Raw genomic sequence first — 70,827 nt, 5'->3', positions numbered from 1 at the left:
AGGTTCAACCCTTATGTAAATTCTCTTGAAGACTTCTGTTGAGACTTACCTCATTATTTTTGGTTGGATGTTTGAAACACTTTCCAATAACTTTGGAGGAAAGTGCTGAAATCACATTGATTTTGGTGAAAATTCCCACAGAAATTGTGTTGGAGTTTCAAAAATACTATTTGATTAGGTTTATCTTATTTCATTTAATTTATTTGTATGTTATTCTTGTTTCCACTATTTCGTTGTACATTACCATAAGCACATGCTAGGAAACTCATCAGTGATGACATCTTCTGCACAAGTGGCATTCGGAGGCTGAAGCAGCCCTTGGTGTGTGTCTTTAAGAAGGAGGGATGACAAGAGGCTGGTGTGCAGCAGCTGTTAACATTTCCAAGATGCTTTGTATTATGGCAGGACAGAAGAGTTGACAGTCTCTTCTCAGTTCTGTGGTTAGCTGGCTACAGGCATGCAGTCATTACTTTATATTAATGTGAGATGTGAACATTGTTTTGCTGGTTATAATTATTCTCCAAGTGGTACAACCTTAAAAATTACAGCTTTGGAGAATCTCTTCCTCTGTAGTTCTTCCTGGGAGTCCCTGCCTGGGTCGGTTCCCAGTAATGAGATTTTCTAAGGGGGCTGGGAATGTATTGATTGATTTATTTGCTTTTGGATGCTCATTAACTTTGATGTTCTACAGCCACACTCCTGGCTGCCATACCGCATGCAGGGGAACAGCGGGGCTGAGCCTCTGTTTAGGAAAAAGACCACAGCGGGGGTCAGATGTGAGTGAGTGTCACTGGCTTGTGTTGCATTTTGCTCCAAAGACAGAATTAGAAACCTTTCTGAAGAGCCCTTCTTTTCACAAGACACCCCATTGGACAAGACTAGGGATGTCCCTGTGCACCAGGCGTTTCTAATATGACCAAGACAGATGGAGATGCTCTGGCATGGGGCTGCCCTCCAGCAAACTGGGAGTGGAAACTGCCCATGCCCCCACAGGCAGCTGCATCTTCTGGCAAATGCTGTCCTGCAGCCTCCAGGGCCCCTGGCTTCCGCCCTGAACAGAACAAAAGCAAGGAAAGACATCTGAAACAATTGCTTAAGCAGTGATGAAAGACACCAGCCTCCCTTTATCTCCACAAAACACACTGTGTCATCAGTCTTTGCACCATATTTCAGCACTGCCCTCTCCACTGAGCCTGCCAACGAGGGGCTGTGCAGCTACACAAGCAGATGTGGTGATGGGTTCAGCACTGTTGAGTCTAAGGCTTGCATGAAAACCTCTCACATAGGCAAGAGCCATCAGCAGCGATGACCCCTGGTAACACTCAGCTCTTAACAAGATCTTAACCAGAGCCTTCCCCTCCATCATTGGAGCCCCTCAGCACACATTGAAATGAGGCTAGAAGCCCACCCAAGCCTTACTAGGCCTTGGCCTTGTGTTGCTGTGGCACACCAGTCCTCAGGCCAGCAATGGGAATTTAGGAAGGCATGTAGGTGGCTAGTGCCATGCACTGATGTTTCCTCCTCAGCCCAAAAGACCGGTAGCCTTTGCAAATATACCAAAAGTGGCTGGCCTTCAGTTCCAGAGTGTGCTTCAAGGTCCAAGTGAGGCTGCGACATCCAAAATGCTTGAATGGTGGAAGTGTAAGCCCTTATTTATCTTCTTTACTGCCTCCCTCCTCACTCTTTTTGTTTTGTCTTAGTGCATAGTGGGGTGAAGTGTAATAGGAACAGAGGGATGTACTCATTTCTTCTGGTAATGGAGAACAGAGAAGGCCTCTTTTGTAGAGGAAATAACCCTGTGCTTACAGAATACCATTTCAAGAGTCCTTGCATTAATGTTTACATGATGCTGCATCTACTAAAGCAACACATGTGATACCCACATTTATGGTAGCAGCTTCCTCAGCCATTGGTTTGCCACACACATCATAAGTCAGCAAGACCTCCTGCGCGTTGCTTATGGAGCTCTGGCTCTGTGCCTCTCCTCTAACCAATTTGTACCATACTCTGAGTATTTAGCAGCTTGCCACAGTGTGGAGCCAAGCCAAAAATCCCTTGTGGGGAGCTGTGCTATAAATGTCCACTTGGACCTCTGCAATGCCAGGATGAAGCAGGCTGTCCTCTGAGGACACCAGAAAGTGGACCCTTCCCTGCTCCTGATTGTGGAGTGAACCGTAGAGCAGAAAGCGCCAGGTGCCTACTGCTGCTACTTAAAGAAGACACAGTCTGGTTTGAGTGTGGTGGTGTGTTCAATCATAGGACACAACATGCTGCCTTTCCTTTCAGTTGTGTCCAAAACTCTCGGTAGCAGCCTCAGTTACCAATAGGTGACCTAATAGTTTGAGATCTGGACACAGCTTGGTAGTTGCTTTTCGATCTCGCATGTAAAAAGCAAGTCTATAAATGATGCCACAGCAGAAGTGAGTGAGGAAAGCCCCAATTAATGTGGACAAATCACTCCTGAGCAGGATGCAGAGAGCCTTACTGAACTTAAAGTGAGACAACAGCAACTCTACCCTGCTAGGATGGATCTGTCATAGATAGATGGTACAATGGAGCAAAGTCAAACAGCCTTCATGCTGCAGCAAGAGATGGATCAATGAGAAGGGGCTAGAAAAGCCATGGAGTCACCCATTCCTGCTTATGACATGGAAGCAGCAGAGAGCTGGTGCCGCTCATCAGCAGGGTGGATGCAAGTATCCCTCTAGAGAGCAGGCAAGTATTAAGGTGTACTCATTCATTGACAGTAAACTGAACTTTGGGCTCCTGCTTCCTCTCTCTTTCTAATCTAGGCCCAGATTCCCCAGGGTTATTCAGATATCTAACTCCTCTTTAGACACATACTTCCCATTAATGTTAATGAAAGGTTCCTAAATAGGAGGCAGATCCTAGATCCTTTAGAGGACCTGGGATCCTGGCAGTCACTGATTTCTGTCAATTAACTCATATTTTCTGCTTGTGGAAATGACAACAGAATTTTGCTCATTGCTTTCAGAGCACTCAGTGGGCACATGTGCTGTTGCACATTCAAAGAACAGATATCTCTAAATACTGGGATGGGTAAATTTTATTCTCAACAGCAGCAATTAAAATGTTTGCTTTCTGCAAATGGAATTTCTTTAGAAATCTCTGACATAATTTCATGACCCCTTTTTGAGCACCCAGTTGGCATCTTTCAATTTACTTCATTCTCTTTCCTCTTCTTCAAAGTTTTTATCTTGAGATTGCAGGTTGGAAAAGTTTAGCTATCAGCAGACCCATTTGCCCTTTCTTTTCCAGCTTCTCTGGTCATCTGTGCATCCTTCCCCTTTCGCTTTGTATCACAGAATCACAGAATCAGAATCACAGAATGGTAGGGGTTGGAAGGGACCTCTGGAGATCATCTTGTCCAACCCCCCTGCTTGAGCAGGAACACCTAAAGCAAGGGGCACAGGAATGCATCCAGGCAGGGTTTGAATGTCTCCAGGGAAGGAGACTCCACAGCCTCTCTGGGCAGCTCATTCCACTGCTCTGTCACCCTCACAGGAAAGAAGTTTTTCTCATATTGAGGTGGAACTTCCTGTGTTCCAACTTGTGCCCATTGCCCCTTCTCCTGTCGCGGGGCACTACTGAAAAGAGCCTAGTCCCATCATCCTGACACCCACCCTTTAGATATTTATAGGATTGATGAAATCCCCCCTCAGTCTTCCCTTCTCCAGGCTGAACAAACCCAAGTCTCTTGGCCTTTCCTCATAAGGGAGATACTCCCGTCCCCTGATCATCTTGGTAGCTCTCCACTGGACTTGTTCAAGGAGTTCCCTGTCCTTCTTAAACTGGCGGGCCCACAACTGGACACAGTACTCCAAATCTGGTCTCACCTGTTATATCTTTGGGATCTGCCTTTTCCCAGCTCTTCATGATGACTAGCTCCTTGATTTCTGCAGCATTTTAGCACATAGAAACTCTTTGAGTCTATTCCCTTCCTTGGGTCTCTCTGAAATCTGTTTGATCTGCTAACTATACTTCCCATTACCGAGGTAATAGCCAAAGTTTGATTGCATGTAGGCCAATGCTTTCTGTGTTACACTAATCAGGACACAGCAATACAAGCTAGCTCTGTACAGTCAGTGGCACCTGCATGGTTGATGCATGGCCAGAGTGTCTTAGTCTGGTTTGTGGTAAAATGTAAAGGCCCATAGTTTGCATAAAGCCCAGGTTCCAGTGCTTGGGCTCTGGGAACACTTAGCTGGCACTCAAAACCGTAGTCTCAACATTTCACATTGTGCTCAATGTGAAAAAATAGCCAGGACTGAAGTTTTGAATAAGAGCAGCTCTTAACCACTCCATGTTCAGAGGAAAGCAGCTCTTGGAAGCCAAACAGCTGCTGCATCACACCCCTCCCCTCACCCCATTCCCTTGTCCAAATCTTACAAGTGACCAAAACTCTCAACTTTGTTTCAGAGATTTTCTGAATCTCTGCTGACTCTTTGTGGTTTTCTATGACTAGCTTTCTGTTGACTGATAACAGAACCTAAAACCATAAAGGTTAGTAATAGGCAAGTTCCTCTCTACCCTGAGTTCTCTGAAAGAAAAGAAACAAGCCAGCAGAGCAGCACTCATTTTTATTCCTCCAAGGAGGACCAGGGAAACCAGCAGCCTTTTGTCCTCCTAAGCTTTCTAGAGCACCTCAGAGAAGCAAAAGACATTGACTCACAACAGAATACTCTCCCTTTCTCTCTGTATTTCTAATCCCACCCAATGGCTGGGTCAGGCATGTGGGATGGGTGAATCCATACCTTATTGTATCTGTGGTAGAGTGCAAAACTGCCTCAGTGCCCATGACCAGCATGCTGACCCCTAAAGAAATGCAGAGATTTCCAGCAATGTGACACAAGTGTTCAAAATCAAGCCTCAGGCATCATCCATCCGGTCTCCAACACAGTCCAAACTACGTGAGAGACTTTGTGAAACAGTGGCAGCTGAGCTGGACTTACCAGGGCTCTTTTAGCTGCCATGAACTGCACTAGCAATATAGCTATTGGCCAACAGTCTGAGCTGTCTGCAACAGATGACTGCGTGCTATGGGATCATTCTCTGAGGTCTCAGACAATGAAAGGCCTGTTTTTTTCCCAAGCCTCTTCACTAATGCCACATTTAATGAAGATACATATTAGTACAGTCAGCACCTTAGGTGGTGAGACCATCAGTTGTCTTCTGCAATGAAAGGGGCTCTTTTTTTCATCCTTCTAGTTACTGAAGCTTATTGAGAGAGACTGTAAGAGATGAATTATCCCAGCTGAAAAGTCTGGGCCTGTTAAAACTTGTAGGGTGGCTAGTTGGGCAGCACTATTGCAACACAAAGATGACTCAGCCACATAGCATCTTTGTTGGCATCCTATTAGCTGCTGCGGAGACGATTATTTCTTTATTGCTAAACAGAATCTGTCAGTGGCTTGGGGCATTTTTGTGAAAAATGTAACAGAGGCAGAATAATAATTCAAAACATGCTAGACCAGAAAGCCTTCTGCCTGAAAATTAACCAGTCCAAATTGTTCAGGGTGGGTGAACCAATGCCATGTGACTTCACCAGAAGCAGGACATCCTTCCAGGAAAGCAGGATCCCCTTCTCATGCAAATGGCCTTAGAAATACAGAAGCAGAAGGGAGCAGAGAAATTATTTGAGTGGAAGCTACATCAGTAGAACTGACTCAGAAGAGAAATTTGCTTTTCAAAGTTTTCCATGAGGCGTCAGCTGCTCTTGGGTGAAGTGATGCTAGCAGGCAGTGTCCCAGTTACTTTCCCACTGTGGGAACCGAACCCTTTTAAAACTGTTTTGACTGTAACTAAGGAATTAGAGAGATGGATGAAGCCAGCCGAAAGTGTGACAATCTCCTAAAGGCATACAGATGGTGAGCAGACCCTGGAAACTGATTCACTTTGAGCAATCACTTTCCTGAACCACATTTTGGACAGTTTTCAACCCCTCTGAGGACCTGAGGAAACCCGTAAGTTCTCCGAGGCAAAATGAGGAGTGGGGGAAGACAGGAAAAAAAGCATGATCACACATTCACACATAGTTATTTATTTATTTGCCCTTTGACATCGAGAGAAGCTCACCTCTCAGAGGACAATCATCTGTGGCTCAGCCCAGATGGAGGTGAGATACAAATTTCATTGCCAGTGCTAACCATGAAAAGATTTTCCCATTTTACCAGAAACCACAATCTCCCATAGTTCCCGGACTGCTCAAGTGATGTATAGCTTAGTAATTGTCCTGAAAGATAAGGGAAAGCCTCCTCTGCAGTTGCATTTGATATTGGCCTGATGTATGGGATCACTCAGTGCCGGGGCTCAGTGGAGGGTGTCTAGAGACAGCATGGAGTATGCCTTTTCTGCCGCCTTCTTCTCACTGGGGAACCTCTGCTGGTGGCAAGCAGGATCCTGAGGGTTGCAAATTGCTTTCCCACATCTAACATCCCTTTCATAGCAGCCTTAGTCAGTTTTTGGCATGAATAGGAGAGTTAAAGAGTTGTTTATAGCTGCTCTGGAGTCTCCTCTGCAGTGCTGCCACCCCTGTGGCAGCCCTGCACTAGGGACTGAAAGGAGCTGCTGAGGGCAGGCCAAAAGGACAGAATTGAAATGGGGCGGGGGAAGCCTTGCAAGTGGAAGAGGAAGAAAAGCTTCTGGAGAAGGAAACCTTTGCTCACAGCAAATGGCAGAAGCCCCTTTTCTTGGGCCAGAGCAAGTGACACTGGACAAACCCTCACTCGATCACCTATTAGAAACACTGGTTGTGGCAAATCCTGCTAAGCAGCTGGAGCCTGATACCTTCCAGGGTGGTGCTGTATAGAAAAGGTGGACAACTTAAGAATTTCAGATAGGACTCTGTGATGATTAATTTTCCACTTTCCAGAGAGAAATGAGGATCCTGTTAAGAATTTGGGATAAGATTGTCCAAGATTGTCCAAGCGATCAGGACGAGCAGCCACTAGATGGCACATCCATTCTCTTAAAACTCGGTAGCCCATAGACATTAAAGTCCAGGATGCCCCGCTCATCCCACGCAGGAACAGCAAAAGTATGAAACGTTATTTCAGCATCTGCTCTAAGGAAACGCTGTCACACTTTCTAGTTATTTTGTGTTGGGTTTCTGCAATCTGATGAACATTCCTTTGTGATTTTGAAAGCATTTAAAAACAAGCTACATACAGATTTTTGTAAACTTGCTCTCACTGGTTTCAGTGGAGATGTGCTAGGACTACAAAGAGCGTTTATGTGCAAAACAGCTCATAAAAGGAAATATACAGTGCTTTGTTCTCCCACAGGAGGGCTAGTGAATTATTTGGGTATAACCCACTTGAAGTAAGAAGTTATTGGTAGATACTATTTTTCCAGATCCTCAGCTGCTGTTATGTGGTATACTTCCCTCATTTATACTAGCTGAGAGTCTAGTCTCTAGGTCTTCAGGTCAGAATCAAGCAAGACACCAAGATGTCTTTGGAGAAAGGAGCTTTTATTTGAGGGGGCTGCCAAACACATTAGATTTGGACAACTTTCTTTCAGAGATTTAACCTCAGAGGAACTGGCAAAACAGAAAAGGCCCAGAAACAGGAGTAAATCAAGCACATTAAGGCATTTATGCTTAAGCCACAGTGTTTTCCATGTGTAGCAGCAAATATCTGAAGTCCTTCAGAGTTCCAGTGTAGCTTTTGTCATTGAAAAACTGGCTTGCACTATACAGAATCGAAAAGGAAGCCAAGCTTATGGATTTCTCTATCAAATCAGTCTTGTATACCATAAAGAAGTTGGGTTCAGGTGTCAAAAGACTTAAATAACCTTACCTGCCCCCCCCCCCCCCCCCCCCGAAATTTTTCCACTACAATATGAAGAAGGATTAGAAGTATTGTACAGGGTTTTTAAAATTCTCCCTCATCTTCTCTGTGCACAAGGGCAAAGACTGTGCTTTTATTTGGTGTTATTTTGAAATTATCCTTTTAAAAATTGCTATTTTGTGAATTCAGTAAAGTAACTCTTTGTGTTTCACTTGCATGCCTGTAAACATTTCAACACTTGTTAGAGGGTGATTCAAACCAACCCTAGCTCTCTGTAACATGAATTAGATCAAGTTGGACTATGAACATGTTACTGTCATGAAAAAAAAAAACAGCAACCAAAAATAAATATTTGAATTTCCTAAACACATTTCAAACTGATGGGGGGCATAGAGCAGAGCTATACAGCTGGGAGAGAAGGAAAAGGGAGTCTCACATTTTGTGAGCTCTCTAGATTGCTAATCAGTTTAGAGTCCTAGTGCCCCACTGAAACTTTGGGGTAATTCTATGAAGCAAATAACAAATAATCATCCCCGGGAAAGCACTACTGGAGATCCATCCCCCGATTTGAGACTAAAGAGAGACACCAAGTGGAAGAAAGGCACATGACCAGTTGCAAGTCGTCAGTGGACCGCAAGGATTCAATTCCTACATGCAGTTCACTGTAGCTTTATGTGCATAAATAGGTGGCACCTCACTGCCCATGTAGGCATTGAAACATGCATCTGGGTGAGAAACAGCAAGGAAGCAAAGGTGGAAAAGAGACTTCTTTCAATGCAAGATTTTAAATTGGCTCTATGTAGCAAGGAGGTACTTGGATGCCTTCATAGATGAAATTGAAGGGAATTAAGCCTCTAAATACTTTTGTGGCACTCAGCTTTTGTAAGAAGTATTAGTATTATAGGACTGTTTGTTCCACTTACTTTGCTCTTTCAGGTAAATTGTGCCAGTGCTGTACACATTTCCTTGAGAAAATACCCAGCCTGCCAGTGCCAGCTCCTGAGTGCTTTCATTTACTTTGGCAGACCTTGAACTGGGTTCTCCTCCCTTGAGTTTTGTTTATAATAACTGGACTGAAAGGCATGACTTCTCACCAGTCTCTGGGGCTGTGAGGTGTGGAATTAATACTGCCTAAGCAACAGCATCTTTCCCAGCACACCTCCAAAGCAGATCCACAGGGAAACTTTCCCCATTGCTGGGTAATGTTAGTTTCTCTCAATCAAGGTAACAGGCAGTTAAAAGAAGTGTCAAGAAACAGATGAGTGTTTAAACACACTTATTCAGCCTTGTATCACAAACAGAGCTGGGCCAGGCCAACGTGGGTGCCAGCAGTGGATCACATATGAGATCTGCCCAGATGTGCCCATTTTTCTCTGGTGCCAATTCTGTTCCTCCTTTTTGAAAGACAAGGGCAGATCCATGAAACTTTGCATTCAAGTTATGATCTCAGGAGGAAAGTAGTCTTACTATCACTGCTCTTGCTCCTTCTTCCTATTATGCAGAAAAATGCACGCACTCATCCAGGCAGCCTAATCTCAGAAACACTGTTACGGAAAAAATATTATGCAAAATAGCTCAAATCTTGTGGGAGGGATCTCCTGGTGCTTTGCCATTTTATAACCTCAGAGTGCAAAGCTAGACATAAGATCCAGAATATCACTGTAAGTACTAGATCAAAGCAAGATTCTAAGTGGAATTGATTGTGCTCCAGCAGGCTGCCTTTAGAAACAAGACCCTACTTGGTTCCTGGAGGAATGATGGCTACTCTTGCTGCCCTCTGAACAGGAGGTTGTGATTCAAGGTAAGGTCTCCTGTGCAAATGGCACAAACAAGATGCCTTGTATCTCCAAAGACAGAGAGCACATTGGAAGAAGAAGAAGAGGAAGAAGAAAGATTTTGGTGTCTAGTATGGAAGCCTCAGGAGTAAGGTCAAATTCTTCAGGTGTTTATCCATATCTACATATGTTTAAAGGGACTGAGCCTGAATGCTACCTCTTCGGAATTAGTTTCTGGTTGCCAAAGAGGACTGTAAAATTGGGTTAAGTCCTAGCTCCACCAAGTTCTGTAAAGTCACACTACGGAGGTTTTTTAGCCCAGGCATACCCAGGTGCTGAACAGAGCTCAGCAGCACAAGAAAGGTCTCCTTAGTGACTGGGATGCTTTTTTGAAACTCATCTGGCATTTTATGTCTTATCTACCTCAAATGAGCAAGCCCATGGCAATAGTCATGGTCTCTTCTCAATCCAGAGAATCTCAATCCACTCTGTGGAAGACCTTTCAAGATTTGTTTGTATGAGGATTTTTAAAAAGGGATAAATTCTGGAAAGCACAGAATGGTAAATCTTGATGATTTGTTTCAGCAAATTTCCCATCCTGAGGGTCAGATAGATATCCAACTCATGGGGGCATATGCTCCCATACTTGCCAATGCTCAATGGATCACAAAAGCTTAGAGTTCAGAAGTCCCAAGTTAGTGCAGAGGAAGACACAGCCCTGTGTGCTGCATTTTTCAGTGCCCATCAAGGGGGGAGTAATCTTTTCTTGCAAATTAGTGAGTTTGGGAGTGCAGTCACCTCTGTAATAGCCAGCTGTGAGGGACCCCCACCAGGGTCCAAAATAACCAAGCTATAGAAGACTCTGCTTCCTGGTTACACGGTGTCTCCATCAGAACAGTTTCTCTTTTGGCTTGTCCAAGACTGACTTCTGCTGGAAAATTTAAATTGCCTGCATTTCTCACTTCAGTCAGCGGAGGGCAACTGATCATCAGGAAAATTAATTCAGTTCACTAAAGCTGACTGGTTTACTTTGAAGTCAGAAAACTCAGAACTAGTAAAAATAATGAGTCGTGAAAAAAAAACCCAGACTAATTTAAAAACATACCTTTTGATACACATTTTTTCCCTAATGCAAGTTAAAATAGTCTCCCCTCGCCCCACAAGCCCCAGCAACCATTGCATTTTTATTGCTCTTCATGCTAACCGTTATTCTTCGTATATGATTAATCTGCTAGTGAATCACTGGTTTTGGCAAATAAAAGAGGATTCCACTTACAGTGCCATGAAAGCACTTCTGTCAAATTAGACTCGACAAAATCTGTGATTTTAAATCGTGCTTTGCATTCTGTTTTATACTGTGTTGTTAAACAGATACTAACTGTGAACTCTAAGTTGTTTGATCATGGTGGTTTTTTTAACTTGGAATTTAAACAGAAAAAATACAGCAATTCTTTGCTCTATTTTTGAAGTCTTTCCTTCTTATCAAAGCAATTTTGAAAGAACATTTTTTTCAAAGTTAGGCAGTTTGTATTGATAATTACAACACTCATCACTGTCACCTGAACCCCTCAATGTTTTGGCCCTGTCAGCACCAAAATCCTTCCCCTCTTAGAGACACAGTAATGTGTGGCCAGTTCAAAGATATTTTAAGGGTAAGACATAAATCCACATGTGTCGTCTTCTTTCTCTGTTCTCCCTAGTGCCAAAGAGTAATTTCCTGCTTCTGATGTATGTAACACTGGGAGCAACCTGTGCCAGCTGAACCTCAGGCCCTTTCTTCTCAGGGATCCGCTGAGACTAGAGGAAGGCAGCTTGGTCCCTTCCACTCTGCAGCTTGCTGCAGAACAACCCTGAGACACTCCGCCCCTGCTTCACAGAGAGACATGAAGTGCTGCCAGTACATAAAATGGTAGGAACTTGCTGTATCCCACTGTTCCAGGATGGCTCCCACCCAGCCAGGCATGGTTTTACCAACAGAGAATGAGAGGGCTGTGGCTCCCTCCATCATTAGCAGCCACCCATAAGCAGTAGCCACACAGGCAGTACCTGTGCTTTTCATCACAAAGCGGTGGGGCTCTGAGGACTGTGCAGCTTCTCACAACCCACAGCAAGGCTGCAAACGGCTGTAAAGGCACAGCACAGCCAGCTCTGTGCAGGGCATTAGTATTCCCTGTGCCTGAAGGAGACAGACCTTGTGTACAAATGAATCAGGACCTGTACCAGGCTGCGTCCCAGGGACTTGGACTCTTGTGCAGACTTCCCATGTTTATCCACAGAATAGGCCATGACTTGATCGGGTAAAGAGATTGACTCCTAAAAAGAAAGTATTCATTTGACAGGGAATGGTTGTTGTGTTTGAAATTAAGATGGCCCATGGCAAAAACAGATTGCTTGGCTGAATGACCTGTTGGCTGGTCTCTGGCTGCCTTTGAAATGGCATTGGTCTTCAGCCTTACATGCCACATAATGGTGGGTTTATCCAGTCTGCGTGTTTTCTTACAAGCACTTTTGTCTAATCACTAGCTGAGAATCCAGCCTACTGTGTACATTGTAAAAGATGCTGTTTATACTTAAGCTTTTAGTTTACCATCTGTGCACAGCTCAGCTGCAACATCTCTGCAGATCTGTTTTTCCTCTCTTGCCAAGTCTTTGTTTCAAGCCCTCAGAACAGCATGATTTACTTCAGACTTTCTAATAAAATTCAGGCTCTTTGCAAGGTCTCTTTTAAAACCTATCCCCCGTTCTCAGCAAATGCAGTGGTATAGACTTTTCTACAGGCTTACTGATTCATATCCGAGTGGCACTGAAGCATAACCAGTTATATATGCAATCACTGATGCATACATAGCTCCACACTGCCCTTCCTAACATGTATCCCATTTTCAAAGCTATTGACACAAATTCATTCAGGCACCAGAGCTGCTGGCACATACAGAATCCATTTGCACTACACCTTGTAATCACTTTTTATTTTAAACCCATTTTCTCCAAGAAACAGCCTTTGCACTAATTCTCAGGGGGAATATTTTGAACCCAGTCTTCCTTCTTCAAAGTAGGACACTTTTTGTAAGAATCAGAAACAAACTACATGCTCAGAACCTGTAGGCTTGGATACTCTCTCAGCACACAGGTGAGGAAGACTGAATATAAATGAGAACAGGAAGATACTACTTCACCTGCCTCACAGAGCCTTGCGTCTTTATAAGGAAACATTCTGGCTTACAAAGTACAGGCCTAAGCCTGACCAGATGTTTAAATTAAAGACAAAGCCTATTACAGAGAGAGAAAGGGGAAAGAAAACGTACTTTAAATATTCTGAGAATAGGAGTGTTTTTACTGAAGGTTAATTCTGCTTAAAAAGAGATGCTGGTGTGCTACTGATTTCTAGAGACAAGAATGTCCCCAAGAGTGGTTGTAAATGAGTTTTCAGATATGGCTCCAAATAATTCTGATGCAAAATTTGTCTTCATCTTAGACACTAACAACTGACCTTACAAATCTTTTGGTAAGAGAGAGGAGCCTGAACGAAGTTAGGTTTATTAGACAGTTTGCAGGTGATAGATAGCCTGGTATTGCTGTGTACAGCTGCAGAAATAGTGACAAGACCATACTGACAAAAGCCCTGTGCAGAGCAAATAATTTCACTTCCACCTTATTGGCCCTGTTCTGCTTCAGCACTTGCATTTCAACCACCTCTTCCTGGCTGAGCCCATATGGAAGCTGCAGCTGATGAGCCTGCAGTTACCTGTCAGTGGCACAGAGGATGGCATGCAGCCCAGGGTGCTGCATGCAATGTGTGTGGCATTCAGCAAGCAGCACTTGCTCTCCAGGTGTGGCCTCCTCCCATGGCCCCTGTCTCACCCTATCCAAGATACATGAAGGAGGACTTGTCATGCGGCCTGTGTTTGCCCATTACATGACCACACGCTCATCCTGTCAACAATGTAAGATATCTCCAGGATAGTGGGAAGGCTGCTGAGCTCCACTGCTGCAAAGAGAAGAAGGATGTGTTTAATCCTGGTGCCAGAGGAAGACAATGGGAGCTGTAGGGAAAGATTTGAACTGGATGGGGCTCTGAATGCAAGAATTAAAACCAAGTGCATGCAAATAAAGCACAGCATAGAAAAGGACGTTTGAAAATCTTTTCTTCAAAGGCTGGTGGCATAGTGAGGAATCACCCTGCAGATGTAGAAAGAATGAGAGGAGATAAGAGATTGAGAGAAGAGAGAGAGAAAGACGACTGAGAAGAGAGCATCTTGTAAGGACAGAGTAAGGTGGCCATTGTACACCTGTCTCAGTACAAAGGCCAAACTGGGTTTTGCTGCCCTCAGGAATTAGAACTGGGGCCTTGAGCTGCATGAGCTTGCTGTTCTTCCTCCTGCTGGCACAGCAGAAACCATCAAAGTGAGGAATTCTACTCCTCAGAAGGGTAAGGGACCTCCTGATCTTCCCTCATTCTCGGATTGGCTTGACTGATTTGGTTTTGGTATCTTTGAAATGAGGATTTAAAGAGGATCACATTATTGTTACTATTAGATTGCCTTACTGTTATTATTTTTATTTCTATTCTGCCAGGAGAGAAGAGGCAGGATCTAATCGGGCTGGTTATACCACACTCCAAGATCAAAGAGCCCATGCTGTGAGCTTGCTGTCTGCTGTACAAGGTGGATACACCACAGAAAATGGGGAAGCCCTGGGAAACAATGCAGTGACACCAGTCAGCAGACTAGCCACAGCATGCTAGGCACTTCACTGTCATCACATTGCTGTAATCACTGGGGCAAACACAAGCTTAATGGGGTTTGGATGGGGAATAATGTGGCAGCCCAGCTCATGTTTGCAGAGTTCACTAGGATAGCAAAATTGCTCATTGGAAAAATCTTAGAGCGGGTCATCCGGCTTGCTTTTACTTGGCAGAGAGCCATAGGCTCATCTCTCAGGAGCAGACAAGCTGTGAGCAGCCTTAAATATTAAGGTGCATAGGTACCTACTTGATAGAATCATTAAGGTTGGAAAAGACCTCTGCGATCATCAAGTCCAACCGTCAGCCCAACATCCCTATGTCTTCTAGATCATGTCCTAAAGTGCCACATGTACACGTTTTTTGAAAACCTCCAGGGATGGCGACTCCACCACCTTTCTGGGCAGCCTGTTCAAATGCTTGACCACTCTTTCAATGAATAAATTTTTCCTAATATCCAAACTAAACCTCCCTCGATGCAGCTTGAGGCTATTTCCTCTCGTTCTATCACTCATTACTGGAGAGAAGAGACCAACACGCACATCACCACAACCTCCTTTCAGATAGTTGTAGAGAGCAATAAGGTCTCCCCTCAGCCTCCTCTTCTCCAGGCTAAACAACCTCAGTTCCCTCAGCTGCTCCTCATAAAACCTGCTCTTTAGACCCTTCACCAGATTTGTTGCCCTTCTCTAGACACACTCCAGCACCTCAATATCCTTCTTGTACTGGGGGGCCCAAAAGTGCACACAGTGTTTGAGGTGTGGCCTCACCATTGCCCAGTACAGGGGCATGAGCCAGAGCCTTGGCCACAAGCAAGAGGCTATGAAGTGAGAGCCTCTCATGAGGTGGGTGACACAACAAATGCAGCAAGTGTGGACAGACGACCCTAAAGCAGCACCTGGGATACCTCTGTAAATGGAGGAAGTTGAATTGATCACAGCTGAGGGGCAGCTGAGCCCCAACAGGTGACAAGGGCCCACGCGAGCCTAGCAGAAAACGCGTTATTTGGTTTGGGGAGCGAATGGAAGCAGGATGCGGTAGCTGAGGGAGGGGCTGGCCCCGAAGGCGGGAGGCGAGGCGGAGGGGGATAGTGTAGAGCCCCGGGCGGGCCCGCCGGTGGAGGCAGGGTGCCCCACCACGGCAGGCGCGGGCGAGGCGCCAGTGCCTCGCAGCCAGGCCCGGGTGGGGGGCGGTGGCGGCCCGCCCCGGGGCCGGCTCAGTGCAGCCACCGGCTCCGCCCCGTGGGGCTAGGACCAGAGCCGAGGCTACATCGGCGGAGGGAAGAAGGGCGCGGATCGCCGAGGCGTGCTGAGTAGGTAGGCGCGCGGCCGGTACCCTCTCTGTGGGGCAGGGGAGCCGGAGAAGAGGGCGAGAGCTCGGGTCCCTCGGCCGGGTCCCGCTCCCCTCGGCCCAGGGGTCGCGGCGGGATGGTGCGGGGCGGAAGGGCCGGTCCAGCGGGGATCTTGGCGGCGGGGATTTCCCGAGGGCTTTCCGCGGGGCGCGGCGGCCGGCAGCGGAAGCACCGAGAGCCGCGCGGCCCTCAGTGCGGCCCCTTCCCGGGGTCGGGATCCTCCTGTGTAGTTGGTAAACGTCCTGAAAACCCCCACCATCAGGTGCAGCGGACCCGGTGTCAGGCGGGAGTGAGTCCTACAGGCCGGACGTGTTGTTGCTGTAAAGCGCTTTTGGCAGGCTGACTGTGCCTCGGCGGCGTACCGATGAGTCCGGGAATGCTGCTGTCTTCAGCGTGATTCTGCCTTGATAGATTTCTAAGATCTAGGTTAGGTGTCTCTGTAGTAATCTTACCCCTATTACAGCTACAGTAATCTGCTACTGGCACAGCCTGCTGTGTCCCCCCTTCTCCCTCCCTCCCTGCCTTGCTTTTAATATCCTAGTGAAGAGTTCAGAGTAGTGTCTGCATTTCAACAGCGAGGTAGATGTTGGCTGGGTAGGTGTTGGCTGTGGATTGTCTTGCACTGTGACTGCTAACAGATCCGTTGATACGGGGGTAAGGGCTTGTTACAACCTAGGTATGCAATTTCTGCCCGAGTATAAAAGCTCTTGCTGTGCGTGCTTTAACATAAAATGGAGCACTCAGTACAAAAGAAAAAAAAAAGAGCCTGGGGCGATGGACCCAACATCCTGGAATCTAAATGTTGGCTTCAGTAAACTGTAAAGCTAGTTCAGGATGAAGTGTTCCTATGTTTTGGACCCGCTCTAGCGTTTCCATTTCGTGCATGAGACGAGAGCTTTGAAGCTTTACTAGCTGTGGGAGGGAGGGCAAGAGTATCCTCCTGCTGTGCTCTTAGAGGTGGCAGCTGGGGAGAAGAGTAGTTCTTGAAGATGTTTGTGGTGGTAAGGGTTTGCAGGGATAATAACCCATCCCAGCACTAGCGAGGCTTCTCAATGTCCGGCTCCCCCTGCATGCACTTCTGTGCGAGCAAGGATGTATAACTGGAGAGTGCCATCTTGAAATGTGCTGTCAGTGATACTTCTCTATGGAAGACTTTTTTTTAAAAAAGAAAACATTTTCTCAGGCACCTTGGGCTTAAGAAAAATCCTCTTCAAAGCCTGAGGTGTGTGCTTGCTGCATGAGAACCATCAAGCAGAAGTGTGTGGCTAGGATCCTTTTGGTGGACCCCAAGGTCCAGGTGTAGAAACACTGCTCTGAAAATCTAGAAGGAGGTTTTGAATGTTTCTGGTCTGTTGGCTGGAGCAAGAACTCCCATACCTACAGTTGAGCTTATTTAAAAAAAAAAAAATCCACAGTTGCTTTTTCATGGTGGGCTGCCACATGGGTGAGAAGGACTTTTGCCAGTTGCTTGATAAGCCAATGTGTGGATTTGGAGGGGCTTGGGGAAGTGAGTAGCCTCTCCTCACATCTTGTGTCCTTTCATTTAACACCTCTTTAGTAGAAGGATCTTGCTTCCAAAATAGCTTCACTCTCTGGGCCTGAACCCCTCTTGGCCTGGGCTTTTCTGTCCTTGCTGAGGGCTCTGGGGACTGCTGGGATGACACCCTTGTCCCTCTGCTGCATGGCAGGGGTGGCTGGGTAAAGTCTTGCAGTGTTTTCTCAGCTTCTTACCTGCATACAACAGAAATCGAGCAAGATGCAAGCTCCGTGTCTGAAGAAAGCTCTCCCTGCAGGCTACCTCTGCCCTGCTGAGTGGAAGGAAGCTCCTCCCTTAGGAGGATTTAGCAGCTTTAATGATGTGGCTTATCTGTACTCTCTTCATTCCTGTTATTGTCTCTGTTTTAGTTCTTGGGGGACAGGCAGGTGTAGTGTGACCTACACCTGTAAGCTGGCGCAGGAGATGCTCTAAGAAGGCCATCCCACAGTTCTGTGGAGGTTTCCTGCCCCTGCTACCCAAGCCACACTCTGCTTCAGACTCCATGAAGTTCAGGGCAGGATTCCTCATCTGACTGTAGCTGAGGAAAGGTTTTATCCCTCTCCTGTTTCTCTGGGACCTTGTGTTATAGCTGTAATGCAGCAGGGGACCATCCAGGACTGCAGGCATTCATCCAGTAAGTGTTTAAATTGGAGAGGTGCAGGTGGGAGTTTTGCGGACCTCTGGTAACCACAGGCCCCGAGGCACTTTCCAACTCAAACCATGGCTGTGGTTCTTGGTGTCCACTGGCACTGTTACAGCAGGAGGCATGCAGCAGAGGCAAAAGGTGCTGCTGCAAGGGCCTCTGGCACTGATGGCTCAGGATCTGTTACAGGGAAGCCAGGGTGCTGCTGGGAGGTGGACCATGCCCTATGCTATCTGAAGTAAGAATTATTGCTCCACTTTAATGGTGCCTGTGGGGTGGCAGCTGCTTTCTTCCTGGTCTCTATTTTGTTTCTGCTTTCTGATGAGTAGGAGGTGCTGGCATGGGTCTAGCAGCACTTGGGCTATGGTTGAGTGGCTTGAAGGCTGGAGGAGGTAGAGATGCTTCCAGTGGGTCTGTGCAATAAGGGGTGATTTGAGCCACAGTTCTTGGACTTCTTCCTCAGTTTCCTCTTTTGAAAAACTTGAGTGTGTCAAAATTAAATTCTTATGGCTAGGAACTCTGGCCTTCACCCTAAGTGCCTTAACTTCACCCCTCTACAATAGGAGCACCACATCCGCATCACTTTCTCCTTACCTGCCTTCATTTGCCTCTGAACATGGATAATGACATCCTGGGATCTCGGGTCCATATGTACAGCAAAGGGTGACCTAGGCCCAGTAGCCTTGTCCCTGCCCTGCTGTTGTCAGCTTTGATGGGCTAAGAAATAAACTGTGCTCTTGCACTGATGCTTCTGTTGGAGGAATGTGGGATCAGAGCTTTCCACAGGCAAATGATTAACAACACATGCGTGAGGGGATGGTTGCATGAGCCACCTTCCATTTAGGAGCTGTGAAATGAGCTGCAATTGTTACCTAACCACCTCCATCTCTTCCTGGCTCATCTGTATTCTTAAAGAGGAAATTAAATGGAGGAAAGGCTAAAAATTACAGGCTCTCTCTTGGCATGGTAAAAGGAATAATATGGGAGGCACAGCCAGTGCCAGCAGTTCCTTGACAGTTGGTTGGCTGTGGCAGAGCCTGTTTGCTGAAAGCTCTCTGTGCTGTCAGGGCTCAGAAACAATGAAGTGGTTAATGGCTGACTTGAACCTAGATGGGGCGATAAGTGAAGCACAAGGAACTGCATGCTAGAGATTGCTTAAATCATTGCTTGCATGCGCTGACAGATTCAGAGCAAGCTAATATTCTGGAAGAAAGATGAGGCGTTACTGTGGGCAGCTGTGCGAAAAGAACTGCCTGGTAGCTGACAGCAGAAAAGGGGAATAAAACAGTAGCCTGCTGGGATGGGTATGGGGATTGGAGATTGCCAGCACTGTACCCAAGGCTGTGTCCTCAGACCAGTAGGGCTGGGGAAGCTGGGTGGTTTAAGGCTCATCCAAAGTGTCAGGGAGAAAGGGAAGGAGGCTAAGCTGGAGGCAGGCTTTCTCCTGTGGGAAGAGACGCAGGCATGGGCTGCCTGGCTGGCTGCTCTAGTTCTTTTATCTCCTTTATGGAGCTTTAGAACTGGGACAACATAATTTAAAAGCAAGTCAAATCAAAGTGCAGTGCCTGTACTTAATTTCTGACACTTGCTGCTGAGGTAAGTGTCCTGTCTGTCTTTAAGAAGCTCAGGAGCTAGAAAGGGTCAGCTCTCCTGTGCCACCAGGAACCTTGCACAAGGGCAAAGGACTGGTGGCATTTGTTAAGGGTGGTGCTGTTTCAGTTTCTTTGCAGTGCAGCCTTGAGCAAAAAGGTGCATCATGAAAGTGCTTTAACCTCTACTGCAAAATTGTTGCTGGGCTGTAAGCAGATCACTGATCTCTTCTAGTATGGCGATAATCCCGTGGCCATTTGTCCTGGAGAGATGCTGATCTGGGACGAGCTATATATGTTAGGATATCCAGCAGCCTGGAGATTGGAAGTTATGTAATAGAGAGTCCCCTTTCAGGCAAAAATAATTCTGCTTCAGTCTGAGGATGGTCTCTGCAAGCAAAGGAAGGGATGAGCTGTTGGAGCTGCAGCGTGCATCTTGAGCTGAGCTGACCTTCCCAAACACAGCTGGAGTCAGGGCCTACCTTTGGTCCCTTCTGCTGCTGCTTCTTATCCATTGTCATGGAGGTAGTTTGGGAAAGGGGAGGGAGAGGAACTAGCTTACAGGGATTTGCACAGCTGGGTCTGAACTTGCTGTAAAGCAGTTTTACCCATTAGGAACGAAGGAGGCTGTTGCCCAGAGTTCACCTCTACCCTTGAAAAGGGGTTATGGCCACTGGATGTGGCCATATCCTCCACCAGCACCTTCCTTTGGCCACCACCTCTGCAATCCGTGAGGTTTCTGTGCTCTTGTTGGGATGAGGTTAAGGGGCCACATGGGAGCTTGATGCCCTCAGCTCCTGCCTTTACGGGAGAGGCTTCGTGCAGTAAATTGTCTGTCTAGTTTTAAAAGTAACCCACTCCAGGACCCTTACTTTGCTTGGGCCCGCACACCAGACTGGCATAGTTTGGAGTGAGCTGCCTCTAGATGTTTTCTTTACTGGGGGGCTGTGGCATCACAAACTGCCCTGTATTGGTGTGGGACTTCAGGACTGGCATGCGAGGCAGGTGTGGAAGTGATATCTTAGCAGGGACTGCAAGGACTGCTGCCATCATCCCATAATATGTGAAAATCCTTAACACCCAGAAAGGGTGTCTCCTGTCACAGATGATTATCATTTGGGTTGGGAATCAGCTGTGAAGTCTAAATTCACTAGAGGAGCTCTACTATTGCACAAAATGGCTTGGTGCTCTAGTTAGACTGTTCCAAGGAAGTTTCTGTATCTTTCATGGCATTTCAGTTTCTAGGTGCTCTAGTCTCAGAGGCAAAAATATGTGTTGGGAATGTCTTATTGCCTTCCTACCTGATTTTTCTTCTGATTCTTCCTCGGTCCTGCAAATGGCTTCCTTATCATTACTTGGAATACAGGACAGGAATTGAAGGGAGGTGTCAATATGAGTGGTTTTTTGTACTTTGGTCCCAAGAACTAATGTGCCTGCTTTCAAAAGGCATCATACAGACTGCTCTTCTCATCTCCTTTCTGCTTGTAATCAAATAATTTGTAGAGTACCCTTTGTATCAAAGGGTGCCATTCTGGCTGCTTTGGTGATAGGACACCATCTCTAGTACTGCAATTATAATTGTATGTTGGTTCTGGGCTTTGTTTCATGCTGGTGGTGTGGCGTAATCGAAGCATTCTCTTGACCGCTGTGGAGCCAGTCATGTGTCTGCCCTGTGTCAGCATGGCCTGAAGCTGCTGGTGATGAGTCAGTCTTGAGTGGCTTTGCTGGAATGTCCTCAACTTCCCAGTGTGCTTTACTAAGTAAAATCTGTTTCCTGTCCCCTCACTCCTTGTCTTCCGTGTCTTGTGATCACAGAGCTAGGCTCCCCATTCATACAGAAGTGCGAATCCAGAATACTGGACTGGACTTAGATTGAGGAGGCTGCTGACCTGCAGGTTAGCAAGGCTGTTTCCCCCGCCCCGCTGTTGCTTGAATTTTGCACTGACCAAGCAGAGATGGGAACTATTTTACAGCATCTGTGCTGGATGCTTGAAGAAACTGTGGCTTAAAAGGCAGGCAGCAGTTCTAATTACGGTAATCTCTGAAGTCCCTTCTGGGGAAAAAAAACCCAACCAGGCAAAACTGAGCTGCCTGGATGTACTTTCCCAACAGTCTAAGAATCTGCTGGGCTCTTCTTTGTATTCAGGTCCCTTTCTAACGCAGGTTTGCAGAGACACTGCACATCTTATTCCTAAAGACCCCTCTGAGCTGTGTAGTAAATCTGCCTATTCCTGAAGGAAGCTTTTTTAATTAGAGAAGACTTCTGCTGGGCAGCTGCTGTGCAGGACAGTGCTAGATCACAGTTGTGCAGCGAAGCCCTGGTGAGCCATGTGAAACAAGTTAAAGGCACAGTGCTTCTTTTTCTGCTCTCAAGGCGTCTGCTGCACAAGAGCTGGGGGAGGCTGCAGATACAGTGGAGGTTCCTGGAGGCTGTTGGTGAGGGGGAGCGGGGCCCTGTGGGGCAGGCCAGCCTTGCAATTGGGCCCCAGCCACTCTGTCGGACTTCCTGCTGGAGGTGGCTGCTCTGCCTGCAACAGGGCTCAGCAGATCCCTCCCACTGGATCCTCCAGGGGTGATAACACCTTGTCTGAGTGCAACTAAAATGGGGGTGGTTGTGCCTGCTCCTAAGGGGTGGGAGGTGACGTCCATGGCCACTGGCACCTCTCCTGCCTGATGTGAGGGGACCTGAAAAGTCAGAGTTCCCTCTTGCCCCCACGCCCTGCCCACGCCCTGGGGGAGGTGTTGTAACTTGCAGTTTCCTGGAATGAAACTGGGGTGACCAAAATGCCGTTTCCAAAACTGCATGGGAATTTCTTAATGTCAAAAGTGGTATCAAACTGGCTGCTACCTTGGCAGAAGAGGCCATTTCAAGTGAGGGCTATTCTGAGAAGCAGCAAGCTGCTTTAATGCCTGAGTCCAAGACCTTAAAGGCTCCTTTGATTTGATGCAGGAGTCCTGCTGATGATCTCGGAGCCTGCATGTTTCTGCATTCATTCCCAATCCATCATGTTGCAGCTTTGGTGGCTGTCATGGTGGTTTAGGCTTGATCTGTAGTAAAACAGTAACTTCCTGCTTTGTGTAGCTTCAGGCAGATGGGAAACCTCTTCCCAGCTCAGCTGTCAGCTGCAAGCCTACCAGTGTGTATGCAAGTAGATGACCATGTACCCAGTGTTGTCCCATGGGAACCTAAATAGTTGCTCCTTTTTTGCCTAGAAGAGAGACAGCTTTTGCCAGAGGGTGTTTCCTGTCAGAAGGAACAGCCTGTGGAGTTGTGTGCAAGCTGAGCTGGGTCAGCAGCTGTGTTCCTGTGGTGCTCTCTGCTTAGTCCTGTGCCCAGGGGCTCGGTGGAGAGCCCTGGCGTCCTGCGTTGGGTGGCTCTCCTGATGGCAGCCTCCTGTTGCCTGCTCCTCCTCCAACTGGGCTTTGCTGGGCTGGGTTTCAAGCTGCTGTGCTAGTATCCTGGGAGCAGAGGAAGTCTTGTGTCACAGCTCTAGGTAGCATGTGTGAGACACCTTGCTGTAATTTTGTTATTAGTACGTTTGGCTTGATTAAGAATTGTAGAACTGATGTGAAGTAGAAACAGCCTCTGGATCAGGCTGTGGGGGAAAGAGCACAATGTGGTGGGACAAGAGGCAAGGAAGAAGTGTCTCCAGCCCTATTAAAAAGTAATCTTAGCCTCAATTGCGATTCACTAATTAAAGATGAAACAGCCCTGCTTCCCCCCCACCCCCAATAGGAGCATTTATCTCTCTGCATTGAGGCTTTTACATCTCATATCTGTAAATCAGTTAGTTATTCTGGATAAAAGTTCTGTCTTTTTAAAATAAATACCTCTGAACTACTCTTTTCCATCTAATTCTTCTAGCATTGATTCATCAAGTAGTCTCCTGAAATATTTGTGCTCTAAATTTAGAACAGGAGACCCTTTCAAGGAAGTAGAAAAGGCCACGCAGCCTCCCTTGGTTTGGGTTCAGCTGAACCTGTTTTCCAGACTGCCATGCATAGAGCTGCAGACTCCAAGGAGGCCCCTCCTTTCTCCAAAACAGATCCAGCTTTTCGAAGTCTTGTGGTCTATTTTAACTGCCAAATTCCTGGGAACTTATCCCATATGGCTGTTCCTGTTGCCCTGAAGCAGCCCTGTCCATAACCTGAGCATGTGGTGCTCGGAAGGCTGGGTTGGTTGTCTTAACTGAAGGTGGCAAGTCTATAATTGAGTAATGTTCTCACATTGCTCAAATTAAGTTGCTGCAATTAAGTCTGCTGGGATTACCTGCCTGGTAAAGCAGCAGTCAGCAGGGTAGCAAAACACCCGCATGTATTGCGGTCTGCCTCAGCCTCCAGGACAGTCTTCACAGAAGTGAAACTAAAACCTTTTGAGCATCTCTTCCAGCTGGCTAAGTGTTTTCTAGAGGTCCCCTTTGTTTTCCAGCTTTGTCTGCTGAGATTTCTTATTGTGGCATTTAACTTCCTAAAATGCTTAGGCTGGGAATAAAGTGGCTTCATTGCAGCTTCTGTAAAAGTTTGTGCTGTGTTACTTTTTCTCCTCACAGTGCTGCCCTTTACTGCCGTACAGTGCAGCTTGCTTTTCCTCTTTCTTCCTCCTGTAGGAAGGGCTTGGAGTGAGGAGACTGCACTGTGAAGGTGGAAGGAAGAAGTGATAGGCAATGCTGCTGTACATCTTGGAGACTGTACAGCAACCCCTGCTGGGACCGACTTCCATAGTAAAGCATGAAATAGCTTCTGAGCTGCATCCTCAGAGTGATCAGACCAGTAAGGGGTTTGGCTGTTGTGGCCAGGTTCTGCCAGTTACAAATGTGAAACCATTTGTATTATTTACATTGATATTGGGGCGGGGGGGAAATGTAGTTGCAGGCGGATAATTTTGAGTAGAAGGGACTCAAAACATCTGTGCTCTAAACTCCTGTACTTTAGGGCTTTTCTTGCCCTGCTGCCCTCTCTAAATCATCATTTTGGAAAGAGGGGCTCCTTGAGGCAGACCTTTGAAGCTTTTTTTTTAATAGTTCTGGCTTTCTCTATTCGTTCATGCCCACTGATGGTGCCAAGTGGTATCTGTGACGTGAAACTTAGGATGTTGTGAAATGCTCATCCTCGGAGTGTCTGTGATGGTGCTCATCTTACCAGTGGGGAGACCAGGCGCTGGCAGGGTGTGGGGTCTTGTGTGACCCTGGCATGGTCTGATGGGTAGTAGAGCTTCTCTGAGGGCAGTGAGGGCAGAGGCTGCATCTGACAGTAAGCTTTTATGGCTGTGGCACTGCTGTTGTGCGAATGGCTCCATACCATTGAGTCTTGAGACCTCTCACTTAGCTGTTCCTGTCTACTTGTAGGAAACAGCTTTGAGTTGCTTTCCTTGTCCTCCCAGATATACGTGTCTGGGAGATACCATGAGAATCTAGCAGGAGTCCTGTTCTTCTGACTCTGGGTACTGGCAGCCCTGCAATGGGGTCCTTTAGGTCGTAGAGTGGAGGGGCTGTGGCTATGGTAGGGCAGACCTTGTTGAGGAGGGATGATGATTACAGCTGCTGGTCTTCTGCTCTAGAATCACATGTAACAGTGCCAATGTACTAGCAGGGTAACAGGAGTGGTTCAGTAGCCACAGGCGTACAGACAGCTGCTAAATAGCGAGAGTGCTGCAATCAGCAAATGGTGTATTTGGCAAAAAGAAGATTCCCGAGATCACAAATAGTAAAGAGACTGTTTTTGTGAACAGGCCAAAAGATGCATCCCTTTGTGGGCTGAGGCACTTTTCTGTGCCAGTTGGACTTCTGTGACTTTTTGGTTGTGTTTGGTCTGCAGTAGTCTTCTAGCTCCACTTGATCTGTAGGGCTGAAGAGTTAAAACCTCTGCTTCTTGAGATCAGTGCCTTGCTATCAGCAAAGGACCTGATGCAAAGCATGAGATATGATTAAAGTAGACTAATAGCCTCTGTCTTCTGTTGTTGAAGAAAGCTGACATAATTCTAAAGCTTCATAATCGTTGGGAATAACAAGCCAAAGGTCTCTTCTCTGTTTGTTTTGTGGTGTGTTTGTGGGGTGTTTTTCTTCCTTTCTGCTACTTAAGAGCATGTGGATGGACCCTAGGGGGGCGAGGTCTTGGGAAGAATCCTGGTGCCAGAAGACACTTGCATTGTCCAGTGGGCTGGTCCTGCAGCAGTGTGGGACTTCCATGCTCTGGTGAGCACTTGGCTATCTTGGCAGTGTGTCCCAGCTCCTCTAGAAGCTTAGCCTGAGAAGCATGAGGGAGTGCTCATCCTCCTATTCTCTTCTGGTAGGTGATCTCTACCGCTTGGCTTCTAGCAGTATCTGGCTTCAGCTATGGAGTGAACTACTGGAGAGCCTGTTATTGCTGGGAATGGCAGTGCATAAGTCTAGCTGGGCTCAACTTCCTTCCCATGCTGAGAGCTGGTGCCTGGGCTCTGCTCAGACCTGCCCCCTTGTCTGTGGAGAAGAGGGGTGAGGTCCCAAGGCTCTACAGGCAGAGGGGAGGTGGAGAGAGAGGGTGTTTAATAGCTGTTTAGGTTGCTATGCTGGGGAAAACTTCCTGCCCTTGAAGTAAAACTACTCCCTCTGCACCTTTACTACATCCTGCTAATTCCTGGAAAGAACCAAAAGAATAGGAAGCCTCATTTCCCAGTTCAGGCAGATGCTGTGACTTCTCAGAAACATTTTTGGCATGGGTGTGCTGAATCTAAACACGCAGTAGCTATCTGACCTACCATCTGAGAAAATAGAAGTAACTGAAAAGCAGTTTGTTTTGAAAGGGAACTTTACCGTAGAAAGTCCTTGACCTTGACCTCTTCCTTCTTATGGGAGGAGGAGGCAGAAAAGATAAAAATCAACTATGCTACCTGGCTGTTATGTCAGTCTGGCAGTCTCTGGTGGTGTCTCGTAAGACAGAAAAAAAGCTTGTGTTAAGTCTTTCTTCCTGCCTGGACTGTGGTCGCCTTTGGGTGTTTTCAGAGGCAGGGCAGGCTGCTGGGTCTCAGGAAGGTATCTCTAAGCTGAGTGGCATTGGGAGGGATATTGTGCAGCTCCTCAGAGATCTGTTGACCTCCAAGGCATTGCTTGCATGAGAAAGGAGGCTTGGGAACCCGTCCTGTGCATGTACTTGCACCAGGGATTGCCAGTCTGATGACTCAGATAGCAATGGCAAATGCTTAGTAGCACCCTCTGCCCACTGTAGAGCCATGCTGGGGAAAAGCTTACCTGAGCATGAGCAGGGTGCTGCTCGTCTGTGTTGGTCACCCTGCTGTGCTTTGGGGTGTAGGTCCTGCTCAGGGTCTTCGCTCCTGCGTGGGGCAAGCCAGCACGGGGGACTGCCTTTGGCACACAGGCACCCATTGTGGGCGGGGGAGCTGGCAGAGGCATCCATTTCAGAGGTTAAGTTTACAGTGTAACAGCTCCAGCTGCAGAAAACAAAGCTGAGATGGCCTCGGTTTTGGAGCCATTAAAGAGCCAGTGTAGTCAAGCGACAGAGTTGCCCGACCAGTTTTGTGAAAACTATGTATTTTTACTGCACCTTATGCTGGCTTTAGTCAGTGTGCAGACCTCTTTCTGGACCCTACCTGCAGCATTGTTGTGCAAATTAATTCTAGTATGAGGTAATCAAAAAAAAAAGTCCAGTAAACTGTACTTTTGGCTTTTTCTTCTGTCTGCTTTTTCTGGTAAGTTGCTTCGGTTTTTGTTAGGGTTGTTTTTTTTTTAAGGGGAGAGGGAAACCAAATGACTTCTGGAACAGGTTGTGGGGTTTTTATATTTTTTTTTCTTTCCATTTTTTGGGCAGACTTTTATCTTTGGTCTTGCTGAATGGAAAGATTTGCTTAAATAGGAGAAATACTGTCCTGCAAATACTGTTATGCTGTGCAAGCATGAGACTGAAAAGAGCAAAGACCTTTCTCAATTTGCCAGTTGTAGGGACTGAAGACCTACTTAAATGTCGGCTCTCAAACTGATGTGTGAAGTCCAGATGTTCTTAAAACCTGATTGCACCCCTAGCAAATAGAGAGATGATAATGGGCACTTCTAAAACCTGTGCTGCTCTCTGATACCAAACTGAGTTGTTTTTTCAACGGTATGATAGGGGTTTATAAATATCTAATCACTTCCCCTTGCATCAGAAGTACATTTCTAAAATATTCGTTTCCTTTCTACAAAATGCAGAACATGTGCTTGCTGTGGTAGAACATGTTGCAAAACCTCTGCCATCCTAGGTAGTCCTACGAGTGCTTTCTAATCCAGGCTTTCACTGGATGACACTGTCACTTGTCAGATTATACACACCAATAGTATACTAACTACCTAAGTCAAATGGAAAAGCTTAATATCTTTTAGGTGTACCAGAAGCAAATCTACCTTTGCAGTGTCAATTGAGAAGCTCAGAAGCTCAACTAGCTTTCTGAGAAATCCAGTCTTTCTACTGATAGTTCTGCAGTACTTGCAGCCAACTATTGCCTTGCTTTAGCGTGCTCCCCTTAATCAAGGGATAGCAAACGTGCAGGGACTGCATGCACATGTGAGCCTCTGGCTTACAAATGTCTTGCAGAGGCTCATGTAAGAGTGTCACTCACCATACATGTCTGCACTCCTAAGTGGTGAGATTGAAGTTTGTGGACAATTAAGTATCGTGCTGCAGGTTTCAGGCTGATGTAGCTATGCTGCTATCTCTGACTTTATGCTTAGCCCTCAAACTATCTGTCTAGCTTCAAGGCAATTGGTTCTGCTTGAGAAGCAACTGTCTCTAGAGTAGATGGAATAAGAGAGTTTGTTCCACGTTTGTTCTTCTCTTCTGTTTCCAAAGTTTGTATTATGCAGAAATACACTTTTCTACCTTGTCCTGACACTTTCCTTCAGAAAGAACCTGTAGCTGAATCAGTGACACATGCACACACAAACAAAAATAAAAATAATCTCTGCATCCACAAGTGTGGCCTGTTTGAGAGGTAACCCTAATTAGCAGCCTTAATTTTAGGATCCGGCTTTTCCCTCAAATCCTCCATTGTAACTTTAGAAAAGCTGCTGTTTGGAAAATCTCCATGACAAACATGATCTTGTTTATGTTTTCAAGGTCATTACACAGCTGGTATTATCTCAGTGGAGCTTAAAGAAAAGTTCAGTGAATTCAGACCTGGGTCATTCATTGGCTCTGCAGTTATTTGCTTGCCAGAGAGAAGATGTACTTACCAGGCCTTTGAATATTATGTCAACAAGATTAATTCCTTTGGATATTCTTTCTATGTTAACATGGCTTTAACTTGCAGTCTCTGCCCTGAGGGCAGTGCTGTACCTGGTGAGCAGGAGACTTAACTGTTTATTAACTGGTACTGTTGTGTGAAGCTGTCCTGTCTCATCACTGATGACCGGGAGACCTGATTGCCAAGTTCTTGTTCTTCACGTGCACGGATAGAGAAGCATTCCCGGCAGCTGGGCTTTGTGGTGCAAGGACTTAAAATCCTGCAAAAGATAAGCTGTTTCCTCCCCTGCTGTTAAAGATCATGGCTGCCTGGGCTGCTCCTTCTCCAGCCTATCCTGCCTGCAGGTGTCTGGCTTGGAGCTGGAAGGGGAAGTGACCATTTAGTGAGCAACTTCTGATCCCCAGCTGGCTTTTGTGGGTCTCTATCCTGGTATGTGGGTGATCTTAAATCATAGAAAGCTTTGGGTTGGAGGGGAGATAATCTTGTCCAACCCCCCCTGCAGTGAGCAGGGACATCTTTAGATCAGGTTGCTCAGAGCCCCATCCAACCTGACTTTGAATGATTCTAGGGATGGGGCCTCCACTACCTCTCTGGGCAACCTGTTCAGTGCTAACGTAGCTCTGGTTTCTGGATTGGGATAATACTGTAAAAAGTAACTGCACTAGCCTTCAAAATGGCCTTAACATCATGCAAATTAGTGTGTAGATAAACATCTTTATGGAACCAGCAGCTTGCTGATCCCCTCCTAGAGACAGGTGCTCATTGCTTTCATCATAGGGAGCCTGACTCCATCAGTGGGAGCTCCTCCTCCAGGGCTTCTTGGTTGATCTGTCTACAAATGAGCTCAGCTAACCGTGGTCACTGTTGTGTGAAAAGAAGGCAGGTAAGTGAGACCAGATCGGAGAGAGCTTTAGTGATTTTCAAAGCCCAGCCCGGTAATAGTATCTCAAGGGAAACAAACTGTTGCAATGTACAAGGCTTGGGTAGGCATGGGGAAGGTGGGGCTTGCCTGCTCTGTCAGGAAGCACGTGCAGTACTCGTGATCAGCGGAGGCTGCTTTCACAGGATCAAGTCCAACTGTCAACCCAGCGCCGCCATGCCTCCTAAACCATGTCCTGAACTGCCATGTCTACGTGTTTTCTGAATGCCTCCAGGGATGGTGATTCCACCACCTCTCTGGGCAGCCTCTTCCAATGCCTTTGGAGGTTGCTTCAGTGGACAAGCCGAACTTTCATCTGAAGATCCCACCTGCCACATCAGAGGCAAGCTGTGAAGGATCAGAAGCTTCAGGATATGCTGCAGAACCTTAGTTCGCAGCACTGGCTGCTGCATCTATGTGTCTGTCAAGTTGGAAGTTTGTACTTTGGCAGGCAGGAGTGATAGCAGAAATGAGCTGGTATGCCAGCAATACAGGGCCTTCAATGTGTTTCTGGGGACAGGGGGAAACTAGTGCTGGTGCTGGTTTGACCTCATCCTAGCCTGGTAAAAGCTAGTAGCAGCACATGTGGTTGAGTCTGCCTTTGTTTTACACTCCCTGGGGTTAGAGCCTGAGGGGTGGTAGTGGAGAGTAACTGGCCAAAGTATGTAGAAACAACCTGCAGCTTCTTTGTAACTGATCGTTTCCTTTCCTTAAGGAAGAGGTCTGGGGGAGAGGGGACAGCATCTTCCAGGCTATGTAAATGCATTCAAATGTGAACACTTTTCTACTTGATTTGGAGTATTGGGGCTGACCTTCAGAGCTCATTGCTTTTAGGAGCATGTGTGCCCTCCTTGAGGGTTTGCAGGAAGTTTGCACTTGCCTGTAAATGTACTGAGATGGTGATTTCCACAACTGATCTACTCTGTTTTTTGAGGTTGTTCCTGTTTGTCTCTTTCTTTTACCATGCTCATAAATGAGCCCCTTATTTGTGCTGTACAGTAACTTGGCAGCTGAGGTGCTTCAGCTGCTGGAGCTCATCAGGAAGAAACCCACACTGCAAGAGCAAGGGCGGTGCAGTGGAGGGAGGCTGAGCTCTTACTGGCGGAGCTGCATGGCACAGACATGTACATCATAAGCCTGAGCCAAGTATCATAAACCTCAGTGAGCACCAAACATGCAGTGCTTGCTAGGTGAAGGCAGTACAGGATCTAATTCCTGAGAGAATTGCAATTAAAAATTAACTTAGCTTCTCTGCCCCTTGACTGATGTGACTATAGCATCTGTACATGAGTGTTCCCTTTCCTGCCCCACCGACTGGTGGTGAGACCAGGAGGCAGAGGCGTTTGGCCCTCCTTATATCGCCTGCCCTTCTCCATGGTCACCTTTTGTGGGAGGGGGCTGGGAGTATCGCAGGCTCCTGTAGCAAAAATAAATTTATCTCCGAGCTATGATGGGACTCCTGCTGTTGCTAACAAAGCAGGCCTCTGTCTGCCTCTCCTCAGACACACGTGTCCTGGATTTTATGCTCCACATACTGGTCTTGTCGTAGCTGTTGCTGGGAAAATGACAGGCCTGAGAATTTGAGGGGGCATAAAGTCATCCTGTGATGCTGGTTTAGCCTGTGCAGAGTCATCCTGTTCCTTCCCTATGGGGAACCCTGGGGTCCTGGATCAATTGATGCTTCCTGGACTTCTCCCTTCAGGTCCTGGGGCTGATATTAAGAAAGACGCAGGATCAGCTGCACAGGAGCTGACCAGACAGTGTTGACAACCAAATTTTTATGGCAGTAGTGCCTCAAAGCAGCAAACTGATAGATGTGCATAAATAATCCTACATATCTTTCAGGATGGGAAATGAGATGCTGGGAGAAACACTACTCTGCAAGTTGACAGTATGGTCTCTTATGAAACCCTCTGCAGAGTTGGCATCAAGCTGGAGAATGACAGGGAAAAATTGGTGGCATATGGGCAGGATTGTTGAAAAGATTGGGTGTGGCTGCTTGGGGAGGGAAGTTCAAATGCTCAAAAGCAGTTGGGGTAGAGAGGAAAAGGAGGAAATGGCTGTAGAAAATCAGTGGAATTTGAAAGTTGCAAACTTCATGTATTAAACCTTTGCACATGTTGCTGCAGGATGTTAAGGCTCAAAAGTTGACCAACTTCAAAAGGCGTATGGTCAGCTCTGACTGCCACAGTCCACAGGCAGTAGTGGCTGGCAAGACTTGGTATTTAAGCCAGCTCTTTGCTGGCAAATGACCTGTGGATATGCCCCATTGTGATAACTACAAGCTCATCTACTGCCAAACCTGACCCATCTCAAACTTTGAGCTGCTGTGTGGCAGTGTTGCTAGTTCTGTGACTGCAATTTCAGAAGATAGGGTTTTGAGGAGTTAATGCTTAACATAGAGAACAAAAGTAAGTTTAATTTCTTAAGGATAGCAGAAGAATTGGAAAATCTGTAATGTTTCAGTATGTGGATCCCTAAAGTGTCTTAAAAGCCCAGAGCAAAAGCTTAAAAACCTCGTTCCCTTTTGGCTTTAAAACTGTACTTTCAATTGCTTTATGGCTAGGAGCCACAAAAGAGGTGTATCTCCCTGTGGCAAGAGGAGAACGGTGCATAATGCTGTAATGCATAGTTAAGTTTTGGGGTTTTTAATAAACATTGAAGATGATATACCTTTAACAAATAGCTAGGAGCAGAAGAGCCCTGTAAGCAATCTTTTACACATGTCACCTCAAGCATGTCTTCTTCCACACGTGCTCTTCTCAACTTGTTGGACTACTTAGTTATCTTAGATAACTATTGTAAACATCCTAACAGCTCTGCAAATTTATGTTTTCCTGACTAATCAAAGCAGTGTGGACAGTTGGAAACAGGCAGCACGTGACTACTTAGTGCTAGGAAACAAATCAGCAAGTACTGGGAGTTGTCCCTGCAGCCTGAAAATAAGGAGGGTTGCACCTGGGACTGGACATCTTAAGGTAAGAAGTCCAATGCCTTGTGCAGGAGGTTATTATCTAGCTTAGTTCTTGGCTAAGTTGAGGAGTAGAAAAACACTTTTATCCCCCACAACAGACATTCATTATCACCTAGGGACCTGGCTGCCTCAATGTTCTGGTTAGACTGCTGTCAAGACCCACCGTTGGGTTGAACAGTTTGGCAGAGGTTAAACCCCCTTGCTTTCTAACCGACCTCAGGTAATTTTGGGAGGTTGGGGGCAGCTGGACTTAACTTTTGATTAACTCCAATGTGTTATCGTGACTGGTTCCTTTTACATTCTCAAACAGAATTAAGACTCAAAATGGAGTCAAGTGCCAAGTCACTTTATTTGGCCAGAAATAGATACAGGAGAGAAAAGCAAAGAAAGAGAGGAAAAAAAGGTGGAAAAGGGAACGAGAGGGAGAGAGTGGGACTGTTGTGATAGCTGTCACCACGGATTTGCAGCAGTCAATCTGGTCCAGGCAGGGAGTCAAAGTGTCTGATGCATCTTTGAAGCCGGTGGAGGGGGAGATGTTCCAGAATGCGCCCCCTGTCGTCTCTGCTGGTTTCCCCTGTTATAAGGTTGCTCTGTTGCATAGTCAGTAACTGTTCTGCATATGCCTGCCTCCCACTCTGCAGTGGCGCAAATGCCCAGTACTGTCACTAAAAGGTGCTTGAAAGTTCTAGGGGGTCTGAGCCCCCCCCATATGTTGCCAGTCAGCCTTGGGCCTGGGCATATGTGCGGAGGACAAGTACTCTGAGATAATGGGGCGTGCATTCCTGCTGGGTCAACCTTGGTGATTAAACTGTACCACTCAGCTGCAGTAGTGATCAGGCTTTAGTAGTGAACCTTGCCTGCCAACAATGTTGAGACAAGTTTCTAGACCCTGACAACTGCCAGGCTCCAGTTTGTGATGCTATTAAGAGGATATGTGTTCATGGTGAAGCCAGTAAGCAAGCCAGCTGGATGGGAGAACTTATGTCTTAGTTATCCTCTCCAAGCGCAGTCTTAAGTGTTGGTACCTGCCAGGATTAACAGCCCAAGAGAATGTATCCCCTCTAGAGTAAAGGCGAGGAGCATGCAGTTTGAAGGAAGTGATGTTTGTGCTGTCTCTGCTCAAATACTCACTCCTTTTCTGAGCTCATATTAAAGGGCACAGTAGTCTGTGCCCTATAGTGGGTTATAACTGTTGTATGCCAGCTTGGTGTCACACATTTTATGGTAGGAGAGTTGCTCTAACATTAGTGAGGCTTATGGAATAAATTTGCTGTCATTAACCAAGGGTAAAAATTCACTTTTCATAGGCTGGTTGTGATACAGCTTTGCATAGTACATCAGTGCTGGAACAGAACCAGCTCATAGCCAGTGGCTGCACCAAGGGGGAGTGGAAATGGGATGCTGTATATTTGATATTTGGTGTAAGTACAGACCAGAAATTATTAGAGGAACTTTCCCTGGCTAATTTGAAGGACCTGCTTTTGGGTGCCACTGGATCTATAAACTCAGACCTGAGGAGTTAACTGAATAAAAAGTGACTGAGATGATGCTAACCTGGCAGTGCAGTAAGAGCTCCTTAGGTCCAATGACTGCTCTATAGATGTGATTTTTAAGATCAACCTGGCTGAGATTGTATTTCTTTGCTGCTTTCCCATCTCGGTAGTATCTTGCCATGTGCTGTGCAGCGATGGGCTTAGTGTAGCCTATAATTATGGCATCCCTTGAAGTTAGTGCAGTAGCATTGTCTTCAGCCACAGAGTTCAGACTCATGCCCTCTCCTGGTAGTCAGAGGGTGACCATTACTTGGTGGGAAGACTAGCCAGTTGTAACAAGGCCCATGTACCAGTTTAGCTCCAGAGCTAACCTAAATATTTAATAGGAGTAAGAAAAAGCCTTTGATCGAAACAAAAGAACATACTGGACTCTGGTGACTCTTGGTATACCCAGGCTGGCAGCAGGGAACTCTGCTGACTTTGCTGCCTGTTAGGGTTGGGTCTTCCCAGACCCGACTGGTGACCCCAGCCTAGTATTGCTCTTCCTCTGGCTGTTACTTCTTAAAGCAGGATGGTCTGTTCTGAGCAAGGAACTTGCTAGAGCCAATTTTAAGGAAGTTAGATGTCCTCTGTTGCCTATGCAGGAAACATAACTGAGCATGGGGGAGGAAGGAGAAGCAGGAAAGCTGACCTGAGACGTTCCCCCACTGGTCCTCATGAGTTACTCAGCTGTGCTTCTTCCCCAGGAGGAGGCTTACTCCAGCAGTGGGGATGGTCTGTGGGACTTTTTTCAAACTTCTGAGCTCTTTGCTGTCAGACAAGTGAGAATTGGAGTAGCTTGCAGTAATACAGATCTATTTACTCCCCAGGTCCTCTAGCACAAATGAGGATTCATTTTTGATAAGCTACCTAATTGGCAGTGTTGAGAGCAACCTTGTCATCTCTCCTCATACAGGTTTACGTTGGCTTCAGCCATGGTAACTGAGCAGAGTTAACTTCAGCTACAGTGAAGTATTTTTCTCTGTGGCAAAAACCTGTCCTGGAGTTTCTCTTGCCCTCTCTGTATTGCTTGCTAGTCACCCTGTGGATATGTGTGGTTTGTGTGGCTGGTACCAACAAACTAAAACCAGCATCTTGTCTTATCAGTGCTCCTACAGTGCCTTGAACTTGTGAGGTTGGCTTTGGAAACCGGGACTTGTTGAAATCTTGCCCATCTTGATCTTTACAGCAGAGTTGGTCGTATGTGGCTGTGGAGCAGATTTGCTGGTTCTCATGCATTGTCAAAGTATCAGGTCCCAAGTCACACACAGGAAGCTTGATTGAATGCTGCCTTTTAAATTGACCCCTTGGCCTTGCTCTTCAGTGTTCCTTCAGCTGCTTAGGGGTCACAAGAGCTGAGACTTTTTGGGGGGAGGGAGCTGGCCTTGTGAGCTCCTTGTTCAGATAACTGCATCCCTTTTCCCCACTGGGAGCAGTAGCTAGAGTTGGTGTTTTGGCTGATGCTATTAATGCAAAGTCTGTATAATAGTGATGGAATTAGCAGTGTATTTGTGATTAAATCCCTTCACTAAATGCTGATAGCCCTCTGTCACTCTCCAGGAGACCTTGGTAGCAGTGGCTGTTTGTATTTGTAGTGACAGTGGTGTCCTGTTCTGCTGCCCTGAAAAGGCAACCCAGGTAGCCTATGGAGCACATGCTTTCTGTGCATCTGCTGAGACCCATCAGATGATCCAGAGCTCTGCACAGGGTAAGGGTGTGCTCTGAAACTTTCTGGAGGACCTGCCACTACTAACATAATGGGTTGTCTCTCCTCTTTCACTTTAGGTCCTGTAAGTAAAAGAAGATGGGGTCTGGCTGCCTAAAAGTCACCAAGTATTTCCTCTTCCTCTTCAATCTCCTGTTCTTTGTAAGTATCATGGGCATCTGCAGAATAGAAGGCCTAGATTAAAATTAGCTGGAAAGGTGTGTTTTGTGGACGTTGGCCCAGTGTGTTCATTAAATAAAATGGCCAGAGTTTTGGAAGGAGGAAGGGAATCCCTGAAGCTGAGGGACATCAGAGCTGCTGTGCGGCTCCCAGGTATGTTGAGCAGCTCCATTCCTAGTACCCACCTGCTGTCTCCGATGCACACAGCTCCCTTCTTGCAGTATGAAATAAAAACAGGAGTTAAGGGTTCTTTCTGGAAGGGAAGTAGTTGTAACTACTTTCTTTGCCACATCTGGAGCAGCACAGAGCTGCTACTGATCAGCAAAGCTACAAAACCTGACAAGTAATGGCAGTGCCATCCTAAATAGGCCAGGCAAGCTTCAAAGAACAACTCTAATTTTGTTTGAGTCCCAACGGCTGGTTTTGATTTTTAACAGGATGAATTAGTCCAAGTCCCCCATTTGAAATGGAGCTGGGAGAGACTGGGGCGGGCTTGCCTAGGGAAACGAGGCAGCCCACTGTATGCAGTTATTTTGAAGTGTGAGCCTCAGCAAAAGATGAGCTACTTTTAGATCAGAGTGGGTCTGGGAGGGCCACAGATTCTTGCATGCATCCTTTGGTGCAGCTTAGATATTGTGTGTCATGTGGACAGTGATGGTACTGTTGGTGCTGCTCTCCAGCAGTGGGATGGTGTAGTGAGGAAGCATAAGTTTTTTCAGCTTTCCACAGATCAGCAAGAAAATAGCTTGTCTGATACTGTTACTCTTTGTGCAGTGTATAAAGGGAAGGAAGGGCCGGGCAGGGAGGGAAATGGAGCACGATAAGGTGAGCACTACTTTCTGGTCTCTGTCCCTGCACACAGCTTCACTCTTGCTTCCTGCATGGCTGTGCTGTGCTGCTGGCACGTGGGCTTGAACTTGAGGCATGTCTGGATCTGGTTTCCCTTGGCTTACTCTGCTGGCTCTTTCCTCTGTGTTTTGCTTCCACCCTAAGAGTAGTTAGCTCTGGTCTAATAGCTGAAAGTCAGGGGTGTTCAAAGCATCCACGGGGAAGACTCTTGGGAGGGAGGGGCGAGGATATGTTTTTCAAGTGCCACTAGATCTTTCAGAGTATGATTTGGTCTACTTTAAGGACAGGAGAAATCCAGTGGAGTCCAGGCCTGTCCTCCTACTAGTGCAGGAGTCCTCTGAACCAGCATCCAGGCCATCTCTTCCCTTGAAGAGGTGGTACTTTCTAAGCAACATATAACTTAACCAGTCTACCCTGGGAAGCAGAGCTGCATTTTTTAAGGCAGTGTGTGAGTCTTGCTGAAGCCCAGTATGTGGGCACTGTCTAGTCTTCATTTACCCCCAAGCCTAGGTCCAAGTTCATTAGCTAATCACTGTATAGAGAAAGTTCCTTTCAAGAAAGCCAGCCTAGTAAGGAAAGGGGAAAGATGACAGCCCAAAATACTATGGTGTCTTACAACATTGTCGCTGGTTTTGCTGAATGCTATCAGTGGTCATTGTGACACCTCTATGCCATGCTGCTGCTTTCCTCTCCCCTCCCTGCTGAGCGAGGCGTGTTCATGGCAGCCTGCAGGGATAGCTGTGCTGTCAGGAGGCAGAGTTGAACTGCTTTGGGCTGACCCATGTCTGCACTGAAAAGCATTTTCCTATATTTTGCAAGACTGGGAGGATGGCAGGCACTTAATCCCACTGCAGGTCTTGGAGGCTTGAGCACTCCTGTCTGGATTGTAAGTTGTGAGCAGCTGTTCTTTGTCCTGTTCACACCCTACTCTGGTTTAACAGCCAGCCCCTCTCAGGGAAAGCTGATCAGATGTACTGAGCTGAGCCTGGAGAGAAAGAGTTTTAAGGTGGAATGTGAGGAGGTCTGTGCTGACTGAAGGTAGAAGCTGCGTTAATGAGCTCTTTGCTATGTCTGTGGTGCAGGCAGCATGGGTGCTGTCTTCCCCTCAGGCTGCTCTGTGGAAGTGAGGTCTCTGAAGCCACTGTGTTCTGGTGGGGAGCTTGATACTTCTCTAGGTGAAGATTTGGAATGAGCTTCTGCCTTGACTGATGGCAGGCTTTTTGCACGTGCCAGATGTTGAGGAGGGTGGTATCCATTACTCTCTTGCTGTCATAGGAAGTAGTTGACATGAGAAGCTTCTTCCAGTATGGTGGTTCAAGGTCTGAATGGGGGAGAGATTCTTGAGCTTACGCAGTGTGGTAGATCAATATTAATCTACCAGAGAAACTGCTTCTATTGAGTTACTCTGAGCTCCCAGCATGGACTGGGTTGCATATCTCATGCTGGTTTCCCAGAGCTGCTATGTTTTTTCGAGAAGAGTGCTTGCACAGACATGAATATTAATGATGGTGAGAAAGCTCTGTCTGCTCTGGACCTAGAGCTAGACCTGTGATTGTACCCTGGGCAGGCCAGCCCTCGCTGTCTGAAGTGTGTTCTCCAGCCATGTTTGGAGCTGATGAATTAAGCCTTTAGAGACATGCTAGTGACTCTTTTAGAGGTTAGTTGTTGAAATAACACTCCTTTACAGCTCGAGGTCTGTGAGAAGTATTTCAGGGACTTGGTATTTAGTAGGCTTGGAGCCTTACTTCAGGGAAGGGTTTGACCTGCTTTGATTAAAGGTAAGAAGGTTATTTGGACTGCTTGTCTACTTGCTAAAAAAAAAATAAATGCCAAAAACATAAGCTTGGAGTGTAAGCTTGGTTTCTTTAATGAAAACTTAACACATCTCTACCTTTTATGGGTAGCAGACATGGGCCACAGCAGATGCTTCTCCTTAAAGGGAAAACAGTTCTGTGAGACAAATTCAGCCATCTCTGGGAACTATTTGTTTAGAATATATAGCTGTCTGTCCTACTTCTAACCCTTCTGTAAATGAGCAGAGGGCTACTACCTAAAACCAAGCCTGAAGTTTAAGAGTTTTTCTGTTGGCCACTGTGCCAGGCTCAACATTACCTCATGCAGTCTGAGTGTGAAGGAGGGCAGCGCTGGGGGAAGACAGCCAGGGACTCCCAGCTGCTCTTCCCAAAATGGTGAGTCAGATCCATCACTGCTTAGTTCCTCCATGCCCCTCTTCACTTGGCTCTGCTGTGGGAAACTGCTGTCCCTGCCTTGAGGGAGCTGCATCCTTCTGGTGTGGGTGTGGAAGGGGATCTTGCTGAAATCAGGGGTGAAATCTTTACCTCCAGGGTGAAGTGGAGACATCTGCCCCCACTTCAGGAGTTTAAAGCAGTGGAGCAGAGGAATTAAACTGTATGGAAGGCAGATGTGATTTCTCCTATGGAGGGTCTGAAGTGGCAGAAGCAGCCTTGCTTTGCTGTGCAAATTCCTGAAGATGCTGAGCAGAGACACTGTCCTGCTAGGAAGTAAATATACTGTTGTTGACAGAACAGTGTTTTTTCCCCATGGTTTATTTTCTCCCTGCCTTCCCCTTTTAGTGTTTTCTACAGCAGATCCTGGCAAACGAACAAGTTGTGAGCTAGAGCAAAGATCAGTGTGAAAACAGGCCTTGGATAATCTGAGCACCTCATAACAAAAAGCTTCCCAGGAACTCATCTCAGCAGCCATTCTGTATTTTGTCAGCAACAGCAAAACTTAGGTGACATTTCAGGGTCAGCGAGCCAAGAGAGATGTCACATACAGCCCAGTTTGCATCTTTGTTAAGACAAATATTGTATTAAGACTATAGTTTAAATGTGAGACTGCCTCAAACTGTAAATTCAGCAGTTCTTGGCAATACCGAGTTTGAGAGGAATTTTTTAGGTGCCACAGCTGTTGCATGTTCAAGGGACCTTTCTAGTTTGATCAGCAGACCAAGTGCTGTAATGCAGCATGTTAGAACACATAAGGCAAGGGGGAATTCTTGCTAGTGCATCTTGTCTTTTTATCTTTTTGTTTTTTCTTTTTTTTTCTTCTGGGATACAAGAGCTACATGCTTTCTGCAGCTGAGTCAGTCTTCTTCATCCATCTTCATAGATAGGAACTTGCTTGCAACTTTCTCATCCTGTCCCCAGAGCTAACTACATGTTGTGCCCTCTGCCAAGCCAGGAAAGCTTGCAAGCAGCTTACTTCAGACCATTGCTTTATCTTTGCTCAGAAAAGCTTCTTTATATGAGGAGCTGAACTTTTAAAATGCAGAGCCAGTGCCTGTCCATACAGTCCTCTCTGCCAGCTTACTTCAGGTGGTGGTTTGGCATTTCCCTTGTCTCCCAAACATCAGAACCTTCTCTAATGAAGCACAGAATTGCAATGTCTCTTCAGCCCTGTTGGTTTATTTAGTATTTCACTTCATCCTGTCTTGAAATCCTGCTGGTGTAAAAACTGCTGCTTGCAGTTCATGTCCTCTGGAAGCATCTTACTTGCACACTTTGTTTCTTCAAAGTCTGTTTTAGATCTTTGCACAAGTGGTTTCCAGCCTTTACCACTTCTAGTTGGCTGAATGGTACAAGTTTCAGCTTCTTGTCAAACCTGCAGGCTTACAAGCTTCTTGGCATAATTACTTTATTATGGGTATAATGGTGCATCCTCCTAATTAGGGGGTCATCCGCGTGCAAACACCTCACAGTGTAGTATAAACATGGTGATACCTGGAAGCTAAAACAGAGCATGCTTTCCCCCTCATCTCTCATCTCCCCTCCTTCAAAATGAGATGGGAAAACTGTATGTCTCTTGTCTTCTCAATTCAATGTCTGGATTCAGCTGAGTCCTCACAGGGACATATTGCTCTACTAATCCTTGCCCTAGATAAGATTGTGTGGTGACTGTGGCTGATGTTTCATAATGCTTGACTCTGTTAGCGGTAAGATGTGTTGGCTTGAAGGGCGGGAGTATTCTGGCATGAAGTAGTGACCAAGCCAAAATGCCTAAGCTTAGCTTTGGAACGGGTAAAGGACTTCATTCAAGGGAACCTGTATGCAAAGTGAATGCTGCTGGTTTTTTGCATTTGTGGGTTGAAGCTATAACATTATAACAGAGCCTGACAAGACCAAGATTTCCTTCCTGGGAGGGTTCCAGCTGGCTCCCACCCTGGTCCCCTAGGGTCAGGGATTTATCTTTTTCTTTTTTTGTTTAATAACCTACCACACCCCAAAACAACAAACAAACAAAAAAACAAAACAACAAAGACAAAAAAAAACCCAAAACAAACCAACCAAACAAATCTAGCATATGATTTTGAAGTTTGTTTTTGTTGTCCTTCCTTGGTTCTTCACAGAAGCAATGCATTTACCTTTTGCTTCTGACAGCAAGGTTCTAGCAGCAGGGCATCTCTTCCTCAGTCTGTTTTGAATTGTGCTCCTATACCACATTATGTACTACTAAAATACTGTGTGAAGGACTGCCAAGCAGAACCTGGGGCTCCTGTGCAGTTGGCTGAGGTGCTTTTCCTGGAGTCGTGCTAATCCTGTTTACTTTGGGAGGAGTACCATGGGGGAGATGGGTGGGAAGAGCAAAAGAATGGTTGTTTTTACTCTGGAAGCATAGAGAATGGCGACTGCCTCTTATTTGTCTGAACTAATAAGCCAGCTGTACGTGTCTTGTTCTTACTCTTTCAGATCCTGGGTGCTGTGATCCTGGGTTGTGGAATATGGATTCTGGCCGACAAAACCAGTTTCATTGCAGTTCTACGTAAGACCCATGTTTCTTCATCTCCTTTCTCCTTCTGAACTGATGCTAGTCCAGGGCTGTGCTTGATCATGATGTAGTCTAAGGTTGTCAATGCTTTTATGTACAGTCTGTGACCTAAGCAGTAACATGGTGTATAGCAAGATGGGACACTCTCAGGGACAGGGTGAAAGGGAGCAACCCCGGAGCCACAGCATTCCTCCTAGTCTTGTGGATTACAACACCAGGGTCAGACTGAGACCATTGCCTCTTCACCCAACAATCCAAATTCTTAATCTTAAGCATAGGGACTAGTATTTCATCCTACTTTCACTGCATGCTCTGTGTTTCCACAACAGCTTCCTTATTACCATTGTATCCAAAGGCCCCCAATGCCTTAATGTTGTTTTGCTATGTGAGTCCCCTATGCTCCTGCTGCTTTCTGAAATGATCTATTTCAATTTGACTGTTTTAAATGCCAAAGAAAGTACCTGGTTTTATTAATGCTTCATGTACATTGAAAGTAGACAGTATGTTTGTTCCTAAGCAGTAGAGGATGTAGATCGGGGGGGGACAGAAAGTGTGGGTCTTAGAAGCCAGAGCACTAAGACTTCACAAACATACTCGATTACACACACTTCATGATACTTAGCCTGACCATCGTAGGTGTTTCATGTCGCTGCACATGCAAGGAGCTAGCTTCCTTCAAGTCAGCCAAAAGCATGGACTTGTCTTAACAGTGGGTCTGTTTTCTGCAACAACCAAAAATCTGAGCAGGCTTAGCAGAGCCTGGGCTTTGCAGGGCTGTAAGTGGACTCTCACCAAATTAGTAACTCAGCTCCACCTTTCACAAGCTCGGCTTCTTTTGTGCTTTTTTCCTAGAGGGGACTTCAAACATCTCTTCTGTTTGGTAGATCTGGTTACCCATCTCTGCTACCTTCAGAATTGCTGACTCTGGCACCAGTGTCAGGTGCTGCAGGAGGGCTACCTGCACACTGCTTGCAGCCCCAGAGAATGAACAGTAATAGCATTCATAGCCCTGTTCCCTCCTGCATTGATCCTGCAAAGGGCTTTATCTCCCAAGTCCTGCTGAACACTCTGGCCTGTCTTTGGAAGGTGCTGGGTGGAGGCAACACCCTCACTAATGCCATACACACAGATACTGCTGCTTGCTCTTTATGTTGTGCTGTGGCATCTGGCTTGCTACCGCAGTGCTAGAAGGGCAAGAAGCACAACAAGGGGTGTTGGTTAATAAAGTGGGAGCATGAGCAGAAATGCACTTTTAATACAGGCAGCCAAAAAGGAGCTTATAAGGGCATGGCTATTTGTAGCACCCCTCGTGGTCTGAGGTGCATTTGGTACCAGTGGGCCAGCAGCTGTTCCCCCAGGCTGATGGGTGTTACTGCTACCTGTGGAGGTACAGAGTCTCTGAACTTGGCTCTGCTTCATCACATTTTACACAGAATCTCTGCTAACAGAGCACTTAAGGATTTAGCTTCCTTCCTGGAGACTTCCTGTATCAGCTCTTTCTCCCTGCTCCCTGACTTCCTTTCCCATGCCTTGCCTCTCTTTCCATCTGCTTTAGTAACCCAGGCATCAGGGAGGGAGCCTGGCACAGCAGGGCACTCCAGCCACTGCCAAAGGACCCTGTTGTACTTGCTTGGCCACCTGCCCAGTGCAGGGGAAAACACGGAATGACAGCAAACAGAGCAGGAGTTGTCTTGCCAGCAGAGCTTTCTCTTGCAAGACAAGATGTATAGCAAGTGAGATGTGCAAGCATGGCTCCAGTCCCCTGCCACTGTCACTTCTCCAAAGGGCTTTTGAGTTGGAGATACCTTTTTCTTTCTTCTAATGAGAAGTTGACTAAGCAACTGCTTTCTAGCTCTGTGGAGGTCCTGCAGCTCAGGCACTTGAAAACTTTTATGACGGCTGAGCGGACTTGTAGGGAGGGAATAGTGTAGCCTTGTGAAGGCTGCTCCTGTAAGGCTGCTACTTCAGTAAATGCTTTGCAGTGTCAACACCTAACCTGCATAGCAAAAGTCTCAGGACTAGTGAGGAAGGTGGAGCAGGATCCTGGGTTTTGTGGTGTAATGTTGGACTAGATGATCCCTGAGGTCCCGTCCAACCTGGGATTCTGATGTCCAGCCATGGAGAGTCTGGCCTGGAAATGGATCAAGGCTGAAGTGTCTGTGTAGCAAACAGGTCTTGTTCATTTTTTGATAACTGATCTTTTTCCTCCATTTGGCATGTTCTAGGGAAAAAGTTTGGAAGCTGGTGACTTGCACCAAGTATGAGAAGTGGGGGGAGGTATGTGTTGGGGGGGGAGAGTATTAGTCTGGATTTGGCTTCTTTCTCTTAACCTATTTCAGGAGGAGCTCAGAGGAAGCTTGCCTCCTGGGACTTCTGTCCAGGAAATTAAATGCTGAGCTCTAGGAACATTATTGCCATTAATCAGTGGACATCAGAATTCCCCTACACTGTGCAGCTTGCACGTTTAAGAATGTCTCTTAAAGATAAATGAGTTCTGGTTACTATTTCTATACAGAGTGTCTCTTTAACATTTGTGCTGTAATGCTTGCTCCCTACAATCCTATTCTGCAGGAAATAGTCCTGTGACCAACCCAAATGTAAAAGCTTGTTTCTTCTGTTGCTCACAGTATTAAATGTTATGGGGAGAGGACTGATAGCACCAGCATATCTGAAATAATACTACCTAAACTTAGTTGAAAAAGCTGTTGATCCTTCAAGACCAGAGTCATTCCAGCAGGGGATAGCTATGAGGATATGTAAAAGTAGCGAGTTTAGGCATGATATCTGTTTGGTCCTGGAATAGCATCTATTTTCAGGGGGTCCTACAAAGGTGCTGCAACAGCCTGCATTGAGTTCCTGGCCAGAAGCCATTCAACACTGACTTGGCAAGTAACCTGTCACATCATCTATGCTCAGCACTAGCTGTAGCTCTTGCATCGCGTTTCAGTCCATGGAGTTTGTGTGTCCCACTGTTGACTGTAAGTGGATAAGTAAAATCAGAATGGCTGGAACCAAGGAATAGTGCATTAAAGTGAAAAGCCAAACCAAAATTGGGTTTTAGGACTTGAAAAAAAGATTCCCTGAAGATAGCGAAGGGAATTGAAGCAAATGGGCAATTGTTGTGGGGTAAAACATACTTTATCTTACTCTCACTCAAGAGTGCATTCATGAGGGAGTTAAATCCAGTAAGCAGCTAACTTTCTCCAAACAAGGTTAATTTGTTTGGAGTGACCTTGAGTCTTCCTGGCTCTGAGATAATGGAGACCTGCAGGTTGGCTTTGAGAGTTTTCCTTCATCAGAAGACACCCAGCAGCAGCCTTCTGTCCCCATATTCAACATGCCTCTGTGCGGTCTCTTTGTAGGCGACAACAGACTGTTATAAACAGATATGGAGGCAAATCTCTAAATGGTGATAGTATATGTGTTCTTTGTCAGTGCTAATTTTGTTCCCTCTTCTGGCCCCTACAGAGATGTCATCTCCCTCCCTGAAGACTGGTGCATACATCCTCATCAGTGTTGGGGCTCTCACCATTCTGATGGGGTTCCTGGGCTGTCTTGGAGTAGTCAATGAAATCCGATGTCTCTTGGGTCTGGTGAGACAATTCATGCTATATTTTAGATCCACCCTTTAATACCTCTCCTGCAAAATATCTGTTGGACTGTAGCTGGGGTCAGGTCTCCCAGGAGCAGTACTTCTGCTTGGTCAACTTAGATCCAATTCTTAATTTGCACACAGTAAATTCTCCCATAGTCAACAGGCTGCAGCAGCAGTTCCTCAGACATTACTGATGATGAGCTAGTAACTCTGCAAAATGAGAGGGGATGTCACTGACACTTTCTGCAAACAGTGGGTTGAGGACTGCCAGCTGGGGAGAGATGTCCTAGGTGACTTTGCATCTCATCATGCCGACCCTGACTTCCCAGGCGGCATTGGGCTCTCAGTGATGCAAGGACAGGTACCAAGGGCAGTGAGAGAGAAGAGTGATATTGTCCTTCTGGGTTGTAAAGTTCATCTTCTGTGGAAAGTGTAAGAGTTGAGAGAGACTTGACTAGGAATGTCCTGTATGTCAGGACTTCTCTTCAAACAGTTCATCTATAGGAAATTTTCTGGCTGTGATGAGTGAGATGGCACTAGGTGCACACACCTCAGCCTGCTACTTGAATCCTGCTTATTCGGAGCACACAGTTTAGGAAACCAAGTATGGCCAACATGTCCTGGCATTAGGAACATCTCCTAATGTAATGGTAGTAGCTGCCACTGTTTATAAGTAACCTCAGATGTCAAACTTTCCTTAAAAGCAGTTTGCTGGCGAGTCTTAAACTTAGACCCTCAAACAAATTAAATGGAATTTTTTTAAAAAAGATAATTTACTTTAAAAATAATAGTAATATGTTTGTAAAATTTACTTTTCTTGCCCTGGAGGTTTGGGGTAGTCAGAGTCCAACTGCTTGAGGTCAGAGAGGGCTGGGAATGGAGCTGGGGGTGGGAGAGGGAGTCCCAGCTGGAATGACACAGCAGAGGGTGCCTGTAAACCCTCTCCCTCCTGAAGTCTTCCTGTTGGCCTGTTGGGAGAAGTGTCTGATGTAGATACTTGTACTTAAGCCTTTTACTGGGGAGACCATTGTAGATAGCAGAGCTTGCCTGCAGGCAAAGATGTTGGCTCAGTGTTATGGATTCTCCTGTATATGAAATCTTACTAAAACTTGTGCTATTATATAAAGACCTTTCTAAAGGCTGATAGCGGTCATCTATTCTCTTTTGTTTCTAGTACTTCACGTGCTTGATGGTAATCCTCATAACTCAGGTTGCTGCTGGACTGGTCATCTACTTCCAGAAAGAAACAGTAAGTGTTTCTTACTGCCTGTGTTTTCCTTGGCCTTGGTTTGGGGGAACAGGAGACACCTGGAAATTCTTTCTTCCAAACTGGGCTATACAGTTAGCAGGCATAACTAGATTCTTATTTCCTCTACCCCAGCTCAGCAGCTTTGCTCTACAGTTGGCTGCTTCTCTATCTGCCAGCCTTGGTAGTGCTACTTTTTCAAGCATTATGAAGCTCCGTTTGGTATGCTGGCTTAATTTTGGGTGGTGGAAACAGTAAGAAGAAATTCCTGAAAGGCTTTTCACCACGCCTCTTGATTCTGCTGTGGACTATTATTTGGGCATGTAATAGCAGTGATTACTACCATGTTACCATCACTGGTGCCTTTAGGGGTTACCAGCTGGAGTGACTGCTTTTCTGACTGGCCTCCCTCACTGTGTCATCTTGTTCCATTCTTTCAGCTCTTCTGCATCTGTATCTAAAACTCCCATTGGAAGAGCTGTCTCCTCTTTCCCCAAGAGCAAACCCAAGTATCTGACTGTTCCTGTACTACAGTCTGAGCTTAAAGTCAAGTGGTGTAGCATTTTGAAGTGGATCTTTGTCAGGAATGCAGTTTCACAGTGTGTGCTTCTAGAACTCAATAGGCTTGGCAGTGTAAAGAGAATAACTTTTGACCTACTTAAGTGCATTGCAACAGCCTATCCTGGCTATAGGTTCCCTGGCCCAGGCAGTGACCGGTCAGGTCTCCAGCTCTTTGACAGCCAAACTCAGAACCACGTTCACATGGTGGGAGCAAGTTATAATTGTGGGGTCCCTGCTGGCTTCTGTCCTGGTATGCAAGTTTCTGGTGCCAGTTGTAGGTAGCCCTCTCCCTTGCCACATAACTGTATATCTATACCACTGCATGGCTGTGCTTGCTCCTCTTAACCCAACCCTCCTGCTAGATGGTTACAGAAAACAGGTGGTTGAGGAAGTTATGGATGGGGCTTGGTGGTGAAGTTTGCGGGTGGTAGGAAGGTGCCTGCCTCCAGTGTAGCTGATACGAGCTTTGTACAAGTGACTGTGGTGACTGTTAGCAGCTGTTGGCTGGGTTCCTTGCCTAATGTGGTGTGAATGTGTCTTGCTCTCTGCGTTGGCTGGAGCTGAAGGAGAAACTGAAATATTGGCTAGCTGGTAGGTAAAGTTACAGCTTTAAACAAGCTGCTAATTCGCAAGCTTTGACTAATGCAGAGGAGGTGTGGAGATAGGCATTCCCCTGCAGTGGGGAAATGTGACTTTTTGAACCATGAAACTCCATACTTCCGTTGGTATTTCTCCTCCAGCTGTCACTCTACTCTAGAAAACTCCAGCTTTTGAGCTGTAGCTCTTTGTTTGAATCTCAGTCAGACCAGGGACAGAATAAGAGTTCTGGGGGTTATTCTGCACAGCCCTTGGAGCTGATGTGGCTGAGATCAGGGGAAGGTGGGCTTTGAACAGATGCTCCTGTACAGTCCTCAGTGAACAAAATTTACGGAAGAGCTCTTCTAGAGCCCTTCTATTTCAAGGATCCTCTGAAGTACCTGCCTAGAGCACTAAGAAAAACTGTTTCAGAAAGGTCTTGGTTGAAACCTCCCACGCACTGGTTTGTGGCTGCGCTTCAGTGATGTTATGCATGTCGCTCTGCTTCACTTCATGTACGTCATCCCAGGGCAGCTCTGAACACAAGTAAAGCAAACTGAAAACTGCTCGAGATCCAGTCCATAGATGTCTATTATGTGTTTGTTTCTTTCTGAGTTCAGGAACTTGGTTAAATATAAAACAAGGAATAACAAGAGTGGAGGAAAGGATCTTGGGTCCAGAATGCAGCAAGGTGACACTCATTCCTCCACTTCTTGTACATGAAGTATTTATTTCTGCACTGCAGGAGAGTAGACAGGATTATTGTTGTACTCCTCTCTACCTGCCCTTTTCTTGATTAGTAGCTACTGAACAGATTCACTTTATTTTTTTGTTGTTGTTGGGATATCTGTTCCTTTGCAGTGTCAAATCCTTCCCCACCCCTGACATATGAAAGTATGCTGAAATAGAGTTAGCGTAACTGTAAAAGACTGAGTCTCTGACAGGAAGGCTGCTGCTTTGCCTTCCCCATTGGCATTGCTAGAGAAATGCCCCTTCAGACAGGAATTGCCTGGTTCTACTGGAGAATATTGATGCAACATCCATTTCCCTGCATGAGTTGGTGACTGAAACTGGGTAGTGGTGTGGGTTTTTTTGTGGGACAACAAAATAGTAATGTTACAAATGCTGTGCAAAGGGCATTCTGCTTTGTGAGCTGAATGTTGCTACTCACCTACATCTAGTGGATCACGAGCCCGTAAACATGTGAGAGCCTGGGCAAGGTCTCTCTTGGCCTAGTTCACATAGTTCTCTGCAGCTTGGCCCTAAATGCCTTGAGGGAAGGAGAGCATGGTCTTTTGGGAATTGCCCTACTTGCTAGCTATTGTTTGCAGCAAACAGGCCTGTGTGATTGCAAGCAGCAACTTGCCTGGGGCTGTGGACTATGCCTTAGTTTAAGAATCTGAAATGCCTTGGCGGGGGCGGGGGGGGGCGGCGGGCAGTGAGAGCCCCTTCTGGTTTTTTGAGTCTATTTTCCTGTGCAGGCTAGATGCTAGTGAATGCTGGGGGAAGGATCTAGCTTGAGTCTTGGATAGGGGGTACAGGATAGATGACTCACGGTGTCTGACAATGGAAGAAGCCTTGATGATTCATTCAGAGACTGGAATCAAAAGACCTACGCTCTTGCCTATGGTGTTCAGCTTTTCCCTAGCTCCCTCTTAGTAAGCCTGTGTGAAGGGGAGACTGGCAGCCCTGCTGCTTTCTGACAGTGGTCCAGCTTTGGTGCTGTGCTGGTTTTGACTGGGCTAAAGTTAATTTTTTTCCGTAGTAGCTTGTACGAGGCTATGTTTTGGATTTGTGCCAAAAACAGTGTTGGTAATACAGAGATGTTTTAGTTATTGCTGAGCCGTGCTTGCATAGAGAGAGGTAGGACCTTTTCTGCTTCTCACCCCAGCCCACCAGTGAGTGGGCTGGGGATGCACAAGAATCTGTGAGGGGGACACAGCTGGGACAGCTGACCCCAGCAGACCCAAGGGATATCCCACACCATATGGTGTCATACTCAGCACATAAAGCTGGGGGAAGAAAGAAAGGGGGGATGTTCAGAGGGATGGCATTTGACTTCCCAAGTAACTATTACATGTGATGGAGCTGTGCTTTCCTGGAGATGGCTGAACACCTGCCTGTTGATGGGAAGGAGTGAATGAATTCCTTGTCTTGATTTGCCTGCGTGTGTGGCTCTTGCTTTACCTATCAATCTGTCTCTATCTCAACCCACGAGTTTTCTCACTTCTACCCTTCCAATTCTCTCCCCCATCCCACCAGGGGGAGTGAGTGAGTGGCTTTGTAGGGCTTAGTCACTGGCTGGGGTTAAACCATGACAGGTGCCTAGGCTTTAAATGTCCTTGTTATGGGCTGATGGGGTTGTACCTTCTGACACCAGGCTAGCTAGAGCTGGGAAGCAGCAGGAGCCCAGAAAGCAAAGGTAGTGATTTCTTAGAGCAATCATGCTCCACACAGTACTGTGTCCTGACAGGTCTTAAATGGGTGAAGATGGTGAGGATTTTGAAAGCCTGTCTAAGCGTTCAATATGCCTTTCTAGCTTGTTGCTCTTTCATCACCCACTTTCTGCTGGGTGCGGAAGGGTGCTCAGCTGCAGGTGCCTGTGTTTCCTCTTTGGGCTGCCTTGCCAGCTAAACTTGTGAACAAGCTGCCTCTGAGTGTGTGTGTGCTCTCTAGAACTGTGCTATTGTTTCCATAATATTTGCCCTTTCTCCAATTATTTTCTGAAACACCTAAGAATGCCTGAGTTTTTCTTTAAATTAAATGCCTCAGTTTGAAACCAGAGCTGTTTGTAAGGCTTCTTGCCTGTTCTTGTGTGAGAGTAGAAGAGCAGATACACAGCTTCCCTATGCAGCTGTGACTGGGGACATCTAGTTCAGGCCCTGTGTCTGCTTGTGGTGGGGTCCTAGGATGGAGAACAGAGGCACTGCTTGGGATTCTTGCAGAAGTAACCCTAGGTTCTCTCTGGCCTGATAGCTAAGTGGTCAGATGGGCCTAGGGTAGGACAGCAAACCCAGCTCTCCTTCCCTCCCTCCCTCTGCATGTGGAGCAGCAGTGTGTGGGAGGGGTGAGGGTGGAACTCAGAGGTTCAGTAACTGATAGGCTTATGGCAGTAGCCAAGGCCAATCTCATTAGTGAGAACCAGGTCAGCTTGCCTTGATTGGAAGGGAAGGAAAAGGGGAAATTGAGTAATTAAAAGGGGAAGAGCTAGACATGGTGAGAAGAAAGGTCATGCACCTCTCATCTGTCTGGCCTGACATAGCTGATCCCAGTTTGCTGAGCTGCAGTTTTTCCAGGAAGAGCTGCTGATGTAGAGAAGCTTCTCTCTAACAGTAGGCACTGCATCCTCTTGTTGGGTGTCCCTGGGTTTATCATGGTCATTTGTAACATTTAGCAGTAGAAGGAAAGGGAAGAACTGTTCCCACTGATCTGAAATATGCTGTAGCACCACAGACAAAAAGGTGAGACACGGGATGGGAGCATCCTAGTGTTCAGGCTGATGTAACTATACCATCCCTCAAGCAGTCTAATGATGCTTCTCTCCAACCTCTTGTGATCTGGGTCTGTCCCTAGCAATAATAGGTGTCCTCGTCTACAGGCTGGCTGAGAAGAGCTTCAGAATGAGGTTGGAGGAAGAAGGTGAGTCTACTGGGTGGTAGCTTGCACCCCTCATCAAACTGAAAGGTGTTATAAATATCTCTCGATAATGAATGAGGGTGAAGGGATGATTTGATACACCTAAGCTTTGTGGTAAGACTGTTAACAAGCAGTTTAGGTAGTTGTAGTACTTCCTGTCTTAATATTGAAGCAGCAGTTGTAGGAGTCTGTGGAGAGGCCTTGTGAAAAAGGGAAGTTTCCACTAGCTGTATGTCGGAAAACCCAGCTGCATACAGGAGCAGAGTGACTCATACCTTCCCTGAGTGGTGGAGATGAACTGCAGTGACTGAGATTCTGGACCACAGTCTTGCTTGCAGTGCAAGGTTAGGAATATGTTACCTTTGAGTACTTCAGGCAGTGTTGTCCTTTAGCTTGCACATACCTTTCACCTCTATCTCGTTAGGAGCAGGCAGCAGTTGTTCAGCCTGTGTCTTACCATACCCAGTTCTGTTTCCATTGCTCATCAGGTTTATAGCCCTTCTATGTGCCTGGGCAAGGACTTGCTGGGAAGTACTGGTGCTTCAGCTGTTACATTGCAGAGCAAAGCTGCTGTCTTGTCTTCCCCTCAAGACTGAGGCTATATATAACTCCTCATCTGTACCTGTTACTTCTTGCACTTAGCTTTTTTTTTTTTTGGAGTGACTGAAGCTGCATATAACACTTCTGAAGAGATATAGTTTGTGCGTTGTACAATTGTTTTACTATCTTCCTGTCTCTCTTGTTGGGATTTTTCTAAGATTTTCTAACCATCTTTTCTAAGATTGCTTCTGTTCTCTGACTCTGGACCACTGGAGCCTATAGGGGTTTTTGTTTGTGTTTCATGGCCACCGAGCATCCCAAGTTTTTCTGTGGTAGATCTCCAGCTGCCCTCCATACATTATAACACTTATTTGCCCAGGACTCCACAACTTTGGTTTCTTGTGAGTTAAATTTATCTCCCTTTCTGTTCTGATCAGATCTGCTTGATCTGATGTCTGAACTTCCCTGGGTATTAAATGTGCTTCCCATCAACACTGTAACAAGTATAATGCTGTACTCAATAGGCAAAGGAATTTATTCCAAGCCTCACCTTCTGAGGAACCCGAGTAGCAGTCTCCCATCTCCTAAATAAGCTTAAGAAATTGAATGAGGAAACGGGGACCTAGAATGAACTCATTTTCTCTAGGACAACTTTCCTCTAATGCAGGAACAGGCTATGCAAGACTGAAAACTAGGGTGGAGAAATGCCACCTGATCATCATAGTGGGACTTCATCTTGGTAAACCTATTCTGTGTTTCATCCTGTTAGTCATATTTATTGCCTCTTCTCAAAAGCATAGACAAGACTGTAGAGTAAGGTATTTGAAGTTCAGTCTGGGGGATTTGTCACTGTCTGGTTGCTTTTTTCCTTTAAGCATTGCTTTGTATGCTAATTAAATGCTCATTTTCCAATTATTTTAGTCATGGTTCTATCTGTCTTTTTGCTGTAACTTAAAAATAGCTGTATTGTGGGAGTGTGGTAGCCCAAGCACCTATTACTGTTTCCTTTAGATCCTTTAGAGAAGGTCTAAGCAGAAGCTACTGCACATTTCACTTTTTTTTCATTCACAGGGGCTAGAGCAAAGCAAAATGTTTTCACACTCATGACACCAAGTCCCTGTTTTTTCTCCGCTGTGGGGAAAGTGGACCCACAGCAGGACTAACACAGTTGATAGGGAGGGGGTTTATGTACCCTAAGCCCCAAAGAAGAGCCTGCAAGGAATTAACTAATCTAACTTTCCTGCCTTTTTTCCTTGGCAGCTGAGAGGAGAGTTGTCCCACATAGTTGGAAGTGTGATTGAAAATTACGGCACCTTGGATGATGATGGGAGGAACTTAGAAGATGCATGGGACTATGTGCAAACACAGGTGAGTCATGGATGGCAGCAAGAGGCAGATGGTGCTATTTGTCACTGCAGTAAATGGCCTATAAAACTAGGCTGAGGACAGGGAAATGGGGATTGTAAGAGGCAATACTGTAGCACATTGATCTGGCTGATCTGCAAAGTTGCCTGTGAGGTTTGGTGCCTGCATACTAGAAAACTGTCTTGCTTGCTGTTACTAGGTGAGACCCTGAACCATTCCTGCATGCTGGCTGTTAAGACTAGCTAGTATTGGCTGCATAGCCTAATGTATTTGGCCTATCAAATGGCACCCCAACACTTCCCTTTGTCTACAGGGCCTCCAGAATACTAGCATGTGTGAAAGCCACAGTGCATAGTATTTTAGCAGGTAAAGTCTCTAGCTTGTTGCCCGGCAAGTCAGCAGCACGCTCCACCTTACTACTTGGGGCATGTTGCTTATTGTGATGGCTCTTCTACAAGTGTCAACGTTCTTGGGAGCCATCCAACTGCATATGGTTTCTGTTTAACATCAGGGTCAGTACTTGAGCAACTAGGTCAGTGTTCAGGCACCCTGGAGTCATGATAGCTGTTTACTACCAAACCATAAGCTTGAGGGTGGGCTGGCTGCTGTGGTTAAATACATGCCCGGCATGGGACTGGTGTGTAGTAAATACAAGTAATAGCATTTTTCTTCTGTCTGTTCTTAGGTCTGCAAAACAGTGACCAGCAGTATTTCCCCTCCTTGGAGGGAGAATGATTTATTTAGGTTTTATCACTGTAGTTGCATCTCCTTGCTAGTGGACTCAAGAAGGCTGAGTCTACTGTGGAGAGAGGATCCTGCCTGAGCCTTTCTTTTATGTAAGAACAGAATAAGAAGGTTTTGTAGAGGTGAAGTCAAGTGCTAGGAGTCTAATTCCTCTCATACACTAGAATATTTGAAAGGGGGTGGGTGTTCTATAGACCAGTCTTGAAGTTGAAGTCCAAACTTCTGTGAGGCAGAGGTAGTTCTAGAGGCTGGATCTTCAACACTTGTTTAGAAACCAAATGCTCATCGTGGTGTGGGTGTTCAACTGTTAACCCCTGCTCTCACATATGTTATGTCAGACTGAAACATTACATTTCCTTTCTGAGCAGGGGGGATTTTCCCTAAAGTTCCACCTCAGTTTGAGAGCCCTTCTGCTCTATACCACCATGCAAGCACTGGGATTCAGGCTTACGATAAGATCTTAGTCTTTGCTGGACTTTCTGATGTGGTTTCCCCTCCAGCAACTGCAGTTGTATCACGTGGCTGTATAGGAATGTAAATGTTTCTTCGAATGGAAAACTTTTCTCATCCCATCTTCCAGCCAGTCCCAACTGCAGCCAGGCAGGTGCAAACTCGTGGTGAATCACTGGGGCTCAGCAGCATGTTGACGCCATCATGCGGTGGCTGCTGGTGTCCCCCGGGGCCACAGCTAAGATCAGTGGTACCTTGCAGTTGGGAATCAGAAAATGAAAAGTCCCTGCTTCGTGCCAATTAAAAAAAAAGTGTGCTTCTCAAAGAAAAATAAAGTCTTAGCATTTAAACCTAAGGAAATGGCATCACCAGTGGAAGACCATATAGTCATTCTACATAGTATATCTTTAAATACACAGGATGTCTTGTCAATGCATTAATATCTTGCATCCCTTGCATCTCCTTCACCATCATCATATGATGATGAATTGGACGGACTGAAAGTGTCTCGCAAATGTGTCACACTGGACAACTGTCCTCTTCCAGCTGACCCACCAGCAACATCTGTTTTGCACTTTCACTTCTGTTTAGCATCGTCACCTGGAGATAAGATGAGGTTTGCTAGTATTTAGTCTGCAAAAACTAATCAAAATTATGCTCTGTAAAATTGATGTAAAGCTGCATGGCCTGCTGAAATTTGAGTATCTAGGCTTCATGCAGTAAGGCTTGTGAAGGATTCATAGTCTAGCATGACTGGTGTGCTAGAACTTTATGGATGGCCTGTGCATAATCCAGCCTACTATGCTCAAAGTCTGCTAGAAGTGGCCCTTTGTTTGTAGAGTGATTATTTGGTAGGAAATAACGCCTCTGTCTTCTGCATGGCCTTATGGATAAGTTATCTTCTGGTAACTAGGGTGATGTTCTAATGTAATTAATTCATGCAAACTGTATGGCCTGGCTGTTGTTACGTGGAGACCTCCTGTGTAGTTCTACTTCCACTGCCTGTTTGTTTTAACATGCAGTATGTTAGCAATGCAAAGTGTAAGACCATGATGATGTCTCTCTGCTTATTAGATTGCCTGCTGTGGCTGGACTGGAGCAAAGGACTGGGAAAAAAATAAGATTATTATCAACGAAAGTGTGACTGTATATCCCTGCTCCTGCTTCAATAGCTCCAAGGGCTTTCAGGCAGATAGCCGTTTCTGTAATCTGGATGTCCCTATCAACAGCACTGCAACAGATGCTGACTGGCCTGTTCATAAGCAGGTGAGTGGGTATGTCTGTACCCTGTGAAGCTTCCACTGAAGTTGCATTGTCTTTGTTCCTCTAGGAATTATTCTGAGCACTTTTTTCATGTCAGTATTGCTTGAAGTATCTGTGGAAACGTGGGCAAGGTAGGACAGGGATCCTACCTACTATGCAGCTACTGTGAAACTTGGTATAGCATGTAACTGGGATAATCTCTGCATGCACAAGGAGATGTGTTATGGATTTTCAGTCCTGAGATACTTAGATTCATGCTTCTTTCCATTGTGACAATGTTTTCTCCATAGGGATGCATGGATGGAGTAGAGAAGTGGTTGAAGGACAACCTCGGTGTCATTCTTGGGGTCTGCACCGGTGTGGCTGTTATAGAGGTAAGTGATATGAACCTATACTGTCTTACCGTGCAGACTCTTTTAAAGGTAATTCTATTTTTTTCAAGTAATAGACACCTGGTTTAATGGCAGAGTTCAGTTGTAGCTCTTGGTTGTGTCTACCTGGAGCTTTGAACTGCTGCTTTCATTGGCTGAATTAAAAATTGAATAAAGCCTTATCTACTTGTGGTTCCTGCTGCTGTGTCTGACACTTGGCAATTCACTGTATGCGCATAACCAAGAGGAATGAGACAAGCAACATCCCACTAGTGAGATCCCACTTTTTGCTTTAAAAAGCCTGTAATGTAGATGCCAGATGAAGGCACATCTTTTTGCAGGAAGATATTTTTTTCATCCTAATTAGTGCATTTTCCTTGCATTGGGGACCAGCTTTGTTCACCTGTGTGGTGGCATTAAAAGGAGACCACTGTATTCTCCCCTGTACCACCCTTTCTTCCCACCTTATCTGTCTGGTTTCTGATTGTGTTCCCATTCTTCATTACTTATTCCAGCTGCTGGGAATGATACTGTCCATTTCACTCTGCAAGAACATACACAGCGAAGACTACACCAAAGTGCCCAAGTCTTGAGTTGGCTGAGTCCGGAGCTACGGCACCACAGAAAAAAGAGCAAACAGAACATTCCTGCCTCACACCCAGACTGTCCAACCGTTGACCATTATTCCTGTGACATCCCATTTCTGATACCACTCTGCTAAGAACTGTTAGAGCTGCAATACAGCCTGATCTTCTGGCAATAGGGTCCTTGGGCCACCTACATCCTGCCTCTGGATTACTTCTACTTCAAGAAGCAGAACTTAACTGTCTTGTATCGCATGAGACACCGACTAACCTGAGGGGACAATGCTTTTGCTGCCTGCTCCATGTTAAACAATACTATTCATCTCCATTTTGCAACCCACTGGGCCTAATATACAATAACCCCTCTTGCCCCTCGTTCTCCTTCCACGTATCTTTCTCCCCACCCCTCCCAGAAGTCCCATCTCTGTCTTGTGAGTCAGGATTGCTGTTGAGATTTTAGTGCTTTGGTAGCTTCACCTACTTTACTGACTTGTGGTGGTAACTAGTTGTGCTTTACAGGCCTTCTCCTCCGTTGCAGTTAACGTGATCTGGCTCCTACTATGCATCTTCCAGCCTAGGCTCTCATCTGAAATATCAAGCACTACCCTCATACTAGCTTCTCCTGCTTCTGGAGTCAGCTTTGCCTTGCCTTCGGTGAAGCTCTTCCCTTTGAGCATGATGAGAAGCCACGGGGAGGGATCCAAGCCTACCTATTCCTAGTGTGGCCTGGCAGACTGTGGTGGTGGTGCTCAGCTGCTTCTGGAATGGGTCTCTTGGGTTCTGGACTTGACACTTATGTGTTTCTCCCACTTGCCTCTTCACCTTGTCCTCTTCTAGAACCAGCTTTTCTGGCTCCTGTCAGCTTGGAGGTACTTCAGAGACTGCTTCATAGTATGGACTCAGCCCCAGGCTGGCTCTGCTGGTTGCATTCTTCGGTTGCCAACTTTTATAGAGCTTATGATTAACTTGATTCTTCCCCGTCCCCTTTATGAACAGCTGTGGTTTTTAATTATGAATGTGGAGGGATCTGACTGGATTGCTGATGCTGTATATTGGAGACATCACTGTTAACTGGTGCCCGGTTTAAGTTCCTTAGTTTGGATGCAAGGATAAGCTGCTTTTATTTCAGTTGTCCAGTCTTCTGACTCCACTGTGGTCTGGATCCATGGTTGCATCCTGAGCTGTCTGGAATGTAAGCACTGCAGCAGATATGTAGCTGGTTCTGCAGCTTGCAGGCTGGGTGGTTTCTGTACTTCATGGCTGGGCTATTAGCTCTGTTCAGCTAGCGGCCAGCAGCTGGTATAGAGCAGAAGAAAGTAGGAAATGTATGTGGAAAAACTCTCCTAACTTCTTAGATAAGGGAGCTGGGTACAAATCCTCAGTCTCAGAAGTGGCTTGGGCACAACAATTTTCCCGCAGTTGCACGTGTATGCAATCACCTTGACAGTAGGAAGCTGTATGAGAGAAAAGTGGATGGTCTTTGCCTGAGACCTGATAACAGGGTACTTTGTGAGAGAGCCTTTGCCTTACAGAGGTGGTCTCTTGTCAGGGGTGGGGTTGATAGGGATAACCCTAGTAGCAGTTCAAAGGGATGGCTTCACTACCTACACAGTTCTCCTTCTGGAAAGAAAGGCTCATGCAGGGGATCAGGGCCCCAGCAGTTGGGTCCCTGCTTTGCCCTTATCTCTGGACACAGCAGTGATTGGGGAGAGTGGATATGACTGGGCAGCTGTTTCCTATGGAGGTCTGATAAGGCTTTGCTATTTTGAGACACCTGCCCCCTCCTGCACAGATCCTTCAAGCTGACCTTTACTATAGCAGAAGGCACCCTTCTTAGCAGTAAAGCTTGCTAGCTTTTGTAGCACGACGTCTGTTCTCTAATGTGTTCTTATATGTAAAATTCTTGTTCAGTTACAGATGCCCATGCCAAGCAGCAAGTAAAAACCAGCCCATGCTGGGTTTTCTTTTTGTTTTTGTCTGCTTTTAGCAACATCTTCCTACTGGAAGAAATGTGTGTACAGTTACAAAACTCTAGAGGGTGAATATTTCTATAATAAAGACTTTGCTAAAAAATGTATCTCTTCCTACAACTTGTGCATTGCAGTGTTTTCTCCTTGTTTCCTCTCCACCCTCTTCTGCTTACATGCGATTCACTGACACCATCTTTGTTCAAGGTGGCAAAGGACCTGCCAAAAGCTGTTGAGGCCCATGTATGAGATCAGTGTGGACTGTGAAGATACTGTCCAGCAGAGAGGTGACAATTTTTCTAGGCTATATTCTAGAGTAAACTTTGCCTTGTTTTATGAAGAACGTCTCTCCTAGGGTGAGCTGACTGAGTGGTAGCTCCTTTGAATTACCTGTTATCTCCTAAGCTAAGTGATATCCTGTATTTGGAGATGTTGCTTCAGATCTTTACAGTCTGTGCCGTATGAAGTCATAAGCCTCAGGGACTACTTCTGACAAAACATAAGCTTGCTGCTGCGCCCACAGTGCATACAGCTATTGCTAGCTTTATAATTTTTCCTTCTTCCTACTCACCTTCAGTAGGGTCCTGCCTCCAGGCTGCTATTTTAAAGAAAGGTTTCTCAGCCCCTACCCTGCCACTGTGAGGAGATACAAAGCTGAGGTAGCCATTTTTGTAGGTTATGCCACCACACACTGGGCTTGACTCTGAAAAGCTCTTGAGAAATAGAGCAACTGTATGAATCTTCTTCAGCTTTCCTCAGCTAAGCAGTTAAGAAATGGATATGAGCTGCATCTCAAAATTCATTCAGATCCTGCTCCATGGTGGTGTTTCTGGCCATTTAAAATGGCTGCTCTTAGAATGGCCTATGTTAGTGTGCTAATGGGGTCCGGAGTTGTTTCTTTAGGGGCTAATGACCTAAGTGCTCATACATGTTTGAAGTAACAAGAGTGAAGTTTGCAGAGAAGAAAGTGCTGGGGTGCTACTAGCAAACAATGGTAGCAACTGGTCTAAAGTCAAGCCTTTAGTTACCCTGACCAGCTGGCTGAGTGCAGAGTGAGAGGTGCTTAAATGGATCCTGCACCCAGAGTAGGGTGCAATGATCTGTGAGTACAACGTGTTCCTTTAGGCTGTCTTGGGCTGTGCTTGAGAGCTTTGTTTTTGGTCATGGGATATCCCTTCTTTCTGGTTGGTTTCCCAGAGCACCCTGCTTTAATCAGGTGACAATGCTTTCCTAGGGCCTCACAACTTACAGGGCTGCACTTCATGGCAAAGCTGCCAAACATGACCAGATGACTGCCAGGTGGGGAAGGGCACTACTGGTTCTCCTTCAGCCTGACGTGGAGCTGGAAGGAGAAAGGAGGGAAGGTGAAGACTGCTGCTTATCCCCAGCTTGGGTCCTCAACTGCCTGAGCTCTATGGAAACCACTTGCCTTTGGCCACTGGAGGGAGGTGTTCCACCAAGAAAGCTCAGCCTGGGTGCTGCAGTAACAGCAGCATCAGCTGGTCCCTGGGGTACAAGAAGATAACACTGCTCCTAGTTACTCCTGGCAGCAGGGTAGCTAAAATAACTTTGTAATTACAAATGTATTCTCCTTGTAAACGATTTGTGCTGCATGCTTGGCATTTTAGGGATAATTTTCCCTTCCATTTCTTGGAGCAGCCCACAGCTGGATATTTTGTTGCATGTCTTCAACTGCTGTATATGGGTTGTGCTTGCTTCTCAGATTTCTGCCCTGAGTAGCTCTGGAAGTTTAAGATAGCATGAGGAGCTTTTCCTGCTGCTTCTTTCCTTGTCCCCTTCCTTTTCCTGTTTCCCTCCATCCTCGGTTCCTTTCTGTGGTTAGTCTGGGGGGAAGGAGGGGGTATTTCATCCTTACAAACCTGTTCTAAAACAGGATTCCAGGAAGAAATGCTTCAGACCTTCAGAGAGCAAGAAACCTGCTGCTGTTCCCTGGGCCAGGCTCCCAGCTCATCTCCAGAGGTAGAGGTTTGCTGCTGGAGCTAGAAATCAGAATAGCACTCAGACTTGTTGGGACCTGCAGTGTTTGTCTAGCAAAACCCACAGCACCAGCCTCTGCAGTAGCTCAGCACATGGAAGCATTTTGTATGTAACCAATAAGCTGCTATGTAGCTGTCCCAGGCCAATAATATTGCAAGAGTATAGCGGTGACCTCCCAGTGGCCTTAAGCAAGGCCCCTAGTAATGAACTGGTAACACTCATTCTGTGTGCTCATGAGGAACTCAGAAGCTGCTATAATTCTTCCCATGAGGTTTTTTTTCCTTCTGGAAAGGCAAGAGGAATTGCATTAGTTAGAGTGGGGATGGGTAAGCCTATAGGTTGCAATGCATCTTGTTTTCTGTGATGGTTTCTGCACAGCACATACTCCAGTGAAACATGTGGCAGCTGTTCTTTTCTTTGCAGCTCTCCCATTTGTGGTGGTGTGGCTGGTCCCTGCTGGCTTTGCTCAGGAAATGAGGCTGAATTTAGTAGTTTTCAGAAAAGGCCTAATTTCTGGCTGCCAAAGAACAGACTGAAAGTGGTGGTGTCAGACTCTGTGACTTAGTCGGGGAAGGTGAAGATCAGCAGCCACAGGGGCTCATTGCTGAAAAGCCTCAGGACCCTGGCATTCCCACAAATGCATTTTCACAGCCAGTTACTGCCACTTAGTGACATAAATGGAGAATATACCTTCAATTATTCATGATCTGGCTCTAACCCATTAGCCTCTGAGACTCTTGGCTCTAGCCTTTGCCTTTTATTACAAGGAATAAACCTCAGTTAGCAGCCAGGATTTCTGAATGACATCTTAAGCTAGGTTGACACTAAAAACCTTGTCAGTGTAAAATTGACTAATGTGGAAGTCTTCAAATACCTGTAAGCTGGCAAATGTCCCTAGCAAAAATTATGCTATTAGTGAACCAAAGCTATTAGTAAAATGTTCCTGGTAAAGCTACTAAGTGTGCTTTAGCCATTATAAGCAGTTTCTAGCAGGTATGTGCTGGTAGAGCACATGCAATTTCTTGCCTTGTGGCAAGAATAGCTTCTGCCAAACATGGGAAATCACCTTCTCCTAAGCAGATTGTCTTAACCTAGCCATACGTTCTTACTTCTCATAGGTATGAATTTTCTGGTTTCTCCCTTCTAAGCTCCTAATAATATAATTGGCTGGGGGTGTGCATATGCTGTTTGGCTCTTGTTGGGTGGGATTAGGGGAATATTGGATAGTATTTAGGTGGAGAAAAGGTATTCTCAGTTCTCTAGGCAAAAATATGTATAAATATAAAACCCTATTTAAAATAGGGGTTTAAGAGAAGGGTGAGGCTCCAAGTAGTGTGTAGATATTCTAAGAAGCGTGGAATCTGAGAGTGAAAATTATGCTTTAGCCCCCAAGGTTGGTATTTGCACACACTTGAATTAAATTTCTCTGGGGTCTTCTTTCCTATACCTTTCTCACCTCATGATGCTGTTCATTAATGACTTGTGTCTCCACAAAAATCCAGAGTCAAGCAGAAAATATAGAAATCTACTTCTGTAACCACAACAGGCCCCCCTCTCTAGGAAACTATAGAGCACATTTCCCTTCTTTCCTATAAGCTCCAGATGTTGGTAACTCATTCCTTCACATGTTTCTTTGAGCAATGGCAGCAGCTTGGGGGTTATCTTGATATTGCTCTTTGTTTTGTGAGCGTTCACCAGGCTAGGAACTATTGGTTTACACGTATGTGAGGCTATCATGCTACTGCTTCAGACCTCCTCCAGCACCCCAGATCCTCACTACGTCACCATAGTGGCAGACCTTGTCCGTCGTGTGACTTTTACCAGCATTACCTGCTGTTCATAAGCTGAAGCCTTCTCCATGTTGTCTCTTCTTGGCCAAGCAATTCTCCTAGAAGTTCTTGGTCTGCAGTTCTCTCTGGATCTGGTTGCCCTGGCATCAGGTAACTAACTTCAAAACAACAGTTGTGACAGTGCTGGATATCAGAGGAATGTGTGCCAGACTAACTTTTTCTTTTTGCCCTGCTTAGAGTTACAGACTGGACATATGGAAGCTCTTCAGAGACAGAAAGAATCCCAGAGCATGCAATCATCTGAATTGCTTACCCAGCATGCTTCCTGGGTATTTTTTACGTAGTGCTTCTGGAAACTATTTAGGATTTACTAGGTGAGGTCCTGTCAAGACTGTATTATAGTATAGGCATGTGCTTTGGGCACTGACTGTGCAAAATGATGTCAGAATAGTATAACTCATGCAGTGATGTCTGCAGACGGCATGGAACAATAACCCAGTAGAGAGCAGACCTTTAATTTTGGCAGAGGTTGTTTCATGATGCTCTTAAGTATTTGAAAAGAAGTTGTCTTCTTAATACCATGTTGTAACTAACTCTGGTTAGCGCTGGTTGGGAATTCTTTTGATGAAACAGTTTTTCCCTAGAGGGTGTAGGTTCCTATAAAACAAGGTGTGTTTTGTATATGGGCTTTTCCTTTTGCTTAAAAAGGACTGAAAATAGTTAGATAACTTCTGATGGAGGGTTTTCTTCTGCATTCTTAGTGGTTGCCTCATAGTAAACATTATGTAAAAAGCCTGGATTTGGTAAAAATAGGATTATGAAACTATATTCTAAACACTTGTGAGGTGAGATAGACTGGAGAGATGGGTACATTTTAGTGAAGAAATTTTTCCCAATATCCAATCTAAACCTTCCCTAGCACAACTTGAGGCCGTTTTCTCTCATCCTGTCACTTGGGTTCCACATGGTGTATGAGAAGCTGCCTGGAGAAACCAGTGGGCCTCCTTTCCTCAAAACTATTATGGGAACCTGTCACAAATGTAGGTTTGTGGATATGGCTGACTACACCAAATTGTCACAAATACAACCTTGTGTATCCTGCTGACTACACCAAATTGTCGGGAATATGATTTGTTACACAGCTTTAGTTAGCAATTTAAGATTTATTAACGTTTTTGAGAAAGATCACAATATTAGGTTGTATAATTCTTAACAGCATCAGCCAATTTAAGAGTTTGATGGAATTTTTTACAATCAACATAGTGACTTAGTTAAAGAATTGAAAATGGCACGGTTCACTCCATTGCTTACATGGAAGGATCGCACAAAGGAAAATTGAGGTATACTTGAGTTAGAATGATTTGGAGGGGCTGTGGATGCAGGGGCTAAGGAGGACCCTCCCGTTGAGTCAGGAGATTCAGAATAGACCCCCTTGCTTTCTAAACTTCTTTCAGAGAGAAGTCTAGGTGCGGCTAGGCCCGATCTTAGTCTTGGACTTGGTCAACGGTTTATGTGATTACGGATTATATATATAGTCAAATCACATGCACACACACACTGACCCACACACCCACCAAGGTTAACCTGTAAATAAAATTTCCCTTTTTGTGAGTTTCATAAATTACTCACTTTTATGTCCTGTCATTCCTTAGTGCATGGCCGCCAAACCTCGCAAAATCAGGCCTCGCAAAATCGTCAACAGACCATCCTTCAATCCTTGCAAAATCTACCCTGAGAGGTGTCCCAGCCCAGGGGGAGGTACAGGGTCACACAGCCTGCTGCGGTCCTGGAGAGCTCAAAGGGTCTCCCTCTTGGATTGCTATTTATAGGATATAGATGATTGGCTTTGGTCAATATTTTACACTCTGGCCACAGTCCTGGTACACGAGTCAGGCAGCAGATGGCCCAGGTGTGGACAGAGATTGCCTGGCACCCAAGTCCTTAGGACTAAGATAACACAATAGGGCTTGTGCTGGGATCGCAGAGTGGGCTGGGGTGGGGTGGGGGCTGCACCACCATGTATTACCGTGGAACCTGGGAACAGAGTACAGTTTGCAGGGCCTTTGGCTTGAGTGCCTGCATGGCAGCGGGTGTGTTGCCAATTTCATGTTGCTGCCCAGTGGAAAGCTAACACGCCTCTTCATGTGCTGTGAGGCTGGGATGGACTGGTGAAGATGCTGTGAAATGCTGCTGATGCTACTAATGTTGTGTATGTTCAAAGAGGGTTTGGACAAGGTCATGGAAGGTGGGAAAGTCCATTGAGGCCTATTAAATAAACAGAGGCAGATGTAACTTCTGCTTGGGCAAGTTATTTTTTAACTATTCGCTGTGTAGCTGGTGCACAGTGTTTGGAAGAAAGAAGTGTTAAGTTTTAACCATGGAAATAGCTGGAAAATCACAGCCTGAAGTGAAATCCCACCTGAGGTGCCAGTGGTGCTGTGTATCTGAGTGCTGTGCTTTGTTCCCACTGCAAATGTTTAATTGGATGTTTGCTCAGCTGGGGATAGGGAGAGGAAAGGGAACTCCATGATGAAATCAAACCTAAAGTAGGTGATACTTAAATTATGGCAGAAATCTACATGCACAGAAATCATGGCTGCCTGCTTCTGCTGTGTTGTGGTTCAGCCCCAGTTGGCAACTAAACACCACGCAGCCGCTTGCTCACTCCCCCCACCCCTGTGGGATGGGGGAGAGAATCGGAAGAGCAAAAGCACAAAAAAAAACTTGTGGGTTGAGATAAGAACAGTTTAATAATTAAAATAAAATTATAATGATAATAATGATGATTATGATAATAACAATAATATAAGGAAAAGAGAAGAAACCAGAAACACAAACGATACAACTGCTTACCACCCACCGACCGATCCTGCTGATCCCTGAGTCGTAATTGCTGCCTGCCTCCCCCAGCCAGCTCCTCCCAGTTAACATACTGGGCATGACATTACATGATATGGAATACCCCTTTGGCCAGTTTGAATCCACTCTCTTAGCTGTGCCCCCTCCCCTCTGGCTTCTTGTGCACCCAGCAGAGCATCGGAAGCTAGAAGAGTCCTTGACTAGTACAAGTGCTACCCAGCAACAACCAAAACATTGGTGTGTTATCAACATCGTTTTCATACTAAGTCCAAAGCACAGCACTATGGCAGCTGCAGTGAAGAAATAATAACTCTATCCGAGCTAAAACCATGACATGCTGGGTATGGGTTTTTTTTGTTTAGTGTTTTGGTGGGGTTTTGGGGTTTGTTTCGTGGGTTTGGGGTTTTTTGTTTTGTTTTGTTTTTTTTAATGCCCCTAGAAGTTACTTCTCAAAGCAGTGTGTAAAATTAGTAAATGGTACAACTGTATTGTAAGCCGACATCACTGTACTTCAGTGACTCTGAAAAGCAATATCCCAGCAACTTGTATGTCTGACATGCTGACAACAGTGTTTCATTGATACAGGTTTATAGGGTTTGATTTTTTGTTGTTTCTGGTTTTGTTTGTTTTCTTGTTCTGAAGTGGAAATGCACCAGTGCTAGGGTGCCAGGTCTGTATGAACCTATGGAATTGAGGTGGTATGGGAGCTGGGCCAGGGTAGTGTGGAAGCCTCCAGAAGATTCTGGAAGGTGAGGGGGCAGCAGTGGGAGGGGGTGACCTGGGGAGTGGGGGGAGCCCTTGGTGCATGGCCTGGAGGTGAGGGAGGCAGCTGGCACAGAAGGAGGTGGCATGGGGTTTGCCCTGACAGGACGGAGCTGGAGCAGAGGGCAGGCCCCTGCAATGAGCAGGATGAGAAGGTGGTAAGGATCCATTTCCAGGCATTTAGCCGTAGCCATTTGCCCTAGCAAATCTGAATGACTATTTAGAAAGGGGCTTAGCTGTGACTTGTGTTCTTATTGGAAACCTAGTTTATGTCCCCAGGCGGTTTGTAAGGCAATGGCGAGACCACCACCTCGGGGCCATCGCCCACTATAAACCAAGCGGGACCTGTCTGGCAGCAGCGTCAGTGCATCTGGGAACTACTTGCCTCCTCAAGGCAGGAAAGGATGAGCATGCCAGCACCAAGGCCTTGCTTCCCTGTTCTGTGAGGTGCCATGGGCGTGACAGGAGCAGGGTGCAGGGGCATGTCCCACCTGCAAGGGAGGTGTGCCTGGCAGAGCCTCAGGAAGAGACCCCCACAGAGTAATGCTCATGAGTCCACCACTGCCCTGAGGAGCCAGCCAGCATGGCCAGGCAGGTTGATTTGCTGAGGAAATGCCAAGCTATGGTCTCACCATGAAGGGCAGCAGGATGAGCTGCAGTCAGCCCCAGAGGGGACATAGAAGGAAGATTTGAGACATGAGACATGGGACGTGAGACATGCTGAGGGCAGCAGCCCGGCATGCTGTGTCAGGTTTAGGGTTATCCAGAATTTGGGCAGGAAGTGTTTGAAGAGCCCTGTGTACAGTGATGAATGAAAACTGTGGATGCAAAGTCTAAGAGTCAAGCTTTTTTTATGTTTTGTTTTGTTTGGTGTGTGTGGAGTTAGTTACTAGTACAGTGAGGGTTGGGGCAAGAAACACTGAAGCTGGCGTTTGCCCAGTCCTCAGGAATGGATGAAGGCTGGTGTTGAGAGGATTCTGTAGCTTCAGTAGCTTCTCGTTCATGGGAATGAAATGAGACATGAACAAGATAAAAGTTACTACCCACATGAGGAGGTTCTAGTTTAGGAAAACAGCTGGTAGTGGAAATTCTTATTAATACATAGCTAAATTTAGGGTTAGCTTTAGGACTGTGCCGAGAATAACCAGCAGCTGTGGTCACCTTCCTATCAGTACTTTGTTACTTGGTCAGGGGAGACAGAAGTTCAGTCTGATTCCTGCCTAGGCCTAGGCTTAGTCACAGCATGGTGTCAGTGAAGTAACTGCAAGCTATAGGACCCTACTGAGTGTAGTTCTTTAAGCTATCCATGGAAGCCTTTCAGTATGTAAAACCAACTCACATTCTCCTAATTTTTCTTGCAAACCCTGACACTGCATCATAACTGCTGAGACCCTGTGTCTTCTAAATAACACCCTTGAATGCTGCTCTTTTCTTGTTCTACTTCTGCAAGCCTTGAGGGCATAATAAGAACTGGTCATGGCCCATACTACTTCTCCAAAAGCAAAGCCTAACCCCAGCTATACCTCCAGTATTCAAGATATTTTAATGTTGCAGGCTCAGCCACAAATAAAGCACAAGCCCAGGAGCCCTAGCTGCAACAGTTCTTGTCTACTTGTGCAAATTTCTGGAATTCATCAACAAAAGGAGCTCCTAGTTATTTCCTATCCATAATTCTAACTTTAATGAAAGGCTGCTGAGGCACTGTGTCCCTGAAAGTAATCACGGCTTGGAGGAGCTTTCTGGCAGGCTGTCACAGTTTACGTTTGGAAACCTACATGCAGGAGACAGACTGAAACTCTCTGATGCTTATATTTTGGAAGAAGAAGTAGCAATCCAATCTGAACCCTGGAGTTCACTTAGCACTGAAATAGGCCTCCCTGCAAGCTCAGCAGGAGTCACCAGGTCTTTGCCACAGCAGCCTTATTATATCTGCAAGCCTTCTGCTATTGCAGTAAAAGCTGTTTATTACTACCTCCTAATGCTAGTCTAAACTGTGGTCTACTAAAGCCCAATGGTCTCAAAGCAGTGGTACTTCCTAGGATGCTGCTGGCGTCTACCCTTTGGGATGTGTCTGTGAATGCAGCTTAGTGTTGAGGAACTTTATTCCTAGCTTGATCTTTTAGTGACAGCACAGAGTCGTAGGACTGCTTTGAAGTTCAGCACAGGTGACAGGACCCTAAACAGAACTGCTTGGTGTCTTGCCAGCAGAGCCAAGGCCAGGATTTAAGATTTATTGTTCTGTCCTGCCTTGTCTACAGGGCAGGAATAAGAGCTGGTTCTAAGAGGGGCCAATGGATGTGTAAGTCCCAGTCAGGACAGCTTGAGGTGAGGCTAGGGTTGGTCAGCATTCAGGAGAGCTGGGGATTAAAAGGGGTTTTCGTGATCTATTCAGGGTTTGTAGTATTAAGAAAATCTGGTGAAGGCCTTGGCAAATGGATGAGGCATAATGTGGGGAGTGGTCACTGGGCTAGGTTTAAAACTAAAATCAAGAAATAATGGAGAGTGGACTTATCAGTGAGCTCTGGAGGATATGCAGTATTTGGGTGAAGACTTGGACCATTAACACTACCCTTGAGAGGAGAGATCGCAGGTAGTCTAGAGTCCTCGTGAGACCTTCAGTATACTCTTTGTGTCAACGTAAGTCTTAATGTCTGAAAAATTCTCTCTGAGTAACTTAATGGTATTAATTTCCAGAAGGACCAAGATCTCAGATTGGTCCTTCTGGAACCTCTTGGTGGTCTTGGTCTCAACTGCATTCTTAGCATCTCGTCCAAGAATCCCACACGTTTCTCATCTTTAACCATTAAAGAGCCCTTTCTGCCTGCCTCTACATGATTCCTGTGAAATATCTGACTCTAACCTATAAGTTTCACCTTGGCCAAAAGCTGATCTGATCTTTTTGTGGAAACTGCACCAGAACAGCTTTGATGGGGTGCTGCAGCATTATCAGCTGCTGAACCTGCTGTCACCATTGTCCTACAGTCAGGACCTGAAACTGTTCTTTTATGAGTCATACAATGTATCAAAGTGCTGATTCCATTCCTTGGAAGTCAAAAGTCATGCTAGATAATAACTCACGGTTGTTTTTGATCTTGCCTCATTCCAATGATACGATGTACTTCAGGATAGATCAGGTTTCTGTTTTTAAAAATGTCATTGCATTGTCTTTTAGCAGGTTTTATCCTTTTAGAAATTTTTCTTTCTGCCTCACAACACTCTCCTTTCCTGCCTTCAACACTTCTCAAACTAGGGACTTGAAGGAGTAGTGTGTTGTTATATGGGATAAAATGCAACGTTTAATTTGAGACATTATTTTAAATGATTATTATTTGATGGGACACGTTTAGTTGCATAGCTAGCAGCTTGAAATGTTCTGATCTCTTAAAAATCCAGGAAGTGGGGTGATTTGGCTGGAATCTCTCTTTTCCCTTCCCTTGAAGGTCTCCATTAGGCCTTGGAAAGCAGAATGAATTTCGATGTCCTTTAAGGAAGTTGCTTTGATATGGAAGGAGTTCAAGTTCCTGTGATCTGTGTGTATGAGGATTTTTTCTTGGAACCAGTTCCTCAGACCCATGTGGCAGACCACCTTGTCGCCTTAGTACACTAATGTTCCTTTCCAAAATGCTCTAAGGGGGGTTGTTTGGGTTTAAAGGAAAGAGGAGGGGGAGGGAGTTTTCCTTGTGCTTGCCAAGGTAAAAGGCAATCCTCTTCTGAAGCCACTGCCAGCCCCTATTAGCCTAGAGTGCTATTTGTTGTCTCCTGCTGTTACCGGAGAGTTTATGAATCCCTTGATGGCTGGTTTCAAACTAAAATATCCATGTTCTTTCTAGAGCCTGCTGCTTACCAGCTCCCTCCTAAATGCAAGGGCATGGGAGAGATTCTCAGAGCTTCAAACTTACCTCTAGCCATAAGCTTTCAGCATATTACATTAAATGCTGTCCTAGCTTTACTCAGGGAATGCAGGGTACCTCTCAGCAAGAGGAGATGAGAACCTGGTTTAATTGGGACATCCAAAGGTGTGGACTTCATTAAAAATCCAAGAGTGGGGTGCTTTGGCAGGAATCTCTCTTTTCCCTCCCCTAGAAGGTCTCCAACTTTTTTCATCTCATCCAGGGATAGGAGGAATCACTGCAAATAGCCAATGGAAAGTTTTATGAGAACAGTTGAGTATCTGCTGCCATTTCTTGTGCTTTCCCATGCAGGTTGGAGCTTTTCAGACTACTTTCAACTCATACCAGGCTTTTTTGTAATTTACAAGTGCTGCTCCCCATCACCCCTTCAGCAGCCTTGTGCCACATACTGTTCTACTTGGCTGTTTCCCCATGGGGACTGTGCTTTTCCCCACATGTGATCCATAGCGGCGTGTGACTGTTTGGGTCAGATAGATACCTCATCTAACAGTAAGGTGATTCCCAAACTCTTCTCATCCCAGAAAAATTCAAAGGTTATATCATCTTCCAAAGAGATAAACATGCTTGCTTGCTTTTTGTCATTTCTTCTCTTTCTGTCAATAATCTGCAATCACATTTTTGTTTAAAAGAAACTTTTTTTCTTGTTGAAATGCCTACAACTTTTTGTGAAAATTAATAAAATCTGGAATGAAAAGAATGAAGGGGATGTGCAGATTTTTTCTATTTTTTTTTAGTAACTGAAAATCTTCAAAAGAAATCTTTCACACATTGCCCTTCATCTTTAAAAAAACTAATTTCTTGTTAGCCCTTGTGTTTATATAAAACACCTTATCCTTTCCCCTCTCTAATGTTAAGATTTATAGGCTTCTTTCCCAGCTCCTAGCCTTTCTTTCATTGAAGAAAAATAAAAACAGCAATAGATTCATACTACTAAGGCTATAGATTTCTAAATTCAGTTGCCAAAACTAATCATTTGAACATAGGCGCAAACTCCAATAAGATATGGA

The 70,827-nt window shown here is 45.9% G+C and overlaps 1 protein-coding gene across 2 annotated transcripts; it reads left to right on the top strand.

Moving 5' to 3' along the window:
* The first annotated feature begins 15,537 nt into the window (after window positions 1-15,537).
* CD82 (CD82 molecule) lies at window positions 15,538-57,007 on the top strand. 2 transcript variants are annotated; one of them, XM_064452293.1, is made up of 9 exons: window positions 15,538-15,643; window positions 35,866-35,947; window positions 41,524-41,596; window positions 45,071-45,195; window positions 46,372-46,446; window positions 53,017-53,124; window positions 55,390-55,581; window positions 55,869-55,952; window positions 56,465-57,007. In XM_064452293.1, exons 2-9 carry the CDS (start codon window positions 35,885-35,887, stop codon window positions 56,540-56,542), a joined length of 798 nt encoding a protein of 265 aa, XP_064308363.1. In that variant the 5' UTR covers window positions 15,538-15,643; window positions 35,866-35,884; the 3' UTR covers window positions 56,543-57,007. The 2 variants fall into 2 exon arrangements, with proteins under 2 accessions (XP_064308363.1, XP_064308364.1); XM_064452294.1 differs by lacking the exon at window positions 35,866-35,947 and having other exon boundaries at window positions 15,564-15,643.
* The last annotated feature ends 13,820 nt before the right edge of the window (window positions 57,008-70,827 follow it).

This window comes from Phalacrocorax carbo, chromosome 5 (assembly GCF_963921805.1).
Source record: "Phalacrocorax carbo chromosome 5, bPhaCar2.1, whole genome shotgun sequence".
NCBI classification, from domain to species: domain Eukaryota; kingdom Metazoa; phylum Chordata; class Aves; order Suliformes; family Phalacrocoracidae; genus Phalacrocorax; species Phalacrocorax carbo.
This window is presented reverse-complemented; position numbering and strand designations above follow the sequence as displayed.

What these genes read in the sequence shown, in the direction of transcription:
- CD82 (XM_064452293.1), top strand. Translation starts at nt 35,885, where the DNA reads ATGGGGTCTGGCTGCCTAAAAGTCACCAAGTATTTCCTCTTCCTCTTC. An exon ending in CAGTTTCATTGCAGTTCTAC is followed by an intron (nt 41,597 to 45,070) that starts GTAAGACCCATG and finishes TGGCCCCTACAG; the next exon opens with AGATGTCATCTCCCTCCCTG. An exon ending in TCTACTTCCAGAAAGAAACA is followed by an intron (nt 46,447 to 53,016) that starts GTAAGTGTTTCT and finishes TTTCCTTGGCAG; the next exon opens with CTGAGAGGAGAGTTGTCCCA.